At 45.5% G+C, this 69,756-nt stretch overlaps 7 protein-coding genes across 10 annotated transcripts in view; 3 read left to right on the top strand and 4 right to left on the bottom strand.

Annotated features, from left to right (window-relative positions):
- The window catches only part of LOC124462565 (short transient receptor potential channel 4-like), a 12,380-nt gene extending 2,659 nt beyond the window's left edge, over positions 1 to 9,721 (bottom strand). Inside the window, exons 1-6 of the mRNA XM_047014175.1 lie at positions 9,391 to 9,721; positions 8,499 to 8,723; positions 7,808 to 8,026; positions 3,851 to 3,991; positions 3,560 to 3,736; positions 3,161 to 3,361 (exon numbers count right to left, since the gene is read on the bottom strand). Coding sequence (XP_046870131.1) covers positions 3,161 to 3,361; positions 3,560 to 3,736; positions 3,851 to 3,991; positions 7,808 to 8,026; positions 8,499 to 8,657 — 897 coding nt within the window. The 5' untranslated portion in view covers positions 8,658 to 8,723; positions 9,391 to 9,721. The remainder of the gene's footprint in view (positions 1 to 3,160; positions 3,362 to 3,559; positions 3,737 to 3,850; positions 3,992 to 7,807; positions 8,027 to 8,498; positions 8,724 to 9,390) is intronic.
- Positions 9,722 to 25,492: 15,771 nt separating this feature from the next.
- Positions 25,493 to 29,468, top strand: LOC124462578 (macrophage mannose receptor 1-like). The gene is made up of 6 exons (XM_047014197.1): positions 25,493 to 25,667; positions 26,034 to 26,075; positions 26,546 to 26,998; positions 28,039 to 28,383; positions 28,550 to 28,906; positions 29,128 to 29,468. Exons 1-6 carry the CDS (start codon positions 25,550 to 25,552, stop codon positions 29,133 to 29,135), a joined length of 1,323 nt encoding a protein of 440 aa, XP_046870153.1. The 5' UTR covers positions 25,493 to 25,549; the 3' UTR covers positions 29,136 to 29,468.
- A 1,333-nt stretch (positions 29,469 to 30,801) lies between these two features.
- On the top strand, positions 30,802 to 41,177 carry LOC124462579 (macrophage mannose receptor 1-like). Of its 2 annotated transcripts, XR_006955462.1 has the most exons (7): positions 30,802 to 30,929; positions 31,295 to 31,336; positions 31,809 to 32,165; positions 32,547 to 32,897; positions 33,031 to 33,387; positions 39,716 to 40,185; positions 40,399 to 41,177. XR_006955462.1 is itself a non-coding variant. In XM_047014198.1 (6 exons), the coding sequence occupies exons 1-6, from the start codon at positions 30,812 to 30,814 to the stop codon at positions 33,564 to 33,566; spliced, it is 1,233 nt and encodes a 410-aa protein (XP_046870154.1). In that variant the 5' UTR covers positions 30,803 to 30,811; the 3' UTR covers positions 33,567 to 36,116. The 2 variants fall into 2 exon arrangements, 1 of the variants encoding a protein (XP_046870154.1); XM_047014198.1 differs by lacking the exons at positions 39,716 to 40,185; positions 40,399 to 41,177 and adding an exon at positions 33,559 to 36,116 and having other exon boundaries at positions 30,803 to 30,929.
- Positions 33,634 to 39,709, bottom strand: LOC124462577. Its single transcript, XM_047014195.1, is given in 2 exon segments — positions 33,634 to 35,120; positions 35,122 to 39,709. Coding segments are annotated over 2 exon segments (1,518 nt in total). The 5' UTR covers positions 36,313 to 39,709; the 3' UTR covers positions 33,634 to 34,793.
- Positions 41,178 to 44,497: 3,320 nt separating the features above from the next.
- Positions 44,498 to 47,449, bottom strand: ufm1 (ubiquitin-fold modifier 1). Of its 2 annotated transcripts, XM_047014209.1 has the most exons (6): positions 47,371 to 47,449; positions 47,212 to 47,268; positions 46,725 to 46,782; positions 46,227 to 46,266; positions 45,501 to 45,533; positions 44,498 to 45,225 (listed from the first exon to the last, which is right to left on the bottom strand). In XM_047014209.1, coding segments are annotated over exons 1-6 (276 nt in total). In that variant the 5' UTR covers positions 47,373 to 47,449; the 3' UTR covers positions 44,498 to 45,139. The 2 variants fall into 2 exon arrangements, with proteins under 2 accessions (XP_046870165.1, XP_046870163.1); XM_047014207.1 differs by lacking the exon at positions 47,371 to 47,449 and having other exon boundaries at positions 47,212 to 47,300.
- A 1,369-nt stretch (positions 47,450 to 48,818) lies between these two features.
- Positions 48,819 to 51,890, bottom strand: LOC124462576 (nicotinamide N-methyltransferase-like). 2 transcript variants are annotated; one of them, XM_047014193.1, is made up of 5 exons: positions 51,792 to 51,890; positions 51,544 to 51,627; positions 50,033 to 50,222; positions 49,659 to 49,866; positions 48,819 to 49,316 (listed from the first exon to the last, which is right to left on the bottom strand). In XM_047014193.1, exons 3-5 carry the CDS (start codon positions 50,202 to 50,204, stop codon positions 48,890 to 48,892), a joined length of 807 nt encoding a protein of 268 aa, XP_046870149.1. In that variant the 5' UTR covers positions 50,205 to 50,222; positions 51,544 to 51,627; positions 51,792 to 51,890; the 3' UTR covers positions 48,819 to 48,889. The 2 variants fall into 2 exon arrangements, with proteins under 2 accessions (XP_046870149.1, XP_046870150.1); XM_047014194.1 differs by lacking the exon at positions 51,544 to 51,627 and having other exon boundaries at positions 51,792 to 51,887.
- Positions 51,891 to 56,308: 4,418 nt separating this feature from the next.
- On the top strand, positions 56,309 to 63,986 carry LOC124462563 (FRAS1-related extracellular matrix protein 2-like; the record flags this gene model as incomplete). Its single annotated transcript, XM_047014169.1, has 2 exons — positions 56,309 to 61,497; positions 63,897 to 63,986. Coding segments are annotated over exons 1-2 (5,107 nt in total), but the record flags the coding sequence as incomplete, so codon positions are not given.
- Between the last annotated feature and the right edge of the window lie 5,770 nt (positions 63,987 to 69,756).

Raw genomic sequence — 69,756 nt, 5'->3', positions numbered from 1 at the left:
AGGTCTACACAAGGAGCCAATGAAGAAGAGCCATGGAGCATTTGCATGCCTTTGTCTTAACCAATGACTGTAAAGAGCGCTTGAGCTTAAATAGATAGCTAGCACAACATGCTAAAAGACAAACTTTGTATTGCGATCAGACTTTGTCTCCTTGCTGGCAAGCATTAAAGTATCGTACTTTTTTGAATCCGACAACTCTTTTTTTCCTTCGTCAAAACTCTCCAACAGTTTGTTTTGCAGCCAACCTGGCGACCCTGCAGACAGACGTGGCAACTCTGTCGTTGGGGGGGAGGGGGGGGTAGGGTGTCACAGAGCAACACTTCAGAGAGGGGACTCAACACCAGGCGCCCGACAGTTACCATGGGAACCTGGCGGACGTGGGGGATCTCTGCGGACGGCAACAGAGGCCTCCCTGACGACACGCGCTCCGGATATAGAACCCACGCGGGCAGGGGCAGGAAACCCTAGTCCTGCATGTTTGAGATGAATGGGTCGTTATCAAACTCTGTGGAAGCCGGGGTAATGACCATTCATTTGAAACAGGTGTGCTGGAGCAGGGAAACGAGCAAACGAGCTGGAGCAGACGATTTTGTCGCTTCAGACAAGTTTCCTGCTGAGGTGTAAGGCTGACGACCAGTCAGGTGAGAGATGGTCACAGAGGTAGACTAGAAGGTGTTTGTACCTCACACGAGGGCGTCCGTTAGACCCGTGCGAGACGATTCCCGAAGAACGCACTCCCGCCGCCGCGACCCATGTAGAAGCAAACGGAGGCAATCGCCCATCAAACGCGCCGCCGCGCGCAAACGACGACAGCCTCTAAAGTGGGACCGTCTCAGGGAGCGCATTAGCTGCCACTCGCCTCCCACGCTGGATGGAAGCGGCGAGCGATTTGTACGTTTGGCTCCGCAGAACCGGCGAGGCTGTGAAGACGCTTCCCCGGGGACGGCTGTCGTCTTTAAGGGCACTCGCACAGCTGGAGCACACACACACACAGACGGCGCGCACATGCTCGCCAACAAATCCACAGGGTAAACTCGCACACGCTGTAAACACATATGCATTAGAGAGACACACACACACACAGTGCAGCCTCTCATCTCAGCAAGGGCACAGCAGGCACACAAACAAACACAGACATCACACACACACATACGAGTTTATATCACATTCAGGGGACCCCTGGTGGAGCACACACATTCACAGGTTGGCAGAGTCATTGTTTCAGATCAGTGGGCTGTTAAATGAGTCCCACTCTATAGGCAACTAGTGGGCGGGGACTGTGAAGGGTCAGCGCCTTCACAGGGGAGTCAAGGCAACATCCATGGAGCCTGTCGCTCATCCACAACATTGATATTCAAGCCCTGAGAGAGGGAGAGAGGGAGAGAGGGAGAGAGAGAGAGAGAGAGAGAGAGAGAGAGAGAGAGACATTGATATTCAAGTCCTGTTTCTCAAGTGTTTATCTGGTGGCTGTCTTCTTATTTTTCATTTTTTTTGCCTATCTCCCGGTGAAACCTTCGCATGAGACGGGAGCTGATACCATCAGCGACCCGAGAGAGAGAGAGAGAGGCAGAGAGAGAGAACGCTTTAAAATGACAATCCAAGAGAGAGCCGATACCATCAGCCACCAGCAAACACAGCCAGAGCAGAATAATCGCTCAGCCCCTTTTTTCAACAAAAACAATTGACCACTTAATCCTTTTGGCATCCCACGAGAGGGGCGACTCCACTCCCCTGCAACCCCCTCCACTCCAGCCTCCTCGCCCCCTCATTCACCCCCCCCCCTCATCCACCCCCTTGAACACTTCCCGCTCCAAAGTTCCACCGGGAAGAACAAACAGGAGGTCTTCAGAACGCCCCACTGTCTCTCCTGAGTGGAGAGGCTGGCAGGGGGAGGCCGGGGGGGGGGAGGCTGGGTGGGGAGGCTGGCGGTGGAGAGGGTGGGGGGGGACGCTGGCGGGGAGGAGGCTGGCGGGGGGTGGCTGGCAGGGGGAGGCTGGGGGGGAGGCTGGGGGGGAGGCTGGGGGGGAGGCTGGGGGGGGGAGGCTGGCAGGGGGAGGCTGGGGGGGAGGCTGGGGGGGAGGCTGGGGGGGGGAGGCTGGGGGGGAGGCTGGCAGGGGGAGGCTGGGGGGGGAGGCTGGCAGGGGGAGGCTGGGGGGGAGGCTGGGGGGGAGGCTGGCAGGGGGAGGCTGGGGGGGGGAGGCTGGCAGGGGGAGGCTGGGGGGGGAGGCTGGGGGGGAGGCTGGGGGGGGGAGGCTGGGGGGGGCCTTCCTCCACTGCAGAGGCCCTGACGGCCTCCCTCCCTCCCCTCACCCGCCTGCCCTCGCTCTCCTCAGTGCTGCTAATTACAGTGTCTTTCACTGTCAAGCACACAGAGTTTTTCTCTTTGCAGGGGAGGAGAAAATGATGTGGATGGAAGAGAGTGATTCGGTCATGAGAGAGAGAGAGAGAGAGAGAGAGAGAGAGAGAGAGAGAGAGAGAGAGAGAGACTTCTCACGCTGGCTGGATTGGCATGTCAGACAGGTAGGCGAAGAGACAGGCAGCTAGCCAGACACATACACATACACACACACACACAGACAGGCTAGTAGGGGCCCTAGCAATGATTAGGAGTCTATACTCTTCATCTCTTGATAGGGATGACTGGGCGGGCTGCTTCCCTACCATGAGATAGTGCTTTCAATCACAGGGACAGCAGGATCAATGGGTGCTATCGACGGACAGACCGGGAATTAATACACGCCTGTGGGATAATTCAATCCAGATAAGACCCCAGGGAAACGGCACTGGGAGAGAGCACGAGTAGGAGAGAGAGAGAGAGGCAGAGAGAGAGAGAGAGAGAGAGAGAGAGAGAGAGAGAGAGAGAGAGAGAGGCAGAGAGAGAGAGATGCAGAGAGAGAGAGAAAGAGAGACAGAGAGAGAGAGAGGAGTAGGAGAAGGAGAGGGAGGTACAAACACCTTCTAGTCTACCTCTGTGACCATCTCTCACCTGACTGGTCATCAGCCTTACACCTCAGCAGGAAACTTCTGAAGCGCACACCCACACAAACACACACACACACACACATTCCCCTACGCACATGCACCCAAAATACATCCACACACGCGCACACACGCCTAGACGCCCACACACACACAGCCGTCGGGGGCCTCTGAGTCCCACCTCCTTCTGGTGGTACTTGATGGCCAGTTTGAGGCGAGCCAGATCGTTGGTGCTCTCGTCCTCCAGCAGGTTGGTGTCGTCGCGGAAGTTGAGGATCATCTCCAGCTCCCGGGAGCTCCTCGTCTGGTCCAGCAGGTCCTTGGCAAACTGCTTGCACTGCTGGGACAGCTCCTCGTACTCCGACTTGAACTCGTTCTCCACCTGGCCGGGAGGGGGGGAAGGGGGGAGGGACAGGAGGAGGATCAGGAGACAGTGGCATGTCACCCTGTCACATGACACGACACTGAGACGAGCGCTGGCTTGACCCTCCTCCCCCCCCCCCGGACGCCCTCATCGACCATCTGACCTTTCTCCCAGGCGCCCCCACCCGCGACCTCTGAATGACCCCCCCCCTCTGACCTTGCTGAGCTCCTCCAGCTCCCAGCTGAGGCGGAAGGCGGTGAGGAAGGGGTCCTCGCTGGACAGGGCGATGAGCGAGGGGCTGGAGAGGGCCCGGTAGATGTTGAGGCGAGAGCGGGAGTGGCGGAGACTGTCCACGTCCGAGTTGGACACACATTCCACGCAGTTACACCTCACCTGGAACACACACACACGCAGTTACACCTCACCTGGAACACACACACGCAGTTACACCTCACTGATGACTGACCCTCCTGAATGACCCTCCTGACTGACCCTCCTGTCGCTCACCTCGTGAGGCTGTGGCACGGACACGCCCTTCTGCACCAGCAGCTTGATGATCTCGTAGTTGTTGGTGTGGGCCGCCAGGATGATGGGCGTGATGTCCGGGGTGAAGTCGGAGAACTGCTTGTCCAATAGGATGGGAGGAACCTGGAAGGAGGGAGGGACCCTCACAGTCAGGCACCTGTCATCGACTGGTCATTGGCTGGTTTTGGCTGTCACTCCCAGGGTCTACGTTCCGCTGGGATGTGTGTGTGTCCTGTGTTATCACATCGACTCAATCCTGTTCCAATTAATTTCATTTCAGTTCTGTTAAATGTAATTCAGTTCCATTCCGTGGTATTCTCTTTTTGGTAGAAAAGTGGATTTATTGAAAGGGGAGTGATTCATCTGATGAAGCATTCACTGACTAGATCACTGACACTGGCTGCACCTGTGGCACAGAGGAAGAAACGCAGTTTCTGATTGGCTCCCAGTAGGACCTGATTTTTGATTGGCTCCAGGGGGACGTCTGAACACTGAGCCTTCAAACTTAGCTGCCTGGATGGGTTTAGTAATTGAGAGGCCAGAGCCCACCAATCAAACGGAAGATAGATTTGACAGGTAGGGGAGCATTCACCAATCAAAACAGGCGAGGTGTCAACTTGTTTCTCAGTCTGTCACACTGACATACAAAGCCTGTCTCAATCACTGTTATCTTGTGTCATTCCGAGTCATTTCTTTTTTACAATTCCTTCTTCAGATACATCATCAACCCTCTCCATCTTCTCCTCCCTCCTCCCACCTCCCTCCTCCCTCCTCCCTCTCCTTGTCATTCAGTGGACTGGTAATACAAATCTCTCTGCCCTCTCTACTGCTAATTAAACTCCTTTAATCTGATTCTGCTGGGGAAGAGAAGGAGGAGCACATCACATGGGCAAGGAGAGAAGAAGGCAGAGAAAGAGTGAGAGAAAAAGAAGAGGATGGAGAAGCGATTATCTCTGCGCCATTAAAGGGCTGGCAGCAGAACCAAATGAAGGGGTGTTCGTTGGGGGGCGGGAATAGGTACACAGCTGCAACAGAGATTAAGAGCTTAGTTCGAAACTTGTACCAGAAAAAAAAACTAAAGAGGAAAGGATATTCAAATTATTTTCTTCTTTTTTTTCCGGTGTCAACACAACCATCTTGTGTACTGTGTATTATACACTGCGGTGTTCTGACGTTGCACGGCAAACCACGTGACAACTGCCATCAGTCGCTACGACGCGACGTTGAATACACAACAAAAAGAGAGTTGAGCGAGCTTGATTTGAACCCCCCAGTGTCAACTGGACCCACTGAATCACACTCCAAAGACCTTCAAGGACAGTGTAATCAAACGCATCCTGAACCGATTTTTCATTCGGCTCGTTATAATCACAACTCTTTTCCACAGACGTTCCACCCACGGAGGCACACCGTCGCTGACCCCCCGTCTTATCTCGACTAGAACGCGTGAAGACCTCCGCGTTCAGGTGCGTCCTCTAATCAGCCGCGTTCCGGCGTGTGGGAGGGAGGGAGGGGGCGGGGGGGGGGGGGGGGGGGAGGGAGGGAGGGCACATCAAAATGCCATGGTCTCAAAGTGCCGCCGCTCTTGCACAGGCACGGACGCAGAGCAGCATGATTGAAGACACGCGGCGTGCCGTGGAAAAAGCTGAGAAATGAAATTGGGGCCCACTCGCCCATGTAATGTTTATTCATTGTGTTACTCATAGAGACAGGGACAGTCACTCTCCGTACTTTGATTCTACACTCCTGTTGCCTCTGCTGTGTCAGGGCCTGAATGGGGTTGTGTTTTGCATAGTATAGAAGGATCATTCACAGCCACACAGGGTGCTAGGTTCTGTATCTGTTCTGTAAAGAAACGAGTGCAACAGGTTCCCTCTACTGTGGTGCTGTATTGTGTTCTCCGACCATGTCCCTGAAGATCTACAGTCTAGTAGATTTGGGATCCGAGCCAAACTTAGCACATAACAGCTCCAGTAATTAGCTGGTTTATGGAATGAAACAGGTTAGTCCTCCCAAGGGGTTGGAGTAAAAAAACAAAACACTTCACAGATAGCCATCCACGAATAGAACTCATCTGGTTTCATTCGCCTCTGGACTGAAGACGGGAGCCAGGAAACCTTTCAAGACTGTTCTGGAAACGACCCAGAAGCAGCCTGCAGGAAAACAAGACCGATAGACGCAATACCAAGCAGGTCCCCTAAATGAATCTCAGCTGATACACTATCTGGGGACCAAACAGGAGCGATAGATGAGATTTGTTTTTCCCAGACAGCCTTTTACTTAAACAGATGTGCAAGTGTCCCTCTGCGAGACGAAGGGGCCACCATCTCTGGGATCTCTTTAGCGCTCGGGGACACTGTGGCCTGGGGGGGGGCCGGTTCGGTCCACTGGGTCAACGAGGGGAAGAGAAAATGTGGCTGTTGATAAATGCCGGCGTCTTTGTGGGGGCGCGGGCGAACGAGCGGGGAGCGCATCAGGCTGCCTTCCGAGCATCTAACCTGTTAAACAACCCTATTTGCTCTTCTTTTTGTGCTTTAGTCTCTCTCCCCCCATCTCCATCTCCCCTCTCCCTCCCTCTCTCTCTCCCTATCTCTCTCTCTCCCTCTCACTGTGGGTGGCCAGAAGAGGCCCGAGCCTAATCAGCACGCAAAAGCACGACTCACTTATCATCCGAGGAAGAAAAGCGTTCCCAAATGACTCACTGTTTCCTTTCTCCCCATTTACCGAAGGCTCTTTCTGAAGATCTCACAAAGCGTAAGGAGCTGCGTGTGACTGTCCCTGCGCGTGCGTGCGTACATGTGAATGACATACGATGGCAGATGTGCGTGCGTCTGCCTGCGTGTGCCTATGCAAGTAGTGTGCATTCGCATGCGTGTGTGCACACGTGTGTGCATCAGAGCGAGAGAGCGAGAGAGCGAGAAAGAGAGAGAGAAAGACAGCAGCAACTAGAACAAACACCTGGCCCCAGACAGGCAGACGGCCTAGCCTCATCACCTCTGGGGGGAATGAGCCATCGCCTCATTTGCATATTGTATGACTAGACTGCGTGAATTGTGAATTCATTAAACCCTGAGAGGAACACAGTCGGGCCAGAAAGAGGAACCCAATGTAGTGTTCTCACACCAAACAAAGGTTCCACCTGCCAGCGAATGGAAATCTGGTCTCAGATCTCGTGTGCTCCAAACAGTGCTGTGAGACACTGACGATATCACAGGCTAATCCTTACAAGCATCGCCTGCCAGGGTTATCCTGCAGGTGTGACACTTGTTGCTGCGGAGCTTGGAGTAAAGTCAGCTCAAAGCAAACCCTTGTGACTGCCTTCCAAAAACGACCGGCCGTTTGGCTAGTTACACAGCCGGAAAGCAAGCGATGCTGCTGTGTTATGAGAATGGCATCATCCTGTGATTGTGTTGTTATTGATCTTTTTGGTCAACTGCTGACTGTTTCTTGGCTCTAACCACTGAATTCTTATTTGCATGTTTTTTTTGGATAAAAGTGTCTGCTGAATGAGGAAAACTGTCAATTCTCAAATACAGGTGGCTGGTATTACGCCTCAGGGCTGGCTTGTTTGCTGACACACACACGGTCCCCGGACGGAGCCTTCTAGAAAATCTCAGCCAGTGATCCAGCTCGTCTCAGGATGATCCGACACAGCAACATCCCAAACTACCCCGGGGTTCAGATGGCTGAGCGGTTAAGGAATAGGGCTATTCATCAGAAGGTTGCCGGTTCGATTCCCGGCTGTCCCCAAGGACGTTGTGTCCTTAGGCAAGGCACTTCACCCTACTTGCCTCGGGGGAGAATATCCCTGTACTTACTGTAAGTCGCTCTGGATAAGAGCGTCTACTAAATGACTAAATGTAAATGTACCCTCCACCCGTCCCTCCCCTGACCTCCCGTCCTCCACCCCCCCCGCCTCACCCCCCCGACCCCTCGTACCTGCATCCCGCCGCTGGGCTTCTTGTGGTTGAGCAGCAGCTCCACGGCTCCCACCACCTCCTTGCGGATGGCGTGCAGCAGGGCGTCGCCCACGTACACGTTGAAGCCCAGCAGCAGCTCTATGATCTCCAGGTTCTCGTTCTCGATGGCAATCAGCAGGGCCGTGCGCCCCAGGGGGTCGATGCAGTTGATGTTGATCTTGAAGTAGATCTCCGCCTCCTGGGGGAGAACAAGCCAGAGGACAGCGGGGGGTGTTTAGTCGCCGCGTCACCGTCAACTCACTGTCGCGTCGTCCTCCCACCCCCCTGTACGCCCCCCGCGGCCACGCCGCCGATGTGGGCGTCCGTCTGTTTCTCCATCGCTTCGTCCCATCTCTCTTCATGGATCGCACGCCCGGCCGGCGCTAGTCTGAGAGTGCAGCAATTCCATTTAATCCTATTTCAGCCATCACCTCCATGATCGTCTATCCATTCTGCCATCCTGTCCATCGAGCCGTTCACGTATCCATCCTGTGGCCCCCGATTTTCCGCAACCCGTCCATCCATGCCCCTGTACTTCCCCAGGGGCTGTTGGGAGCTACATAGCACCAAAGAATCCAACTCATCCATCATCTCCATCCTCATCAGTCCATTCATCCTTTCATCCATCTATCCCTCCCACTCATTCACCCCCATGCATCCGTCCCCTTTACCTCCAGGGCCTGCTTGACACTGCTGTAGTCCCCCTTCTCCACCGCTCCCAGGTAGGTCTTCTCCAGAGGAGACAGCTCCGACTCGGACCGTACGATCCTCAGAGGGATGCGGTCGCGGTACGTGGAGCTGTCGGTCCGCCGGTAGTACAGCTGAGACATGGTTCCCTCTGCCTTCCTTGTGCTCGGTTACTGTTGCCGCCGCCGCCCTAGGCCATCTTACTCAGGCTGTGGGGGAAGGTGGATACAGACAGGAAACAAGTACGTATAAAGTGGGTTTTTGAATAGGCTAAAAGGATCATAACACGCCTATTAGGATCAATTTCCTTGTTGGATAATTTGACGTAATCCGAGGCACAGCCCACCCTTGTAACTCAATACCTCGACTATGTGCTGGGATCCACTGGAGAATATCCGATGTCAATTAACTAACATGCATAATACCACCCTAGCCTACTGCGCAGCATTCGTGTTTGCATTTGAACAGTCTCCTCAGGGACTATTGACTAACTTTAAAACCAGTGAAGTCATGTAATAGGTCATAGATGGCACACATGAGACTGACAAATACCTGGAGCACACTAGGTAGGTAGAGCGAGATTTTGGAACCAACAACCCGGTTCCAGGGCTCAACCCTTGCATGTACTCCTAAATGTAGGCTATAACACAGGACTGCGGGAGGATTCGACTGGAAAAAACTATGAATATCCTATTTAGGCTATATTTAATTTAGAATAAGTGATGGGATAAGATGCCAAAATTCGTGTTTTAAAGTAGGCTAATCATATGTTTCCTTTTACGACGATATCAAGTTAATTACCCTGACAAAAAAAAACATTTCAGGCTCACAAAATGTGTTCAATTCACAGAATCATGTAGGAAATTGATTACAAACCTTGTGATTGTTGATTTGTCTGTTGCAAATTGGCAACATTGACTCTAAAGACGGTTGGACTATCCTCAAAATATCGGCGCGAGGAGAACTCAACAGATTCTCCAAAAGTAGGCTATTCGAAGTAAATGTCGAGTAAAAACATTAAAAACACTGGGGGGAAACCGCTATTTTTTCACAAATGTACGTTTAGTCTATATGTACAAATAGCGTAGAAATCCAAAACGTGATCTTCAGAAAGCAGCTCACATAATTTGATGTCAGTTTGTAAATACACCGAATACACTAACTGACTTTATCAGACGGAAACTCAATTATGAGCAGCTGTCTAGGTCTTCCTCATTTGGTAGAGGGCATTCCAAAACTACGTATGACGGCAATTAAAAGGTTGAGTCTTGGGCTGTTATCAGTGATAATGCGGAGAGGTTGCAGCGGGAAAGGAACGCGTTGTAGCATATAGGGTGGTCAATAAAGATAAGTCCGTCTTTTCTTCGTCCAAGCTAGTCCACCTGTTGGGGAGATGAGAGGGAAGAGGAGCACCGCTTGTCATAAAGGATGAAGCACCACTCTCATGCGCTCTTGAGCGGTGCCTAGAAGCACTGCAAAGACGTCGTGCGCATTGAAATACGCGCACAAAAACATAGGCTTCACACACGTTTTCAGGCTGAAGAAGCAAAAGATAAACAGTCATCCATTCGAAAAAGGACACAGTGAAGTTATCTTTGAGTCATTTAAGATGATGTACAAGGCTACATTACTCGAAGGAAGTATTTTTATGTTTGTAATGGCCACTCATGCAAAATGGAATCAAATGAATTTGATTAGCCTATAAGTGTCCATAATTTAGAACAATGTGTCTTAAATGTTGCGCTTGTGACATCGACTGGATGGACCTTGCACAGTGATTAATAATGTTGTTGTCAGATAATTACGTAATCACCCCTAAATTGATTTACAAGGAACAGGTGCACTTCACCACGAAATGTTTAATCATAAAGCTATTACATGAGATTCAAAGCGAAGTCATTAATCATCAACGTTAAGTCTTTCTCTTCCACAGTCTGAGCTCTCTCTCTCTTCCTGTCTGTCCATATCTTTATTTGTCCATTTCTCTTTCTTCATTTCGTTTTCTTTTCCCTGTCCAAAGCTCGCAGAGATGATGGAGTTAGAAAGGCAGTCGGGGGAGGGGGGGTGACATTGCTGCAGAGGCGGGAGGGCTGGATATTTCCGTCTCTTCCCTCCTCTTTTCTTACCTCTGCTGAGTAGCACTTGATGAAATGCGCAGAAAAACTAATGGGGCTTTCTGCCACAGACAGAGACAGACGCACGCGTACGCACGCACACACGGACAGGTCCTTGTCTTGTAGCATCTATAACCTCAATTTGATGCAGTCGTGTTTGCCACCCACTCTATTTTAACAACCAACTGGTAGTCAAACAGACAGACACACAAGGGCAGCCACACACACACAGAAACACACACACACACAGAAAGTATGACACAACCCTCTCTTGATCTCCCTACTCCGAATGTGTACACACAGAATTCACACAAACCATTTTCCATATAATTAAACATACAGATCCCTGCATTCTAGTGCTTAGGCTATATTTGGTTCAGATGTGCTAAAAGTAATCTAATCTGGAACTGGTAATTTGCCCAATACCTCCCCAAGGAAATCAATAACACATATGGCAAACTATGTGAATCACAGTCCTTGTAATGTATTCGTTACAAGAGAGTTTAATCTCAATGACGTACACGTGGAGGGGGGGGGGGGGGGTGTAGGGGGATTTGTGGTACTCTTATCTCCTGTCAAGGCCCTACCTCTGAGCTATACATATACCTTGTATGGCTTGACATCTAGCAGTAATCCAAAAACTAAAATAGCTTTCACTGTATAAAGGTCTGCTCCTCTGGTCTGTATGACTGACATATTAGAAAAACCTTGCCAAAAAGAATCCCCCAAAGGAAGGCTTTTCTGCCATACATGGGCGTTTAGGGGGAATGACAATCAGCTGTTAAGCTACATACAGTGCCTTTGGGTTCTGGAGTGGAAGAGAATGTGGTTCCTTTAATTAGATACAGAACAACAAATAACAAATAAGTTGTACAAAGTGCAAAAAAAAACTGAGATATTTTGTGACACTTCTGCTATCCTTCCAAGTCCATTTTCGACCCCCAAATTCCAATTAGCCATAAACGTTATTATTCTTCATGAATTTTAATTGGTCAGTTGACTGGTCAGGTATTGATGTAGTCGATTGATCAGCAGCAGTTTTATTTATATTTGGCCGTTTGTGTTCCCTTGGTAATCAATTTAATTGCTGATTGCTCCAATATTTCACTCACTTCACCTTGTCTGTTGGAAAGGAGTAATCAAAAAGAATTAATTCTGCAGCTGTTTCAGTTCTCACACACTGTAGATATGAGACTCGACAAATCTCCGACTACTACGCCGTTGACAGTCGCACTCTCTCCCCCCCTCATGCACACACACACACACACACAATATCACAGCCTCAGGTTAATCCAAGTCAGGCCCAATGCTCGACAGCCACATCCGTTTATTCTCTGAAGAGACTACCTTCAGTCAGTACTCACCTCCCCAATTTCAGTTGCAGCTATATCTTTGGAAACGCAGCACTTCTGCTCACCTTCCTTTCACCCCCCTCCCCTTCCCACCCGGTCATGAGAAAGAAACTCAAATTCCTCCTCTCACACTCCCTGCACCAGCATCACAAACTCCAATGTGCATTGCAGACATTTACATTACATTTAGTCATTTAGCAGACGCTCTTATCCAGAGCGACTAACAGTAAGTACAGGGACATTCCCCCCGAGGCAAGTAGGGTCTTGGGCCTTGCCCAAGAACCCAACGTCATTTTGCACAGCGGGGAATCAATCCGGCAACCTTCTGATTACTAACCCGATTCCCTAACCGCTCAACCACCTTACTCCTTGCACTTGTAGCATTGGCAAATTGGCCCTCGCACAGTGAGGAATGATTCTGTTGTTGACAGATAATCCCCCTCTCTCTGACTATTGTCATCGGTGGGCGTTACATTGTATTCTGCCCCCAAGGCTCCTGCTGTTCTTTAAGGTCAGTCTAAGTCGTTGGAAATGGCAGCCAATCTCCTACTGCGAGAGTCTGTGTAATTAGAATTGATCCCTCTCCGTCCTCCTCTGTAGAGAGGCAGAGAAGCAGACAGGCATAGACTGCAGACAGGCAGAGAAGCAGACAGGCAAAGAAGCAGACAGGCAGAGAAGCAGACAGGCAGAGAAGCAGACAGGCATAGACTGCAGACAGGCAGAGAAGCAGACATGCAGAGAGGCAGACAGGCAGAGAAGCAGACAGGCAAAGAAGCAGACAGGCAGAGAAGCAGTCAGGCAGAGAAGCAGACAGGCAGAGAAGCAGACAGGCAGAGGCTGATGCAGTGCCTGTCCTCCAGTCAGATGTTTGACTTGCCGTGACAAATTCCCGTTGGTCACAGAATCAACATAGAAATGAATGCTTACTGTAATAGTGAGTGAAACTGCAATAACATTGCAAAGAGCCTAGGGTTGCCACTTGATTGACAGAGCTTATTAAGTAATCACTGGAATTCATTCATAAAACATTTCTGTCTACAGAACTATTGTTTTCATGTATTTCAAGTTCCGTGAACCATAGAGATTGTTTAGTAACCACGTAAATTGCAAAATGATTCGATCAAAATTCACTGGGCTTCTCGTCACATCCCCTGGCTTCCAAACGTCCGTGACCACCTCCAAAAGGATCTGCTTTCACCGGCTATGCCACAAAAAAAAGTGGTAGTACAATAGCGTGGGTGGGCGGTATTTCTGTTGAGAAGTGAGATGAACCAATTACACCCGGGTAGACATATCCATGTTTATTTCCTCTAACCGAATGACTCATCTTGATATCTCGTATCAGAGAATCACGAATGCAGGGAAACTTTGTTGTGCTTTTTAATAATGACACGCCGTGATTTTAGCAAGCAGCTATCTGGGAGATTAGTCATAAGTTAAAAATATCTAAAGGAATGTTCCTACACTGTTAATAAAGGCAAGATAGAACATATTATCAACTTCACATCAGTAAACACTATAGTTGTCGACAGAGACTCTGGTAAGACACTGCTTTGGCAAACTAGAGACCTCAGAGTCTCTTTCAGTGATGCATCTTTCTCCCTGTGACATCAGTCTGTTGTCCTAGCCTCATCCCGCCTCCATGACACATCTACCACAATGCAATTCCCCCCCCTCCCCCCCCCCCCACTGGGCAGAATGTTGCCTGGAGACCCCAGACCTGTAATCATCTCCCTCTGGGTCTTGAAGGATAAGTTCAAAACCGAGGTGAACGCTGGTAGGAGAAAATCTCCATTCTGGGAATTGAAGTCGTTTGAAGCCAATATGTAAAGGGTGTCAGTCACACATTACTGTAAGAGGGTCAAGGGAGAGGGGTTGAGGCCAGTGTACAAATGTGTACATAGAGGGGATGTGGGAGAGCAGGTGGGAGAAAAGAAAAGGGAAATCAAGGTTACAGACAGGCTTCACCTCTTGGAGCTGTTAGAGCTGTCATAACATGTCAGAAAAGAGAGAGAGAGAAAGAGAAAGAGAGAGAGAGAGAGAACGAGTGAGTGAGAAGCTTATCGGGGAAAAGAAAAAAAAAGGGGGGGGAAATAACTGTTAGGTCTGGCAATGCCTCTTGTTGCCAAGGCTACAGTTCCCTAGAAAGACAGCTTGGTGAGGGTGTGTGTGTGATGACAGAGGTTCTGCTCAGTAGAATAATGTGCTGGTGTCTGGCCTGCAGGGACTAGATGGAGAACCAGGTGTCGACCTAGATTGACCCCTCCATCAGGGGGGGGCGGCCGGAACGATGCTGCCCAGCAGAGTAACTCTTTTCCTGGGCATGCAGTTCCCGAACAATGCCCTGGAACCACGCCGACGTTGAAATAGATGTGACAATGTGTGAAGGTGTTGACAGGTCGGGTGGATGTGTGTTGTGGATGTTTACGAGTGGGAACTACATTTGCCACATAATTGTGTGGGTGTGGGTGAGTGGGGGGGGGGGTGCTTATGTGTGCATCCACTCTAGTGGCGATGAGATCATTTTGTCCTGGTCGTGTTTGATAGCTCATTAGGAGGTCTCTGAGGCACGGTTCAAGCAAAGGTCTCTACTTTCACTTTGACAATGGGACAGAGGCGTGCACACTCATTAAAGGGGCACTTCAAACATACGAAAACATCAATTTCTTTTGTATTTGTTTCCCCCTGTGCCAGTGGATCCACTGTCATCCACTTTCCCTTCTAGGAAAGAGGTCCAATGCTGGTTCGCACTGAAGTGTAGATGCTATCAGAGTAGGGCTTGTCTGTGTGATAGCGAAGCTTCTCTGGTGTCCACCACCTATGTGTTTGTAACTCACTGAGCTAAAGTCATTGGAATCTCCTTTCTTTTGAGAGGCATTCACCCCACAGACGCCCAAACCCTAAATGAAGTTTCATCATATAAAGGGTGAGAGGCTTTTTCTAGTCTGCAAGCTATTCAGTGGAATACCACCGTTTCTTTTTCGGCGTTTGGCCGTGGGTGAATATTTTTGTTGCCTGTTGGTCCGCTTTTCCTCCCTCCAGTTGCCTTGGGAAGACAATCCAAGTGTCTCGATCGATCCCCTCCTCTGTGATGTGAGCCACAGGGCAGGAAACGCCGGCTGTGATTGTTATCGCTCCTGTCAGCCAGCAGGGTTCTGCATTTACACGCCCACCTCCGCCACAACAGACACACACATACACACACACACACAGTGAGGATTCTGCCTGAAGGACCCCACCCCCCCCCCCCCCCCCCCCCCCCCCCCCCACGCCATGTCTGCCCCACCTGATCTGACTCACACTGGGATGCCTGTAGTAATTATACCTATCGACCCCCCGGTGGAAGCCGAGGAACCTGGGTAGGGGGTGGGGGTGAGGGGGGGGTGGGGGTGGGGGTGAGGGGGGGGTGGGCATCATATTACACACAAGAGGAGACAACTACAAAGCCGAGAGACACCGCGCTCCCGTCTTCATCCTCTCCACCATCTCCGGGGGGCGGGCCCCCCTCACCCCCCAACCCCCCCCCCCCAAAAAAAAAACAACAACAAAAAAACAGGAGGGATCCGATTGGATCAGATTCAAATGCTGTTGATTGCATTCGCATCTGATATGATGTCCAGGCCTCTGGGCTTGCGGTGATGTTCGACTGCTGAAGTTTGCATATCCCCTCGCTGTGGGCCTCCATCAAGATACCAGAGGAAACAAATATCCTGCAAGGAGATTACCGTTGAGAGGTTTTATTGATGAATTAAAGTGACATTCTGTGGCATCTTGGCACCCGATTTAGTGCCAACTCAATCAACCATTTATCACCAACTCCCACCATCAGGGGGGGGGGGGGGGGGGCAGGAAGCTGTATGTGTTCCAGGCACTTCCTGTTGCAGCATGTGCAGATCCCAATCATTTTACATTTGCATTTAGTCATTTAGCAGATGCTCTTATCCAGAGAGACTTACAGTAAGTACAGGGACGTTGTCCCCGAGGCAAGTAGGGTGAAGTGCCATGCCCAAGGACACAACGTCATTTGGTACGGCCAGGAATCAAACCAACAACCTTCTGATTAGTAGCCCGACTCCCTAACCGCTCAGCCATCTGACCCCCAATCAGCCGGACAAACAGACCGATCGTCTGAGAGCGGGGGAGAAGAGAGAAGCCAGGAGGAAACAGGATCACATACAGCACACAGTATGTCTACAACAGTTGGGTTCATTTAACAAACAACATATTAGAAGGCCATGACGAAAACAAACAGTTAGAATCATAGACACAAAACGGAGACCATAGGAATGACACGTTGCCATAGCTCCTGAGGCTTGGCTGTAAACACACCCAGCGTGCAAGTGTAGGCCTCTTACGGCGAGCACTGCACTGTTCGGTAATTGCCGAAACACAACAAAAGATTATTTCTTCTCTACCCAACTGCTCTGATCAAAATAAGTAAGCAGAGCAAAGGAGCACTAATTCCTGCCTTGCCTAAAGAGGCAGCTGCAGTTGCTGTGTAATTAAATTCAGAGAGAGAGAAAAAACGAAGTAACATTTTGAAATGCAATTATGCCAGGGAGGAGAACCTCGTTAACATCTGTGAGAACATCGTTGTGGTAAAAACCTAGAACATAGCGGAAATCAGAACGTTGTCAACCACAATCCAACTTTTTTGTTTGTATACCGTATATGCAGTGTTCTCTCCATGTCATATAAGAAACCAACAGAGATTTTCTTTAGCACATATTATTTACCAGCCCTTCTCAGCAAACCAATACAGAATGAGTAACTTGATGACATCAAAAATTTGAAATTTAGAAGTGTGTCTGTATGTGTGTTGTTTTGTGAGTCCCCTTTAATCCTGTGTTAACAAGGAAGAACGAGATTCAGTGTGCCTTCACTTAGCCTTCATAAATAAAGGTTAAATGAATATTAAGCCACACGCGAGCGGTCCTCAATCTAACTCCTCAGCGATCATCATCGGTTGACATCGATTCAAACTCAATCAAACTGGATTTGTGTGGTCCTTTTTACAGCTCGGAGTGCACAGTCCAGTCTTTCATTTTCTCCTACCCAATGTACTCATATTATATTTAGGCTATGGCTTTTGGTTTCGGCTATCACAGTTTCCGTGGGAACCAGTGATTGCTGTTCTATCGCGTCCCTGCTCGGGTAAGCAGAAAAAGGTCACCTGACAACAAGAGCCAGTAACAGAGCATGTCACGGCAAGCCTTGAAGGTCTTTCTTCGACGCATGTTCGAGGCTAAGCCCTAGCCTCGATAAGTGTTCTTCTCGTTTTAAGGGCAATTGTGGTCGCGGTCTATCATCATCACAGGACGGCTTGAAGGGAGGACAGACTAAGAGAGGCCTAATTGAAAATGACGGTGCTGTTTATTGAGCGAATGCTTGGTCTTTTACGATGACAGAAAACACATGCTTTGCTACTAGCCATTGTCCATCCAACAATGTGGTAATTTAAACCATGCCACAGGCACACAGTACTAGTTCATTCTGCCGTGGTAACTCCAGTGGATGTAAGCATGAGTAGCAGTCAGTCATGCAAAATGAATATTTGCCTAACCTAAATGACCTCTCCTATATTTATTTATTTGGAGTTGGCATGGACCGTACAGTATTTTCATATTAGGGAAAACCTTTTAGGAGGACAACTGCGAAGTGCAAAGTTTTCATTCTGCGGTAACTTGTTTTGATGGAATTCATGTATTTGCTTGAAGGGTGTGTCGATTGGAGCGAAGAGGCGGGTCAGTCGTGTACAGGAAAAAGATTGTAGGAAGATTGCCTAAGCTCCGATTACCTGCAGGTTAATGGGACTGCCCTTCGGGCAAGAGAGGGAGAGAGAGAAGGGAGAGAATAGGGTCGGGGGAAGGAGAACGATCGTGTGAGAGACGGCACTTGAGTGAGGTTGATGACGACTCTTCTACATGAATAAAGGAGTGAGAAGAGAAAAGGAGGACTACTTCTGCCGGCTTTAGGTTAGGTGAGGCTGAGAGAGAGAGACGCGCAGCACGACACAAGACAAACACACCCCGGCAACCTGTCCTCAGAGAGAGACATGGGGACTGTCCTCAGAGAGAGACATGGGGACCGTCCTCAGAGAGAGAGAGACATGGAAACTGTCCTCAGAGAGACACATGGGGACTGTCCTCAGAGAGAGACATGGGGACCGTCCTCAGAGAGAGAGAGACATGGAAACTGTCCTCAGAGAGACACATGGGGACTGTCCTCAGGGAGAGAGAGACATGGGGACTGTCCTCAGGGAGAGAGAGACATGGGGACCGTCCTCAGGGAGAGAGAGACATGGGGACCGTCCTCAGAGAGAGAGAGACCTGGAAACTGTCCTCAGAGAGACACATGGGGACTGTCCTCAGAGAGAGAGAGACATGGGGACTGTCCTCAGGGAGAGAGAGACATGGGGACTGTCCTCAGAGAGAGAGAGACATGGGGACCGTCCTCAGGGAGAGAGAGACATGGGGACCGTCCTCAGGGAGAGAGAGACATGGGGACCGTCCTCAGAGAGAGAGAGACCTGGAAACTGTCCTCAGAGATACACATGGGGACTGTCCTCAGAGAGAGAGAGACATGGGGACTGTCCTCAGGGAGAGACATGGGTACTGTGACCCAGCTGAGGAGAGCCAGCAGAGAGAGGGGGGAGGGAGAGCAGAGAATAAAGAGAGGGTGTCCTGCTGTGCCAGATGTCTGCCCCAATCGTGGCCTCGATCAGGGTTGGTTTTCTTCTCCCCTGCCAGAGATCTGCCTTCTTTGTCTGCGTTGTGTTGTTCCTCCGTCCAGTTAACCTGCGATGCTGGACCCAGCGGGACGTTTAGCCTTCTTCGATTAACCTTCATTTAAAGGGTCATTCCGGTCTTTCTTTTGTCATTTCTTTTATGCAACCTTAAAAAGGAATGATGCTAAAGTGTGTGTATCTTTCGAGCTGGGGGCAATGTAAAGTAAATGCAGTGATTGCGATGTGAGTCTGTCAGTAAAAGGTTCCAGCCAACCGAGTTACCGACAAATCAGTGAGCATTGTGTGGGCCCTGAAGGCCTCGTCTCCCCGCGACCACCATGTGTTCAAAAGAACAATTTTCAACATGTGTCAAAGACGGAACGTTTTTTCTAGAGACCCACCGATTGCTAAATCAGGAATCTAGTGAAATAAATAAATAATGGAATTGTGAATTGTCCTGCTGCTTATGTCATCGTTGGGTAAATGGTTAAAAGCAATTAGGAGACCACAGTGCAACATACAACCAACACAGTGAAGCAGAATCACTCCCAAACCCCATCGCTCCCATCACGTTTCTAACCTTGTTACACTCGAGTTTCCATTTCCTTCCACAGTTGCAGCTATCATTCCATTATCTGGGGGGGCTTTGCTGCTCCTCCGGGGGCAAGGCCCGATGCTTTTACCCCGTGCTGGACCACAACGATGGGGCCTGCTTCTCACCAGAGCCGAAGGTTCACTCGGCAGCCTCATCGATCCATCTCTGACAGCTCTCAGGTCCACGACCGTCATCGGAACATATATAGATAGATATATAGATAGAGTACTTTATTAATCCCCGAAGGGAAATTAAGTTGTCATAGCAGCCGGTATATTTGAATACAATAAAATACAATACAATACAATACAAACCAGCTGCTACGACAGGCTGCTGTTAGTACGGCGCCATTTTTTTACATGAATAGCTTGTTGGTGGGGGGGGGGGTGAAAGTTGCTTTTGTTTTTTCACGAAGGGATGTATTTTAGACACAGGTTGTTGGTTTTGCGTTTCAGCAGTGTCAAACGCTCATACTACTGTTTGAACAAGTACAATTAAATCCAAACCGATGTTCGTTAAGGCTAGTATTTACAGATTTCAAAAGGAAAGAATCACAAAACCCAGAAACATGTAACAGCTTGGTGAGGAATTGGCAACATACTTTTCGCCCCAGACGACAAACCATCCTCCAGCAGGTTATTGTATTATTTTTTAAGGCTCTTATCCACCAAGGAGTCAGGACTGCAAGGGAGGAGATAGGAGATAGTAGTGGCTACCAGTGGCTTCTCATCCAGAGGCTGTTACAGTGAAGATCTGGTCACCAGCCAAGGAGGTCACTGCCTCCACATTGTACCTTTACAGAAAGGCTGAACGGGTTTACAAAGATGGAGGTATGAACATCCACACCTTCGGGCAGTGGACACACAATAGGTTAGATCACAGCCCAGTTGTGGGTAACCTGAAAGCCAATCAATCAATGCCATGCAAAGCCACGTTCAGCTTCTAAAGTGTAAGATTGTTTCCATGTGTCTGTGTGCGAAGCTCTTAATGGGTTTCTGACGACCTGACAATTCCATCAGACTGATGAACCAGGCCCAAACGTAATACGTAGATTTTTTTTAGATTTTCTGCGGTTATTCAGACTAAAAAGTGTATTTACATTTTGCTTCAGACCAATGCATTCTACTTGAAAATCCGCGGGTTTTCGTCGGAATTCTGCGCCCGGGTATTCCGTTTGGGCCTGCTGATGATTAATCAACATGAATAATTAATCCAGATTACCTTTAACATTAGCTTGTTTTCTGTGGCCTTGGGCCAGCCAATTCCAAAGTTACAGTTATGTTACTTTGGCCACAATCTGCAGTGACTCCATTTCCAGTATGTCATTGTGTTAATGAAACATGAGTCCGATAATAAGTATTTTACCATTTGTTGTTTTGCTTTGTTTATGACCGTGAAGTGTAGTGCTGGGTTTAACAAACGAGTACCAATAACATTTGTCGATCTAGCCAACTGCCACCTACAAGCATGTGGGACTTGAATTCTTTCCGTTCAGAACAGGGCGCATCCATGGCTAAATGGTTCCCGACCGGGTGCAAAAGAGAGATATAGAGAAAGAGGTCGACATGTTTGACACACTCTGAGGCTGCACCAACCCGGGGAGTCAGATGGCTGAGCGGTGAGGGAGTGGGGCTAGTAATCAGAAGATTGCCGAATCGATGTCACGTTGTGCCAAGTGACGTTGTGGGCAAGGCACTTCACCCTACTTGCCTCGGGGGGAATGTCCCTGTACTGTAAGTCGCTCTGGATAAGAGCGTCTGCTAAATGACTAAATGTAAACACAAGCAGAAGGCCAATGGCAGCCGAAGATCGCAAGGCACTTGCTCTTTTCTCGAATATGTCATTAGCAATGTGTCATTAGAGTAGGAATGTTAATGACTAACTATGCAACCCGATCCCGGGAAAGCATCGTCTGTGGTCTGATAAAAATGTTCTAAGAGGAAGTGACGCTTTCGATTGCATTTGTCTCAAACCATCTGGCCACAGCATCTTTTGACACAAAACCTCAGACTCTCTCAAACAGCACCGAGACCTCATCCTCTGCACTCCCAAACAGCCAGGAAATCAATGCAGTAAAAGATATTCCATTACATTTACACAAAATCATTATCTCCCCATTATGTGGGTGTTTGAGTGCATGAGTGATCTTGTTTGTGTGTCTGAGTATGTTTGTGTGTGTGTGTGTGTGTGTGTGTGTGTGTGTGTGTGTGTGTGTGTGTGTGTGTGTGTGTGTGTGTGTGTGTGTGTGTGTGTGTGTGTGTGTGTGTGAGGTGTGGTCCTCACAGTCCAAATGCCAGGGCAGTGTCATCAGTCAGTCTGTGATTTTTCTTGTTTTGTTCCACATGGTTCTATTCAATTTTCATTAAGTTCGGCTCCATTGTATTAAACCAATATTCCCCTGCCCTCCCTCACAACCACCACCACAAACACAGACACACACACACATAATATTGCTACCTGTTAGCATTTACCATCATGGAACATTAGAGTATGATTTGACAGACATCTCAGACGTCTAGTCATTAAATAAACGACATTCACACACACACTCATCCTTGTTTTTATCACATTGTGAGCTCACCTGTAAAACCCAGCACTGCCACCCAACGTGCCGTTGCTGTAATTGTATATATCTACAGTAAGTTACTCTAGTTGTACAACTAACGCCAGTTAATCAGCTTTGGAGAAAAACATTCTGTCCGTCTGTCCGTCCACCCCTCCCCTCTCTCTCTCTCTCTCTCTCTCTCTCTCTCTCTCTCTCTCTCTCTCTCTCTCTCTCTCTCTCTCTCTCTCTCTCTCTCTCTCTCTCTCTCTACGTTTTGATTGAACTTGCCATCATCTATTGTATCCTTGTGCTTAGTCAAACATGAAACAGAAGCGTACTATTTTCAGTGATGACATACTGAAAACGTACATGAGGTAAAGTACCTGAGTCATAGCAGCTCTGTCCCTAACTGCGTAATGAACAAAATATGCAGTTTTTCTGACGGAGCACATTTTTAAAAAGGTCAAAGGTCAAAGTAAAGCTCAGGAGTTTTGCCTCTGCTCTTTATGAGGAAAAAGTTCCAAATATTATTGATTTTACCGCTTCTGTTTGTAGTTTTTCTAAAGGAGTCATATCTCCGCTGGGTAAACTAATGAATTCCATCTGTGACATTTAGACAATACTTCCTTGCCATTATTTATAATTTGAGACAGTCTATAAATTATCTCGAATACATTTGGAGAAACCTAGAGATTTTGATAGAGGGAGAATATGAACAGGCTGAATGTGAAGGTTAGAGTAATCCCTCAAGGGAGGAAGCGACTTTCTCCGTTTCAGCAAACCGTAGCGTGGAGTTTGAAGATAACGTCAAACAGCTGTTCCATCAATCCCGTGTGTCAGACTGATTGAAAGCATGCCAACTTAGGGCATAGACACATTCACTTTGAATGTCTGCATTTGTTTTATTACAGTGGTGTCGAAATGAAGTCCCAGTCAGGGAGGACCCATGGATGCCCCAGGGTCGTGATCACCTACCCAGACCGGAGTGCTTCCTCCTGGGATCATAATTGGACAGGGGGCCTCAAAGTGGAGATGACATCCTGGGCAATGCATCATCAGGGATCTCACAGTCATTCAAGGCATCACTGAATCACTAAGACAAATGACCGACTGCCTGCACTCCATATAAGTGAGTGGTGCAGGCAAGGAGGGAGACACGAAATTGCATTAACAGAAGTCATTATGAGATCAGATGGATGTTCAGGTCGGGCTGGAATGCTGCATCATCCCGGTATGGTTGACATCTTCACAAGCTTCGACTGAAAACCAGCTGTTTTTGGTGTTTACACCTTTGTGTTTTATATTACAGTTCTTCCCTTTTCTCTGTTCGCCTCTCCCTCTCTCTCTCTCTCTCTCTCTCTCTCTCTCTCTCTCTCTCTCACACACACACACACACATCACCCTGTTCTCCTGAAAGAACACTACCACATCCACAGACAACAAATACCCGCTCCTTGTCACCATGGATACTGGGTGTGCAGATCAATTACATCATTGCTGGTGTCTCCTTTAGCATATCTCACCTCACATCTAATTTGACGGTAAATCCATTTATTTTCAGTTTTAGCTCGCTCTCTCACTTTTTCCCCTCCCCCTGTACAACATTGTCTCCATGCAGTGATAACAATACCATCTACCTAACAAGTAGAAGAACAAATAGCATTACAATCTGATGCATAGGCTAAAAAGGTATTGCTGTTTCCACATAACACATGCAACGTAGTTTGGCTATGCAAATGCTTGTTCCCTCGTTGGTGTGTACAGTTGGCTGATAAGCTGCTCAAAGTGTATCTCCGCATGAATAGCATTTGCATTGGGGGTACAAACCCCCATGTTGACTTTGGGTCAAGACCTCGCTAATTGCCACTGGGCAACAGTGGGGCATGACATCACTGCTGTTACATCAGCTGATTTTGTGTGGGTGAAAAGGTGTTAGAATGCCAGGAGGAAGACAAGCAGGCTCTCTGGCCGACAGGCAGGCTGACAGACATGGATGCAGTAAGACAGGCAGACAGACAGACGGATAAACATTGATACAGGCAGACAGGAAGGCAGCTAGACAGACATTGATGCAGATATACAGCTAGACAGACATGCTGGCAGGCAGGCAGCAAGACAGACAGGCAGCTAGACAGACATGCTGGCAGGCAGCAAGACAGACAGGCAGCTAGACAGACATGCAGCTAGACAGACATGCAGGTAGGCAGACATGCAGCTAGACAGACATGCTGGCAGGCAGCAAGACAGACAGGCAGCTAGACAGACATGCAGGTAGGCAGACATGCAGCTAGACAGACATGCTGGCAGGCAGCAAGACAGACAGGCAGCAAGACAGACGGATAAACATTGATACAGGCAGACAGGAAGGCAGCTAGACAGACATTGATGCAGATATACAGCTAGACAGACATGCTGGCAGGTAGGCAGCAAGACAGACAGGCAGCTAGACAGACATGCTGGCAGGCAGCAAGACAGACATGCAGCTAGACAGACATGCAGCCAGACAGACATGCAGGTAGGCAGACATGCAGCTAGACAGACATGCTGGCAGGCAGCAAGACAGACAGGCAGCAAGACAGACATGCAGCTAGACAGACATGCAGCTATGCAGGTAGGCAGGCAGGCTGACAGCTGTTGAGAAAGATACTAGGGTTCGTTTTCACTGTCGATACCCATATACACAGTTTCTCTCTCTCTTTCTCTCTCTCTGTCTCTCTCTCTCTGTCTCTCTCTCTGTCTCTCTCTCTCTGTCTCTCTCTCTCTTCTCTCTCTAACTCTCTCACTCTCTCTCTCTCTCTCTCTCTCTCTCTCTCTGTCTCTCTCTCTCTCTGTCTGTCTGTCTCTCTCTCTCTCTTCTCTCTCTAACTCTCTCACACATTGTGACTCACAGTCTAGGGGTTTTACCTAAAATTAGGTTGCTGCTATTTCCACTCACAACAAAATCACCTTTTCCTGACATCTTTGCAGATTTCAATACCAGCAGGAGTGGTGAAGTAAAAAAAGAAACACAATCTTACTTTCCTACTTTCCATCCTTCATATCTGTCATTTGTGGATGTTTTTCTTTTTTACACTAAAGTCACCTTTTGTTGCTGGAAACGTGTCCTGAAACGGAACCTAATGTTTAAAAATGGATTATGAGATGTTAATGCCTGTGGGTGACAAAAAATGGCCACAAGCTAATGTAGCTGTTACTGCTACACTAAGCGTTGTTTGTGCTAATGAGGCCGTGTTCACCCTTGACGTATTTTTTTTTTTTAAAGCGCTGCTTTGAGCGCCTTTCGAGCGCCTTTCGAGCGCCTTTCGAGCGCCTTTCGAGCGCCTTTCGAGCGCCTTTCGAGCGCCTTTTGCCTTTTCAGAAAAGAGGTGGGTGACGCCAAGCGAGGATTTTGTAACCTGAACGTGAATCATATATTCTAGACATACATTATTATCCGTTATTTTCCGTTGGTGAGAGAGACGGAGAGACATAAACCCATAGCCTTCCCGGTCAAAGCATTTTTTGCCTCAAAACATGCTCCATGATGCAATAGTTTGAACTTGCATTCATTTAATGCTTGCTTGTTCTTTTTCATGCCTGTCAGGTGGTAAGTAGATAGTAAAATGAACATGAATATAAATTCCCCTGTGAACATCATCACACAAAGATGCTGTTTACTCATGATGCAAATGATGTTATGGAAGAACATTATCTTCTGGTAGCATGAATCAGCTACTATGTAGAGGTATTAAACACTGTCCAGGGAGGTGGGGAGGAGACACTGACAGCAGGTCAGAGCTCACACCAGCAGCACCCACAGCATTCACTCACCCAACATCAGGTAGGATTCATTCAAGATCGTTATACAAATGATTGTTCCTCTATTCTATATATTTGATTTTGTATGCAATGTAATTCTGTTCTGACTCTGGACAGCAGATTAGAGCGTGAGTGATGTGTTTTTTTGGCAACTGTCGTTGTGGCAACTGGTTCTCCCATGAGCGTAAACGTTTGGGAGAATAACTTCAGTCTTGTCGGAGCCAGAAGTTTCATGATCTCCTCTCTGATCAGAGCTTAGTCATGGAGATTGTTAACCCTGACATCTACTTGTTACCTTATGTACTAGAAGTCACACTGTCTCTCGCTATTACTGACTTAACACCGTGTTTTCTTTCATCTGATATTTTATTAACTTTATATTTTACAGGGATGGAGAAATCTGTGTTACTCATGTTGCTTGTCTTCTCAGGTATGTGCATGTGTGTGTTCTGCCTGTGTGTGTTTGTGTAGGTGTGTTCTGCCTGTGTGTGTTTGTGTGTGTGTGCCTGTCTGGAGGTGTGTGTTTGTGTGTGTGCCTGCATCTCTGTGTGCCTGGGCCATTCTGTGCATTAGAGTTTGGTTACTTTGATTATCTTGATAAACCCCAGAAATTGTATGTAATTTTGTAACCAGACCTAAATAGAAAATAATAGAAATAGAAGTAGAATATAATAGAAATAGAAATAATCCAAATCACAAGCATTTTCGTCAAGTGGGGTTGGCATTTTTCTTTCAATCTAACTGTAAATATAATTAGCTGTCATGTGCTAGAAAAGATTTAATCATGCACAGTTAAAAACCAAAATATATATTTAACAAGTCGGATCAAAATATCAGACATTTGACCTGTACAACCCTGAGCTGTTTGATTGACAGTTGTGTTATGTGTGTTCTCCTTAGGGCTCAGCATCCTCCCCTCATGTCTCTCTTTCCATTATAAGTATGTGAATGGGAATAAGACCTGGTATGAAGCACAGAGGATCTGCAGAGAGAACTACACTGACCTGGCCACCTTTTATGACAACACAACCAACCCTGTAAAAGAGTTTCCTCATGTCAATGCGTGGATAGGACTGTCTAGCGGCCCTTGGATGTGGTCCCTTAATGATACCATTTTAGACTCCAGTTACACTGATTTTTATAAAGCTGATAATGACCCGCCTGAACAGTCGTATGAAAATAAGATCTGTGCGAAAATGTTCGACATGTCATGGAAGCCTTTCAACTGTTCAGAGGAAATTCCTTTTATATGCTATTGTGAGTTGATACACTCCTATATACGATATGAACTCAAATTATTTACGTTTGACATCCTCTTTAAAATGGGATTTAGAGGCAAAACACATCAGCAAGGTCAGTTTTTGCTCCTTCCACTTTCAATAATGCAAAAATTGTCATCAGAAATACATCCCAAAAGGAAAAGTTTGCTCTTTAGTACCAAGCTTCCATTATTTCATATAAAATGTTAAAAACAGAATATTCTTTTTTTGCAATTAAAGTTTAAAAACAGAATATTCTTTTATTTATTTTTAATTTTTTTACCTGAAAATGGTTCAACGTGGAACACTCTGACATACCCAAATTGTGTAAAAATGCTATCCCCCTTCTAAAACCTACCTAGAAAGGACTGTATGAAAAATTCTCATAGAATTCTCTCAACTACAAATTTCAGCCAAAATTTAGTCTTTCAAATACACTTACATCATTTACATTTAGCAGACGCTCTTCTCCAGAGCGACTTACAGTAAGTACAGGGACGTTCTTGGCAATTCTGCCAAATCGGGTGAACATAAGATCTGTGTGAAAATGAACAACAACCAATGGAATAATATCTCATGTTCGGTTGCAATACCTTTCATCTGCTATGGTGAGCACATAAACTATATCATATATTAACACTCTTTAGCTTTGTCATCCTCTTTAAAAAAAGCCTTAGACACAAAACACATCTACAAAGGGAGGATTCGCTTCTTCCACATCCAGCTATGCCAAAATGTCATCAGTCAGAGAAAGTACATCCCAAGAAAAAACAAATTGTGAAGTCTCCATGATTTCATATAGAGTGTTGCAGACAGAACAGTTCTTAAGGTTTTCCTGAACCTAAAAATGATTCAATGTGGAACCCTCAAGGTGCAAACAGCTCATCTGTAACACGTTCCCAAACCTTTTCCTCACGACCAGAAGGAATCCTTCAGGGAGAAACACACTGACATACAAGACTGTGTCAGTGTCTACAACGTTTTAGTCAAGTGTCTTTCGACCACGCAGAGAATAGTTCCTTTGAATTCCTTCAAGTAGTAACTCATTTCCATCTCCATATCTAAAAGAGAGATTTATCTCAGGCTCAAAGTGTGGATTCTATAATTTGGATTGATCATTTTATCTTCACACAGATAATACAAATAAGTACAGCTGCCCCGGTTTAAAAAAGACATGGAATGAATCTCAGAGCTACTGTCGGCAGAATCACACAGACCTGGTCAGTGTGAGAAACGAGAGGGAGGAGGAGATGATATTTGACGCAATAAAAACTGAAACGTTTTGCAACTCAGACTTTTGGATTGGCCTGAGTAGAGTGAAGTGGCAATGGTCTGACCAGAGTGTCTTTCACTTCCAAAACTGGAAACAACACAAGCCTAATGGAGGAAACACACGGCAGTGTGTGGAAATGTTCGGTGATTCTGGACTTTGGAATGATGCATCATGTGAACACACTAATCCGTTCATCTGCTATGATGGTAAGATGACGAAACTCAAACGTATTCTCATTCATAACCTAAACTGTGCATGTTGATGCAAAACAGTTTGTAAAGTTTGAGTCAGAAGAGAGGCAGATTTAGGCAGAGTAATCCTGGCATTTAGATTAATGAAGATGTAATTATCCCTGCTCACCTCCCCCTCCAGATGACCTGGTCCTGGTTCATGAGAACAAGACCTGGGTTGAAGCCCTGAACCACTGCAGACAGCAGGGATGGGATCTGGTGTCCATCCACTCTGAGAGGATCCAGCACTGGGTGCAACGTCGGGCCAGAAAAGCCACCACCCCCTATGTCTGGCTGGGCCTGAGGCACACCTGTGCATTGCAGGTCTGGTTCTGGGTGACTGAACATGCCCTGTGCTACCAGAACTGGGCCCCGGGCCACGGGGAGAGCTGGGAGGAGTATAAGAAGGCAGGTGCCATGCAGAGGGAGGGGCCACAGCAGTGGGAGGGCATGCACCAGACAGAGAAGCTCAACTTCATCTGCACCAAGACACCTGATGGTGAGCTTTAAATGAGTGTTGTCTATGGAGCCACTTTTACTGTATTAACTGTCTTTCAATGAGTCTGTCTCTCTCTCTCTCTCTCACTCACTCTCTCTGTCTGTCTGTCTGTCTGTCTGTCTGTCTGTCTGTCTCTCTCTCTCTCTTTATGCTCGCTCTCTTCCTCCACCTGATCAGGTTTACATTGTTGGAGTGATTTGCCCTCTTCTCTCTGTTTACAGATTACTAGGATTCAAACTTCGTATGTCCAGTTTATCTTGTCAAGAGACGGGAATTTAAACAGCTATTTGGTGTTTTTGTTATTTTTACTTTTTACAATTTCTTAATTTGTCATATTTCTACTGCTTTTCACATGTTAATGTTTATATTTTGGGGTTTTACGTATGTTTTTTTCATATGTTAGTGATTTTAAGATTATATTCAGGATATATTTCCTGGGTCTAAATGGGTCTTCGGTGCTCAAAAAAACAGTCTGTGTTACCGTGTCACCTTATTAACAGACATCTATGTCTTACAAAAAAAAATGCTTCTGAAAATTGAAAATCGTAATATCCTGAGTACATTTGACACCTTTTTCAAATTCTGTCAATAAATATTCTGGGTGAGGTGATGATTTGTGAAAGTGTCCTTTTATTGGGAATCTAGTGGGAATCAAATATCCCTCATTTGAACAATAGATAAACAGACATCCAGTTTAACATAATGCTGTGCCAGCAGTTCACTGAGATAGAATAAACAGACTTAAAAAAGATCAGTTTAAACCAGAAAGGATGTTTCATCAGCAACCCTTGTAGAGACTCAAACTGTCCAGCAGATGGAGATGGAGGTGTGACAGGGGGAATGTGTGATCACATCCCCAGACCAAGCTGCTTCCCCCTGGGATAATCACTGGACAGAGAGCCTCAGCATGATAGCTCTCTCTCTCTCTGTGTCTCTCTCTCTCTCTCTGTGTCTCTCTGTGTCTCTCTCTCTGTCTCTCTCTTTCTGTCTCTCTCTTTCTGTCTCTCTCTTTCTGTCTCTCTCTCTCTCTCTCTCTCTCTCTCTCTCTCTTTCTGTCTCTCTATCTTTCTCTCTCTCTCCCCCTCTCTCGCTCTCTCTCTCTCTTGCTCTCTCTCCCCTGTCTCTAACTCTATCACATCACGAGTCACAGTCTAGGGGTTATACACATACTTAGGTTGCAGCTATTTCCACTGACATCAAAATCACAATTTCCTGACATCTTTGAGATTCCAATACTATCAGTATAGTAAATAATATAACAAATTATACTTTCCATGACAAACTTTATATCTGTAATTTGTGGATGTATACTTTTATGAGGTTACATTAACCTAGGCTAACAGATTACTCAATCAGACTGGACCTTGAAGCAGTCTTGTAGAACAGACTGCTATTTCTTGCTGGAAATTTGTCAAAAGCAGAATCTCATGTTTCATTTAATGATTTAGATTTAGAGCTGTTAATGCCGGTGGATGACAACAAATTGCCACAAGCTAACGTAGCTGTTACTGCTCCACAAGGCGTTGTTTGTGCTTTAATGAGAAACACAGAGAGACACCTATGAAGGGGTACAGTACCTGTGCCAGTCCTCACATGCCTGTGGTGGCATTTGCACGTGTTCTGGATTCATTACAAACACAAACACACACATATACACAAGAGCTAATACACATAAGTGTACAAAGAGCGTGTGTACGTGTGTGTACTTGCTCTTGTGTACATGTGTGTGTGTGTGTGTGCTTGTAATTCATGTGTGTCAATTTGCATTAATTTACTTATTGTACTGTTTCATGCCTTTTCAAGCAAAATATCATTTACATAAATTCCCCTGTGAACAGCATCACACAAAGATGCTGTTTACTCATGATGCAAATGGTGTTATGTAAAGACTTATCTTCTGGTAGCATGAATCAGCTACTATGTAGAGGTATTAAACACTGTCCAGGGAGGTGGGGAGGAGACACTGACAGCAGGTCAGAGCTCACACCAGCAGCACCCACAGCATTCACTCACCCAACATCAGGTAGGATTCATTCAAGATCGTTGTACAAATGATTGTTTTTCTATTCTATATATTTGATTTTGTACAGATTGTAATTCTGTTCTGACTCTGGACAGCAGATTAGAGAGCGAGTGAGGTGTTTTTTGGCAACTGTCGTTGTGGCAACTGGTTCTCCCATGAGCGTAAACGTTTGGGAGAATAACTTCAGTCTTGTCGGAGCCAGAAGTTTCATGATCTCCTCTCTGATCTGAGTTTAGTCATGGAGATTGTTAACCCTGACATCTACTTGTTACCTTATGTACTAGAAGTCACACTGTCTCTCGCTATTACTGACTTAACACCGTGTTTTCTTTCATCTGATATTTTATTAACTTTATATTTTACAGGGATGGAGAAATCTGTGTTACTCATGTTGCTTGTCCTCTCAGGTATGTGCATGTGTGTGTTCTGCCTGTGTGTGTTTGTGTGTGTGTGTTCTGCCTGTGTGTGTTTTTTTGTGTGTGTGTGCCTGTCTGGAGGTGTGTGTTTGTGTGTGTGCCTGCATCTCTGAGTGACTGGGCCATTCTGTGCATTAGAGTTTGGTTACTTTGATTACCTTGATAAACCCCAGAAATTGTATCTACTTTTGTAACCAGACCTAAATAAAAAAAAAATAAATAGAAATAGAATATAATAGAAATAGAAATTATCCAAATCACAAGCATTTTCATCAAGTGGGTTTGGCATTTTTCTTTCATTCTAACTGTAGCTACAATTAGCTGTCATGTGCTAGAAAAGATTAATCATGCACGGTTGAAAACCAAAATATTTATTCAACAAGTCAGATCAAAATATCGGACATTTGACCTGTACAACCCTGAGCTGTTTGATTGACAGTTGTGTTGTGTGTGTTCTCCTTAGGGCTCAGCATCCTCCCCTCATGTTTCTCTTTCCATTATGAGTTTGTGAATGAGAGTAAGACCTGGTATGAAGCACAGAGGATCTGCAGAGAGAACTACACTGACCTGGCCACCTTCTATGACAACACAACCAACCCTGTAAAAGAGTTTCCTCATGTCAGAGCGTGGATAGGACTGTCTAGCGGCTCTTGGATCTGGTCCCTTAAAGATACCATTTTAGACTCCAGTTACACTGACTTTTATCAAGCTGATAAAGACGTGCCTGAACAGTCGTATGAAAATAAGATCTGTGCGAAAATGTTCGACATGTCATGGAAGCCTTTCAACTGTTCAGAGGAAATTCCTTTTATATGCTATGGTGAGTTGATACACTCCTATATACGATATGAACTCAAATTATTTAGGTTTGACATCCTTTTTAAAATGGGATTTAGAGGCAAAACACATCAGCAAGGTCAGTTTTTGCTCCTTCCACTTTCAATTCTGCCAAAATTGTCATCAGAAATACATCCCAAATGGAGAAGTTTGCTCTTTAGTACCAAGCTTCCATGATTTCATATAGAATGTTCAAAGACAGAATATTATATTGGTTTTGGGGGGATTTTGGACCTGAAAACGGTTCAACGTGGAACACTCTGACATACCCAAATTGTGTAAAAATTATATCCCCCTTCTAAAACCCACCTAAAAAGGATTGTATAAATGTTTTTTTTTTTATTCATTAATTTGATTTGAACAGACATCAATGACGGAAAAAAGTACATCTGCCCGCGTCAGAACAAGACATGGAATGAATCTCAAAGCTACTGTCGGGCAAATCACATAGACCTGGTCAGTGTGAAAACCCTGGATGAAAAAAAACAAATATTCAGTCAAATTATACCAGAGCCATATTGCCAAAAGGGATTTTGGATTGGCCTGAGTAGAGTGAAGTGGCAATGGTCTGACCAGAGTAACTTTGACATCGGTAACTGGAATGTAAAACAGCCTAACAAATGGGATGAAAAGCAATGTGTGGAAATGTCCATTCCATCTAGAGTATGGAATAACGACGGGTGTGAACAAGCAAAACCATTCATCTGCTATAATGGTAAGATAAGATATGATGATGTAAAACAGTTTGTAAAGTTTGAGGTCGAAAAAAGAGGCAGATTGAGGCAGTGTTGAGATTAATGAAGATATTATCATCATGAAAGTGTGTCTCTCCTCACCTCCCCCTCTAGACGACCTGGTCCTGGTGCGTGAGAACAAGACCTGGGTGGAAGCCCTGAACCACTGCAGAGAGAACAGGTGGGATCTGGTGTCCATCCACTCTGAGAGGATCCAGCACTGGGTTCAACGTCAGGCCAGAAAAGCCACCACCCCCTATGTCTGGCTGGGCCTAAGGTACACCTGTATACTGCAGGTCTGGTTCTGGGTGAGTGAACAGGCCCTGTGCTACCAGAACTGGGCCCTGGGCCACGGGGGGAGCTGGGAGGAGTGTAAGAAGTCAGGTGCCATGCCGAGGGAGGGGCCACAGCAGTGGGAGGGCAAGAACCAGACAGAGAAGCTCAACTTCATCTGCAACAAGAAACCTCATGGTGAGCTTTAAATGAGTGTTGTCTATGGAGTCACTTATATTGTATTAACTGTCTTTCTATGAGTCTCTCTCTTTCTCTCTCTGTCTCTCTTTATACCCGCTCACTTTCCCTCACCCCCACCTGATCAGGTTTACATTGTAGGAGTGATTCCTCCCTTTTTTCTGTTTACAGATTACTAGGATTCAAACTACGTATGTCCAGTTCATCTTGTCATAATCACCTGCTTGAAACAAGAGACGGGAATGCAAACAGCTATTTGGTGTTTTTGCTATTTTAACTTTTTACTATTTCCTAATTTGTCTGATTTACACTTAATTTCACATGTTAATGTTTATGTTTTAAGGTTTTGGATTACTTGGATCACCTGATGGTGAGCTTTAAATGAGTGCTGTCTATGGAGTCACTTATACTGTATGAATCATAGTTCAATGAGTCTCTTTGTCCTCACCTTTCTGTCTCCAGAATATTAAGATGTGTTCAGAGGTTCAGAGGTTCTTCATCTTTACATCAGGATTTAAGGAATTCACTTTTGTCACCTTTTGCTTTCTCCTATTTGACTTCTTAATACTTTAATCGTTTTTTTGGGGGGGGCATTTAAAATTAAATTAAAATAAAAAGCATGTTAATGTTTTACGGTTTTGGATGTAGGTGTTGTGGTAGTGATTTAAATGTTTTCTCCAATAAATATATTGTTTCTTTTTTTTTTTCTTTTTTTTTATTGAAAAGTAAGTACTACAAGCTTAACATGAATAAAAGGAGGAGTAGCAGGACAATTCCTTACATAATGTCCAGATTGTATCATATTCAAGTACACAGGAAAGTAAAAAAATTACCCCAAATCTGCATAAGTCATCCACATCTCCTAAGCACAGACAAAAAAACTAGTTTAGTTTTAAGAATGTTTACTCCTTAAACATCTCCCTCCTGGGATTTGAAAAGGGAACCGTTAAATCATTTCAGAATAACATGCATAAATCATATGATAAAGAATCAAAGAGGCTCAAAGATACAAATAAATGGTGTGGCCACATGTGTACTGAGGAATTTAACATTTCAGGTATTGTATCAATTGTAATCACATGATTTTAACTCATCAACAGGCACACAGGTGCCTTCTCTGCCGGGGAGGACTAGGCCCTGGATGTGGCCTTGTGGGAGGAGCATATCTGGATCTGATTTCAAAATCCAATGTACAAAGCCACCATGGGGCTCAGGAGATATCCCCAGCTTCATAGTTTGATGGTTAGAGCTTCTCTTGTGGCTGGGTGGTAGTTGTGTTTTGTATGGCAAATGCTATGGCAAAGAAACATTCAGCTATACATGGACTAACAGAGGAAATGGATACGGGTCGTTTTAGACCCATGTTGTGCATTAGAAGGGGTTTGCAAAGCTTGCGTTTCAAAGGGTTACTCAAACTGGCTGAAATCTGGATCGTCCTGGAACCCTTCAGAGACTGCATCCTTGGTCTCCTTAAGCTCCTCTTGCTCCTCCTTGGATGGTGGAGGCAAAACAGCATTCAGTTCTTTTTCGATTTTCTGGAGCCTTGCTTTGGTTTTTAACTCGTACTCTTTTTTGTTTTTCAGGGCAATCTCTCGAATACTTTCTTCTGCCTCGTCACAAGATGCAGCCAGCTTGTGTCTTTCTTCTACAAACTGAGGGCCTTCGGAATCCAAGGCCATGAGTCTACTCAGGCTGCCGATTCGATCCATCAGGTGTTTGCTGGAGATCTCAGTTGTAGGTTCCAGAGATCATGTTAACCAGGCTGGCAATGTTGGATGCTTCAAAAGTCTGTTGGTATAGCTGATCTTTCAAAAACATTTTGGTTGAATACTTCATGTTTTCGGGATGTGGAATTTTAGCGGTATCAACAAAGTCTTTTAGAGATGTCTTCAGGGAAGTGTCTATGATGTTTGAGATCATCTGGAAGAACTGCACCATTTTACGCCACTTTTCCTGCAACCTTCCCATGGCTGTGAGACCAATGGCCAGAAGCCTGATAGTGGTCTCAAAGTCAATCTCTTTGACCTCATAGGATCTCAACTTCATCAAGGTCTCTGTTAGTTCTCTTTTCTTACGTTCCATTTTTTCCAAAGATTTTTCATATTGCTGTGTAGCCTGATCAAGTTGAATTCGCATCTGCTCAATGCGAAAACGGGCATTTTGTGTTGCTGTTTCAGTTGCAGATGATGACTGGCTGCTTTGGGCTTTTGCCTTCGCAGGAGTTTGGACTGGGAAAGAGGAAGTATTGGATTCTTTTTTCCCCATAGAATCAAATTTGTGTGCAGATTTCATAAGATCTTTGATTCGCTGGACCAGTGCTTTGTTCTTGTTGGCATCATTATGCTTCCCCTTAGGGGTCATTTGGGTCAGGTCAGAGCAGATAGAAATAGCTTCCTGACGAATGTTTTCAGCAAGGCGTTTTGCAGGACTTTTCTTTACATCTGGTATTTTCACGTCTTCAACGTTCTTCTTTATCCAGTCACTCTTTGACTTCCCAGTTTTTGGGTCAACAACCAATGTCCATTGGATTTGATTTTTCTGAATGAAGCCGCTCAAAGACTGGACAGCAGGCAGAAGGAGGCACGTCTTACTAAAAATGTTGCTTGCCTTGTTTCCAGGATGTCCGGCTGTGGCTGGTCCCCCTCTTAAGTTTTTTTTCCCTCCAAGACCTGTAAGTTGATGAACAAGTGAACCAAGAGGATTTTTCAGATTTTTGATGCCATCAGTAAGAATATCATTCACAGAATTTAACAATCCTTCAACAAAGTTCATTCCAATGATTTCCCATCCTGAGGGCAATGAATCCATTGCTTCTTGGAACATTCGATTAGCCTCTTCAATCCGTTTACCCTGTTTCTTAAACTCTTCCTGAGCTCGCTTTTCTTCCTCTTCAAGCAAGATTTGGTTTTGCTTTTCTTGAGCCATAGTTTTTTTAACGTCCTCCAATTTTATGCCATAGCTCTGTTTGGAACTTGTGCAAGTCTCTAGAAGCTCAGAGATCAACTCAGTGACATCAATGAAACTCTTTTCAGAGGATTGGGCCAATGCCACACACTCCTGTGATATGGTGGCAATGTTTTCCAATACATCAGGAAGAACGTTTTCAATGAGGAAATCATCTTCTTAAAGAAGTATTCGCACTGCCCTCTTCATGTATGCAGGCACATTTCTAGTGTGCAAGCATATCTTGTCCATGTTCTTGTGGGCATGATTGAATGCTCGCCAACCAGAATTGCACACTTGCATCAGGCAGGCACGGAATGAGTCTGGATATTTGATCAACTTGAATCCATCAACTGGTCCGCCATCCTTAATTGAGAAGTCTTGTTTGGCAGAAATGAAGACAAGCTCTCCAAGAAAAGCAATTGTCATTGGGGCAGGAGTCAAGTATTCCTCCCAGTTATCATTAGCTTTAGTTAGCATAGCAGTGTCTTCCCTGCAGTCAGATCCCTTTCTTAAGCTATTGGTAGCTTGGACAAGACATTGTTCCTAAGGAAAGGGAAAGAAAATAATTGTTTAATATAAGTTTTTTGATTCCTTTAAGCATAATGTGGTACATAATATACACCAACTCTAAACTATACACACAATCTTTAATAATATCACCCTATTTATAGCTTATGTGGAAGCGTGTGCCTGAGCACAATAACCAGTTCGAAAAGTTGCGGGTCAGTCAACTAAATGACACAGAGATGTGATTTCCCCAAAAATACATATAATTTATTATATAGTAAGTAGCAAAGGGAACAATAGTAAAAGATGCACTGTGATCAGTTAGGAGCCGGGGCTAAACATTCATGGTCTGAGTTAGTTTCCGTGCCAAAATAAGATACATGCACACACTTTAAATGGGAGAGTCCAACCCCCCCAAAAAAATCACACGATAACCAAAAAACAGAAAGTTCACACAAATAAAACAAAATCAAACTTGGGTGGAACTACAAAGCAACGGTTAATGGTGGAGAAACTCCGTAAGACCACAAAGGTCCTCCTGAGGCAGACAGGGATAAACCCTCAAAGTTAGTCAGTGCATCATAATAAAAAACAAACAAATAACACACATCAAATACACGCTACTCAGGATAGCCCCGGTATCGGTCACCAGCTAGTCCAGTCAGATTAGTTAGAACTAGCCTCGTCCCCCCACGATAATGGGCCAGTAGTAGCAAACTCGACGGAGCAGGGAACAAAAGCAGCAAAGCAGTCCACAGGCCCTCAGCCGGTCCAAACTCAAGTCTATTACGACTTTTGGCTCAGTCTCCGACATGTAACTTCCCCAACCGTTAACGGGAGCAGGGGTATGCCGCAGAATCCCCGCTACGAGTCCAACAAGTTTTGTACTGCGCTGCAGAATGGGAAACGCTCCACATGGATTGCGATCCAACCCTGTCTCTCACGACTCCTCCGACCCTTAACGGGAGCAACACACGTAATGCTCCACACCTGGACATTTAAATGGCCTTACCTGGTCTGGGTGGAGCTACCAATTAAGACTTTTCAAATAATATGGGTGGAGCTAATTATTAAGTGTTCACCCCACCACACTTACATTCCAATATCTATTGTTCTTGTCAAACTGTATTACCACGTTGACTTATATTGATTCTTATTGGAATGTTTTTCAAATGTGTCTTCTGCATGTCCTGTGCTTAAATCAGTGTGGTGGCTAAATCCAAATAAACATATAATTGTATAGTAATTCTACATGTGAATTTGTTTCATTTGGATAAGCAGTCTAGTTGTGGTGCAACTATAAGAAAGAGACAGAAGAAATGACATTGAAGAAATCTTCCTTTAAAGATCATGTATTTTGCCATTCAATTATTTAATTATTTAATTGGTTAGTTTTGGCCCCTATAATTCCTCCATACTGGGCAAGGTCTGCCCACTTTGCACGTGCCAAAAACCACTACTGGAACGGAGCACCCATGCACACCATATGAAACTCTAAGTTGCATCAAACCCTGGTCAGAGAAGGACAGCCAGGGTGTTTTTATCTTAGAAAAGTTGGGAGGGTGAAGAATTTTATTTATTCTTTTACATTTAGTCATTTAGCAGACGCTCTTATCCAGAGCGACTTACAGTGAGTACAGCCGGGGAATTGAACCAACAACCTTCTGATTAATAGCCCAACTCCCTAACCGCTCAGCCACCTGACTCCACTTTTACATCGAATTAAGGGCATGATTTACATACATACATACATACATACAGGAGTGTGTGTAAGCCCAATAAAAGATAAGTTGTTTCTTCAATTGGAATATAATGAAGGTAGTCCAACATATGTCGCACATCACTTAGCTTTGACATAAACAGAATATTTCATCCACTTGGATTTTACTCCATAAATAACCTAATTGTCATCCAATACATACACAGTAAACTGTCTTGAATTTCTCGGCTCTGACAAAATAAATGATCAAATATGTATATTTCTTAATTCAAGGTAAGCAGGACAAAAAAATACATTTCTATTTCATTATGAATTTAAAAAGCAGTGGCAAAAAATGGCTTGATGACTTAAAAAGGTGCTTGCTCTTTCCTTTCAATACTGTCATATGATCAGGTAGCTTCTAACCAATAAGATAGAAGAAAGTTCATGATCCCAAAGAGACTTTGCACAGCAGCTTTTAACTGGAATAAGACTTAAGTCTTATACTGCATGGTTAGATGAAAAGGTGTAATGCTAGTTAGTAGTTAAATCCGTTTACCCCTTAAAATGTATTGGTCTTACCTGTTGGTGGTTCTCAATCTCTTTGGATGGCTCTTGAGGTTTTGAAGATCTGTCTCTTGATGAGGTGTGGTTTAAACAGTTCTGTGTCCCTGTCTTTTATGTGTGTTCCCTGCCTTATTACGTGACGTAATTATTCAGCGATCGTTACTTCTTGAACTATCAACGATTGGTTGATAGTTTCATACTTATGCACTATGTCAGCAAATTCACAGATTGTGACAACCTACAACAGGAAGGTAGAAAACGATTTATTTGCCCTTGACAGTACACATATACATATACATACAGAGAGAGAGAGAGAGAGAGAGAGAGAGAGAGAAAGAGAGAGAGAGAGACAGAGAGAGACAGAGACAGAGACAGAGAGAAGCTTTCCGTCTGTTTACAGTGAGTTTCTTTGTACATACATTATAACATATCACTCTGTTAACAGGGTTCTCAAGTTTTATAAAAAAAAATTGTGTGAGATACAAAAGTTCCAGGGCGACGGGGTAGAAGGGCATTTGCAGATAATATTGGTATTCCAAATATTAATAACATTGATATGAACATTAATGCAGTCAATTGAAACTCTAATTGTATGATTTTTACTTACAGAATAATGCTGTCCGAGGAGGATTTCGTTAAAGCGGTCGCCCCCCACCTTAAAGATGGAATGTTCCATTTCCGTGCTGTGTGTGATACCTTATTCGATTTTGACAATTCAAATAAATCAACTTTCAAGGAAGGCGTTCTGAAAGCTGTGACAAGTTTCAACGAATCAGAAACGGTTGCAAAATCCCATCTAAACAGAATAGACGAGTTCACTGAGGAGTTGACACTGAGGAAAGGAAAACTAGAGTCAGAACGTCGGTCCCTGCAGACAAATGCAAATAATTTACAAACTCAGTGTAGAGCTATTGAGGATAGCATGTCTAATTACAAATACGCTCTTGAGAAAGCTAAGAATGAGAAAGAGTCTGCTGAGTGTCACCTGGAATACAGCAGGAACGAAGCAAGAGAAAGCCAAACCATAAGAAATGTTGGGATTGGTCTGATGTTTGTTCCTTACATTGGGACCATTATAGGTAAAATGTTTGAATCCTTTAACACAACCAGTGTGATACACATACTACTAAATGACTAATGATTACTTAAGAAAGTAGTTCAGGAATATCAATGTTACATATTATATTACACAAACCCTAAAGAGATACAAAATGTAATGGACTTTTTTGGTCTTGTTCATACATGCAAAACTGCCAATGCCAAAGCTTGACTAATCTCATTCTCTCTAACAGGATCTGTGATGGTGGGTGTTGGGCATGTCGAGATGGAACGAGCTGAAGAGCGCGCCAAGGAAACCCAAACGAATGTTTACAGTTTTGCATCATTGGTGAACTCCCATGTGCGGCAGTTAGCCCTCAAAAGGCAAGAAAAGTGGCAGAATAAAAGCGCAATTGAACGTAATCAGAATAAAATTCGGAAAAACCATATGAATCTGAGAAAAGTAAAAATTCAACAACCCAAAGTTGCAGGTTTTCAGAGTAAGTTGAGAGAGGCAGTCCACTTTCTCAGTGTCCTGTCTGGCAGGGCTGATGTTGCTCTGACTGTAACCTCTCAACGAGTTATCCTCCTGGAGCCACTGATTAATGTAATGACAGAAGTTGTGGGACTATGTCTTCAAGCTGCAGGTGATGGAAAAAATGAAGTTACTGATGCAAGGGTCTGACATGTACTTGGCCATTGAAAGTTTGAAAAATGTCTATGAGAAATATTCAAGCATCACTGGCAAGCAGAGTGCTCTGTCTGAACAATTTTATTAACCTGTAATGTATGTAACAACTAGAGTTGATACAATAGTGCATAATTATTGTTATGATTATGAGATTTGACAAAAAAGAGTGTGCTTCCCTTTGCATTTTACAAATTGTTCACAGAATACAACATGACTCAATTCTACAGTAGAATAATTACATTCTATAATCTAATGAATAAAACCTTGTGTACTTGCCTTTGCATTGTAGTTCACAGAATGCATAATAACTCAACTGTACATAAAGTAAAACAATTACATTGTATTATATTTGAATTTTGACTAATTTTGCTCATTATAAATAAACATTTGGTATGTTATTTGTTTTATTAATGTTATATTAATCTACCAGACAAAAATTACTACCCAATAATAACTACTGTACAACAATAACAATTTAGTTACAACAGCTCAAATACAAATATAATTTTCTCAACTATCTGAAGCAAAAGAGTGATGTATTGGTCATGAGAGCTGTATCTGACATCTTATTATTTGATAGCAAGTGTAAAGAAAAAAGTATAATACATTCAGGAATAAATTCAGCATTGTTAAGGCTAAAACAATTATTTAAAGTATGAGACTCATTTCGTTATGTTAATATGTTTTTCCAAAATCATTAAATAAGTTAGTCACATGTAACAGAAGCCATTAACTTTATGGTAAGTTTGACATCTATACATTAACCTTAATTGAACTGTACTGCTAACCCTTGAAACCATCTATTACATACTGTACACAATACACAGAATATTACTATAAGTATTGCTAGGCAGTTACATGGTAATTAATCAAAACTTAATGTAACGTGTTACCCCACATGACTACTGTTGATTGTAGTTATACATGATCACTGATGAATCTGACTGAATCTGAATTACCAGGAATGTAGATCTTTTACTGCTTTTATAAAAGCTGTTCAGTGTACTACACATAATTGAACTTCTTGATTTAGGATCAGAAGCAAAGGCCAGCTCAAAGTTGACAGAAACATTTAGGGCCCTCTTGACCTACATCTCCTGATATTTATCCGCATCCTAGTAAAAAACAGTCAACTGTTTTTTGAAAGAAAGATGAGCTGAACTGTCAGTCTCTAAGGTCAGCTACAGTTCAGCAACGGACTAGTAGGCCTATTTGGTCTATTTAAGCTTCTCTTCAAAGAAACACAATACAGTGCATAAGCATAGTGGTACTCATTTGGGGCATTTGAATGTAATTGACCATAATCCAGTTTTTGCTCCTAAGTAATCCGGGACAGTAATACTTATTGCAAAAGTATTGTAAGTAATATCCATTAAAAGAGGGTGCTTGGGTGATGCATAAGAGTCTCTCACTGTAGACAAGACAGTCAATGCATTTTAAGGATATGCAACCAAATACAAAATAGGATCCCTTTATTGTATATGTAGTTGTACAAAACTAACCAATTACTTTTAGACTGCTGTGAATTAAATAGTGTATAATAGTATAATAGTGATTCCCACATGGTTTACTGTTTAAAATGTGATTTATTGACTGCTGCTTTAACCTCTGCCATCGTGTAATTGTGCTGGTACAAATAATAAACAGAAACAGAAATTATGTACCTAGACACTCAATTGACAAACAGACAATTGCCTTAGAACAAAAAAATAACTTTAACCTCCCTTTATGAGTTTGAGAGATAATAACAGTTTGTGAACAAAGAAAGACGGTTTGACCATTAGCTACATTCAGCCATTCATTGCACTACACACTTTAATCATCGTATATCAAAAGTTGTGTTGTCAACTGTCAGGAAAATAAAACTTCCATGAACCAATTTATCAGTTATCAATCTTTTGCTGACTGCCTTGTTTGCAAACAATTTTCCACTGACAGATTGCTTAAACGACAGAATGCTGACAAACTGAATTGATGATGTTTCCAATATTCAAGTAAATGCTGACACATTGACAGGTTCTGGTAATAAAGTGTACACCTTTAAAATGTGTCACAGTGTCAGCAGTGTGATTACCATTGTTGTGAACCACATAAGCAACGTAGGAATGATAAAGAATGACAAACAGGCTGACAAAGCATATTCTCTTGGGTTTTGTTTTAACTATTTGGATCAAAAAGAGGCTCAGATCAGGACAGTTATTACTTAAATATCTGTCTGAACAAAGCGCAAATAAAGGTTGATGCTTGATGCATGACAGAGTCATGGTGGTTAAGAGAAAAACAAGGTTACTTCCCTCAGTCTATATACCATTAAACTTAAAACAGTGGGCTACAAAATGTAATTAGCTAAAAATATCGCAGAACAGCCTGTTACAAAATATTTCAACCTGGAACTTTTTTTATTTTGTATATTATTGTTAATTAAATGTTAGGGCTAAGGTTAGAACAAGAATGCAAGTCACACAGGTCATGAAGGTTATCTTCAAGCTTTTGCTTTGCATCAAAACTGTCAGCAAACAGGGTGCAATGTCCCTGACCACAATAAACCAAGTGTTTAAGCGGACTCGCCCTTTTCCATTTTACGGAAAGCACATAATTTGCCAAATTGCTAAAACGTCAGAAAGAAGAAGACAAAAGAAAAAAAAGATTACTGATGATTTCAGCAACAATAATAGAAAAATGCAATCATATAAATAGCCATTAAATTGAATAGTGGAGTGATTAACACAATTTGATAATACACCTTGGCCGGGTTTCTCAGATTCATTAAGAAGCTCTTAACATTTAGTCATTTAGCAGACGCTCTTATCCAGAGCGACTTACAGGAAGTACAGGGACATTCCCACCGAGGCAAGTAGGGTGAAGTGCCTTGCCCAAGGACACAACGTCATTTGGCACGGCGGGTAATCGATCCGGCAACCTTCTGATTATTAGCCCGACTCCCTCACCACTGAGCCATCTGACTCCCTGTTCACGCTAAGAGCTTCTTAAAGAATCTGGGAAACCCGGCCCTTGTCAGTTGTCACACCATTACCCACTGTGTGTCACGACACCCTCTGATTTTTGAAAGGTAGGAACGAGGACACAAAGGCAGGTGAAGTGCAGACTTTTACTTTTAATTCGTAGGACATTTACAACATACATTGCCTCGAATAGCGATAGCATAGTACAAAGACAATTACCCACAACTGTGCCTGGTCTGAATAGGGGTTTATAAACTGTGTGTAATTGACAATGATGTGCCGTAATGAGGTGAGAGTCGGCCCGTGTTCCTCCGCCGTCCTCAGTATTCTGGGGAACTAGACCGTCTGAGGGGTGAAGAGGACGATCCGTGACAATGTGGGTTTATTTTGTTAAAAACGGTTATATTTTACTGTGCCTTTAACTCTGGTTTAAATTATGAATATAATTTGTAATGCTCTTTTCCTTAATTCCATAAATATTTGTCTTTGTTTTGTTTTAGTATATTTGTTTTTGTCCACTTCTCACTTATTTGTTCTGTATGTTGTTGACTTTTGGAAGATTATACTAAATCTTACAAACAAAAAACTCAAACAACTAAGAACACACTGAAATGCACGGAATACAAATTGGTCTGAACTGCAGTATCATTTATATTAGACAGGGAGCAGCAAACAGCCATGAGAAAGTTCATCACAATGCAGTGTTTACCATTTATTCATAATTTCTGATCCTCAAATCCAAAGTATTTGCAGACCAACAACAAGCAGACCATTTTCTAGTAAGAATCGATTCATAGTTTTCTTATCTGTCCTCAAATAAATCTTGAAATGACGGCACATAAAATGCTCTCAGCAATGAGTAAAACTGTTTTGTTGAAAATAAAGAATGATATTAGGGCAGTTTCACAGACACAGATTAACCCAATCCAAAATTGAACAAAAGCTGATCATTGTGCACTAAAGATAGGCAGGCAACTAATGACTGTTACAGGTACAAAGCACTATATGTAAAAGTCCAATTGAATGTTTCACGGTTAGATTAATTTGTTTACAAATTTGTTCCAACTTAAATACGCAAATAAAAAAAATGTTGACTTGAAGTACTCCTGTCTTCCATGAGTCTGTCCAGGTACTTATTTAAAACTAAATCAATGTGTGTGTTTGTATGTTTCCATAGTCGAGGACGGCCCTGTGATCTCCTGGTAAATACAGACACAGCTGAAAAGCCTGCATGGGTCGATGTCTCAAACACACACTAACACACATGCACACACAGACACACACATTTGTTTCCCAGGTAAACGTTGACATTGTTTTCTGGTTGGTGAGTCACTAGGATGTTCAAGGGGAAAGGTAGAGTCCTCTTCCTCCAACTCTGTCTCTTGGAATGATGCGCAATTCAGAGCCATGCTTCAAGAAGACATTTCCTAAAATAAGAAAATAAAATTAAAACTGATCAAAGAAACACATTTCAACACTAGATCACAAAATCTGAAGATGATCATTGTGCAATCTTGGTTCCTCTGTAATAATATTCCGGACATGAGAATCATGATTTAACCAAGATTGACATACAATCAAACAGACATTCACTGTGCTCAATCTCTCGTTAAGAGAGTGAATATCGTCATGACGCCCTGGTGAACGGACACACCAGCCTGCTCACGTCTCAGCCAAGGGGGACCCACAGCACAACACTCACCTGCCGTCTGTGCAGGGTTGATCCCTATCCCATCTGCAGACCGACAGGAAACACAAAAACAGGAAACATTAACACCAGCATTCACCATTTAGTCAATAAATCATAAAGAAGAAAATCATAAAAAAATCCAGCACTTTGTTCAACCAAAGAACTTATATTATATTGTATAGTGCTTCTATACTCTTTGGTTCAACTACAACCATGATCTGAGTGGATATGACGCGGGTTAACAGATGATTTTGTAGAGAACCATATTGATAACACCTTCCCATTCACTGGTATAAATGATTATGTTGTAACATAACAGTATGTGACGTGTTCCTATACATGTTGTGTGTAATTGCTGTGTAGATATTGTTATGGGTTGAAGCTGTATCAAATCAAATCAAATGTATTTGTTTAGCCCTTTTTACATGCAAGCATGTCACAGAGGGCTTCACATGGCCCATAGAACTGCCCCTCAAGCTGTAGGACAAGGTAGGCTATGTGGGAGAAGAGGATCTCCATAGGTTAGACTGTAATATCGGCCTTTAGTTTTGGCGACTCAGCCCTCAGCAACAACCTATTCCATTAAACCCTTAACCATGCCACTACACTGTGGTTCATAATATATTTCGTACCTGTATTGTTATAAAGTTATATTTACTCATTGTTAATGCACCCCAAGTCCAAACACCCTCAGGTACAGACAGTGTGAGTTAAGACGTGACCATCATTTAGTCTCACCGTTTGTGATGATGGCACTTGTCGCAGCTGGCACTTTGAACTATGGTTAGAAAAAAACAGAGCCTCCATTTTAAATGTAGATCTCACGCTTTGTCCAAGCACAGGCGTAGCATACTTCAGTCACTCACACGTCACCAACACACACACCGACACACGCAACACATTGAGGGGAAGAGGATTGAGGGCAATAGTCCTTTAGATTTTCACTCCAACCTTTATTTAATACACAAGTTAGATGGTTGATAAGCTGAATCCGTTTACAGTCCTTACAAGCTCTCCAGTTGGAGGGCCCTGCTCTACAATAACCCTGTTCTAGAATGACCCTGTTCTCGAATGGCCCTGTTCTAAAAGGACCCTGTTCTAAAAGGACCCTGTTCTAGAAGGACCCTGTTCTAGAAGGACCCTGTTCTAGAAGGACCCTGTTCTAAAAGGACCCTGTTCTAAAAGGACCCTGTTCTAGAATGGCCTATTCCTGAGAGATATTTAAAGGTGTCTTACTTCCTCTGCTGCAAACTTCAACACAGCTGTGAACGGTGTGCTGTCTGGAACACTAAGTCTGAAATATAAACAATACAGAACATATCAGCATCTATGCAATTATATAAATATGAAGACATTTATCTTTCGGTCCTTCATTACAAATCCATGCAAACTTTAAATCCAACTTCTTAAGCATTTACTGTTAATTCATTAACAGCAAAAAACTAGAAATATGAACGTTACTTGGAAAAGTTGCTATATAGAGGCTGATGTCGTGAAACATTGTTTTGTTAACGTTGACTTATGTATTAGGCTGATGCATTCAACACTGCTTGCAGCAAAACAGCTGGCACCTGTGTTGCGTGGCCACTGTGTAGCTAATATTGCGAATATTTGAGTAGCTGGCCAGACCTACAGAGCTTGCACTTTAACTGACTGTATTCTTGCAGTAAGGAAAGCAAAAATCCGAAAAGATTTATGTTTTTATCGCTTATCTGTCACTTACACTTTGTATGGTAGCCGGGGATCCGACGTCAACGTGATTTTAAACGTAACTTTAGACCTGGTGAAGAAAATCATACACACGGTTATTACATAACTGCTTTTGGCTAATAAATGTTACGAATTCAAACAAAATCATAAACCGAAAAAGGTAAAAACCCACATCTTTCATGTGAAATTGATTTGCTCAACACACTGTTTACACGGACCCGGAAGTCAAAAGGAACTTGCGAATGTACACGTCACTTGTTAGATTCGGCTTTAGCGTGTTTCTTTTTTTTCAAGGCGTATTTATTTTTTAGATATACGCTTTTGTAATTATTTATATCAGTTAAAAATAAGAAAATACGTTTAGAAATGGTTACAAAAATATATTTAGATTTAATGCAAGGCACGCAATAAATTCGAGTGACGTTACTGTAAATGACCTCATTATGCGCATCGTCCTTAACATCCGGATATTGCAAGGTCCACAAGTCGGTAGTCCACTAAATTGTCAATAGGAACCACGCCTGCGTAATTAGCCTACATGAAGCTGTCAGTGAGTGTCTGAGCATCCGACTGATTGAGGAAAACATAGGCCTACGAGCTGTATTCCTATACGTTTTTGTAATGATTTACCCATGGATTTACCTCACCTAACCATCACTCTAGTATTTTGTAAATAATAAAATGTGCAAAATATTTATTTTCAACAGTCATTATGTAACCATTTTACACGTACAAATCACTAGGCTTTTAGCTGCATTGTTCACCATGTTCAAAGCTCTTTGAACAAATTTGATTACAGTTCCGACACTGTGGTTTATGTTTGTTGTCTTGATTTCATTTGAGAATTTGTCAAATACTCTGTGTAGACAAAACACAAACATTTACATTTAGCAGACGCTCTTATCCAGAGCAACTTACAGTAAGTACAGGGACATTCCCCCCGAGGCAAGTAGGGTGAAGTGCCTTGCCCAAGGACACAACGTCATTTGGCACGGCAGGGAATCGATCCTGGAACCTTCTGATTACTAGCCCAACTCCCTCACCACTCGGCCATCTGACTCACTCACAAAACAAATGACTGAGATGTGGACACTGAATGGCCTGATGCTATGCAAAGACAAAAAGTATATGGAGCTGGAAAAAATATACAGAAAATCATACGACAAAATTAATTTAACACTAATAGTAAAACGTTTAATATATTTGGATGAGATGAAGGACATCAGTAACTGGTGCCAGTCGACAAAAAAAAAACTCACAATCATAAACGCATGTCCTCATATTTTGCTAATCAAAGAGGGTACTAGTCCCTCACTGCAAACAGACATGTAACTAAAGGAATAAAAAAAAGATTGTCTTGACAGTAGTTCTCAAAAGGTACAAAGTCAACATTTACATTTCATTTCATTAAATAGAGAAATTGTCTTACACAAGAGCTGTCAAGGAACTACAGTATACAATAGGTATAAATTGTATAATTGCCGCTAACACAGTTAATTTTTACATTTACATTTAGCAGACGCTCTTATCCAGTGCAACTTACAGTAAGTACAGGGACATTCCCCCCGAGGCAAGTAGGGTGAAATGCTTTGCCCAAGGACACAATGTCATTTTGCACGGCTGGGAATCAAACCGGCAACGTTCTGATTATTAGCCCGATTCTCTAACCACTCAGCCATCTGACTCCCTGTTCATACGTTCTTCCTGGCGATGAGGTGAAAGGAGGCCTCGTAGTCACACTTGTGGTTCTGGTCCCGGTGCTGCGCCGGCTGCAGGGTGAACTCCAGCACGGTGAGGCCCAGCTCTGACAGGGTCTCCTGGATGAACTCCTGGCTGAGACTCACACACCGGAACTTCTGCTCCCCCACCGTGTAGAAGGTCTCATCCAGGTCCCCGATCAGCACCAGGACCCCGCGGGGCCCAAGCAGGCCCACCATGGCCCCCAAAGAGCGCCGGTAGGAGTCCCGGTCCTTGCAGGCGGCCTCCAGGCACAGGGACGACACCACGCAGTCAGCCGGCTCCACCGTCACCGGAGCAAACGGGTTCTCCAGACAGATGTCACATTTCAGGACCTGTTTGACCCTCTGACGAATGGTCTCCGACACGACAGCAGGCGTCCTGGGGAGGAGGGTGGAGTGTGTGATAAGCACCGGAGACATGAACAGTTTGAAGATTTGTAGGATAACGGATCGTACACTACGGCTAATTTGAGAGACAGACTTGACTCATTAGGATTTATATGCTGCTACCACAATGTATATTGTCTTTGGTATTGTCTCTGTATTTGTACAGTAATCTGCTTCCGGGGTGAACCAAGGCATAGGTCGATTCTTTTCCAAGATGGTTTGAGTGATTGGTAAGTTTGTTATTCCTTTCTGCAATGAGTTCTGTGAGCAACGGCGTATATACAGGAAGGTGATGTTTATATTTCACATGTCTGGCGAGAGTGATGCGCCCTACCGTTTCCCCTCCAGGTCGCAAACAAACTGGATGTGGGCGTTCCAGTCAAAGCAGCCATCCTTGGCTGTCAGCCACCTCTCGATCTCCTCCCGGTTGCTGTCCACGTAGTCGGACACCACGATCTCCTCAAAGTACTCACACGCACTGATCAGAGTGTGGATGGTCGGGCCCGTGCCAACCTCGATCAGACGTTGGCCCCTGAACTTCCCTGAAAACCAGCCGTCGAAGACGGAGACGAGGAGAACAGGGTGAGAGAATGATCCAGAAGTCATATCATTCACAAGGTTTTTTACACATGGAACCGTTATATTTCGTCTGTTGTTTCATAGTTTTATACAGCAGGCGGTTTGTCTGTGATACAACTGATGAATTACCGGTTGAAAAGGTCTTGCTAAGCTGACACAGCACGAATGTCACAAACCGGCTGTTGTCCTTTTGCCCTGAGGTCTCAGCGAACTGGTAACAGTACCCAAGGTAAGTCTTGGGGTCAAATTTTGTCTGGTACAGTTCCAGGTCAGATTCACCGTTGGGTACGGACTCCCCCATACTGCTGGAACGGTCAGACTGGGGGTTCACAAAGAAGCAGCCCAAGGGAAAAACAGAGATACATTGACTATTTGATTGGTAACTTAAAAAGTACTCTGCAGTATGTGTGCATGTATGTGTTAGAGAGAGAGAGAGAGAGAGAGAGAGAGAGAGAGAGAGAGAGAGAGAGAGAGAGAGAGAGAGAGAGAGAGAGAGAGAGAGAGAGAGAGAGAGAGAGAGAGATTCTATATTCACAGCACAGCCTGGAATAGACCACTGTAGCTTGATTGACAGGTTGAATGGGCGGCAAGTAGTTGGCTTTCTTCCCATGTCAGAAATCTAAAATAAGATCTAAGAGGGATCCCATAGAGGCTGGCCAGATAAGACTCCTGTGGTTAGAGGCCAGTGGGCTAGAGGAAGGAACTGCAGAGACTGGTGGCCTATGAATGCATGGAAAGAGATAACCCAACTGAGCCCATTTATATTCTGTGTTCCTTTGAATGAATAATATTTGACCATTCATTTGTATTCAAAGAGTAACACGGGCTAGGGCAGGTGTCAAATGCTGAATGTGTGTGTGAGAGACATTAGCCCACTGAGCCACACAGGAGTGGATGAAGCCAGGTGTGGCAAGAGACAAGGTTACAAAGGCTTCAAGACTGAGCACTGAACACAAGTAAAGCATGTCTGACATACACATGACTGATTGAGGTGGAACATGTTGGCAATATGTGCAATCAATCAAGTCAGTGAGGAGATTCCCTGCATTTGAATCTCAAAGTTTATTGCCATCTGGTGGGTAGTGCAGGCAAGTGCGGACGGCTCACTCTAAAGCAGTGTTTCTCAACTGGTGGGTCGCAACCAAAGAGTTGTGCTTGGGCTCCGTCAAAATATCAGAATTGACCGAACTTCCGATGGTGGGCTATTATTTTGAAAGTTGCACATCTTACCACCGGCATTGTACAGCACAATGTCAAAGTATGCAGGTTGCAGGGCTCATAAGTATCACGCATTCACCGTCAGACTCACGCATTTCAACCAGTTCACACGCTCACACGCCACACCCTGTATTCCTCACGCTGAGAAGTAAGGGATAGCTTGTCCCGCTTTATAGAATGAATGGACGAGGCGCAGGCATACGGAGGTACGTTTTCTACCGGCCGACATATAGGCCGACAGTGTAGGTCTACCTGTAAAATGGGCTATAGAAATTAGGCCACATTTAATTTAGTTTCACTGCCGTTACAGTAGTTCTTCACTTTTAACCTCTGGTGGCCCTAGTCAGAGCAAATGTTCACAACAACTACGCGGACTGGAGAAAAAACAGTTTGACCAAGCCCAATCAAGACTAATTACTCACGTGAAAAAACACAGGATGCTCAGTCGATATCGGAACAGACCACTCGAGTGTAACTGCCGCTCTGCGTTAGACCGCTGTGTACAACTGTTCAGAAAGTTTGGAAAGGGCAGATGGTACGAGTAGGGGTGTGTATTTTGGATATAGATAGCCACACAGATACAGTCTATTTTAGTCACCAGCAACATTAGATACACGGCTCAAGTAAGAATATAAACACATATTAACTAACATGCAAAATAATGTCTTACCAATCTGTATCCTGAACAATCGATTTTTTGACTGACAACCTGTGCGTATTCAGGGTAAAAGCAGTAAAAAACGGTTCAGTGTGTACTGTTAATATGCTTTACTGGTTTGTCAGACATGTTGACAATACAAACACATGCAAGTTGGGTTCCACTTTGTGTGAAGGTGTAAATAGTATAAAAGCAGTATGATCCAGTTTAATGAACTGAGTTACCTTAAACAGTGTTCTAGAGATTGGGGTTGTGTGTACCTGCCTGCCTCTGTCTGTGCAGAGGTCAGAGGTCAGAGGGTAGGGCATCAGGGGAATTGGTAACAAGAAGGGAAGGAGATGGAGGGAAGGATGGAAGGTGAGCGGTAGTGAAGTTCTGATAAACTTCCCAGCATCTCTCCTGGTCTGTTGTGATCAGATGTCCAGGCCTGCTGAGAAGGACACCTTAGTCATTAACCAACACTGGCCTCCTCTCATTTAGCCAGCGTCTGCATCCACATGCTCCGCTCCTCAGAGTTTATGGCTGTGTGTAGAGGATCAGAGGGAAGGCAACAGGGTCCCCCTTACTGAAACTCCATGCAAGAAGTAATTACGTAGAAATGTGTTTCTGGAACAATTGCTATGACATGATAACTATATATTTTACACTTTTCTGCCCTTCAAAAAAAAAAGAGTCGATCTGCCTAAGAAAATATTTCTAAACAGTTCACCATTGGCAAGGAGTCTTTCAAAAAGGAATTCTCATAAATCTAATGAAATGTTTTAAAAATTAATTGTCATAAATCTTTTGAAATGTTACCTTTTCCAGCATTCCCCTCCTGGTCCAGCATTCCCTGTGTGCTGTAGCTGCTCTTGACCACTAGATGGCAGTCGTGTTACCCTAATTAATTTGTCACAGTTATCTACTTTCTTATTGAGCTCTAGTGGAGCGTTTCTCATTATTAAACATAGTCCTTATAGAAACATGACACCACTGTGTCATGACTTTCCTTGGCTTCGCTATCTGCCCATCCACGTTTCTATAGTTACGGAGGCGCCGTGGATGGGCTGCGTAACACATCTACACACGTCTGAGAGAAAGAAAGATGGCTGTCACCCGTCATTGTGTTTTCGTTCTTTTGATGTGAGACAAAGGATGAGAAGGAACTCTGATAGGAGAGCCTCCGTCTGTACTGTGCGGTGTCGCAGTCTGCGCGACTCCAATTAGGCTGCTCTCTGCTACGAAGCCTTAGCTACACGACAAAGGGAATGAAGCTCTCTGCAATGGATCTTAACAAGACGAGTTCCACAAGTTTTGCACCACTAGTAAACAACTCTGGGGGGTTTAAGGGTTTAAGGGCAAATTGTGCTTTCAAAAAGATTGATGCCTTCGAAGTGTTTGTGTGTCTGCAAAGAAGAGAACGACACAAAACAAATGTTTACGACTCTAAATAAATTAAACTAATTTCACAATACACCGACCAAATACAATACAATTCCACTCAGCAAAACTAAGATAAAATAACAGAACCCAACTGAACTAAAACAAATGACAACAGGACACACCGACCTAAACACTACACAATACAGTTAGCCTTCTCATCAAAGTGTATGGGACCCAGGTAATAGTGTGTCATGTCAGCTTATTCCTCATGCTTCCCAACAAGTCTGATAAACAGTGTGACCCAGGAGAACAGGGATCAGGTCAGGAGGTCAAGGGGTCAAGAGTTTAGAGCTGATGGTGTTGGTGGTTTTGGGGTGTGTTTGTGTTGGGGGTTGGGGATGCACTTGGGAGTCTCAAGTACATTCCATCTCTATGGTAACAGAGATTCTAAGGAAAAGTGAGGTTGATGTGTGTGTGTGCGTGTGTGCGTGCGTGCGTGCGTGCGTGCGTGCGTGCGTGTGTGTGTGTGTGTGTGTGTGAGAGAGAGAACTTTGATCACAACTTTGAAACCATCGACTTTGGAGTCAGTAACATCCAGCGTTGGCCTGAGGAGAAGATGCAAGCGCACAAAAATCAAAGTGGTGAACCATGTATTAATCCGAGACTCTTTTGTCTCAGATTTTGCTCTGGTAAGTCAAGGAAAGACAGACTTCACCAGCACCATTATGCCTTTACTGTTATTCACAACAGCTATGTATGTTCAACCCAAATTACAGGCAAAACCCATCCATATTATTGTCACCTGCCACATGATTTAATAGGTAAAACCCCCAGTAGCAGTTGCCTATTGTAAAAAGAAAAAAAAAACTCAGAGTTTCACCAGACTGCAAACGTTTACGTTTAAACAACGTTCGCCGCCGTGAACTCAGGCAGTCATTGTGTGTTTGATTACAGAGCAGGAGGACCTCAGACATGTTTGTGTTGGGAGAGGTGGACACTTCCTGTTTCTGAAAGGCAGTTTTCTGGGGCTGCTAGCATGGGAACGAGGACAAAACAGATGTGAGAGAAAGAGGACCTGTAGTCAAAGGGGGTTCCCGCCGACAGTTCTCTCTCCCAGTAATTGCTAGTTGGGACTACACCCGAACACGTTTTGCATAGTCATCCAGCTGCTCTCACGTCCAGAGCTCCCTGCACACACAGTCACTTGAATTGAATTATTCAATTTGCTGCCTCTTTTATCCAAAGCAACGTTCGACACTGTGCCCTGCTAATAGGAAGAGAACGGGGCTTTGGAGAGCGAGAGAATGAAAGAACGACAAGTGATAAGCTTCTGTTCACTGACACAAACTTCCACACATGCACATACGTCACACACATATTTACCCTGTACCCTACATGTACCCTACATGTATAACATACCTACTGTATTTAACACTCACATGTAACGTACATGTGTTTCCTGGATAGTTAACATGCATCCAGGGGTGAGAAGGGCCTGAGTTCTTCCAGAGATCACTCTTAAGGTATTCCTAAACTAAGAAAACATTAGCTTGTTAACCATCACTAAAGGCTTAGTGATGTGTGGGAGTAAGACCAAGCAGGATATAGGTCTTTACACCTGAGTGAACAGTGTTAGACATTAACAAAACTGGAAAAACGTTTGACTCCCCAGTATGATCGTGTATGTGGATCGCTGAGGGCAGGACTTGGTGGGAAACCAACAAGGGGAGTGAAGGATGAGGCTTAAGAACACAGGTGTTCTGGTCTCTCATTGAGTAATGAGGGCTCTGGTCCCTCTCTCTTTTCTTCCCTGCTCTCTCCTTCCACAACTCTGACTCCGTCTCACTGCGATGCAAACCACCGCACATCCGACCTCTAACCCTCCTCGACCTCTAACTAGACCTGCGTCCAAGTAAATCATTACAACTGCGCGGCAAGACGTTGTAATGTCCACCCGTGTCAATCAATGGGAATATTTGCATTTCTCAGCCAAACAAAATGTGAACTCACAATCATGAACAGCGAGACACTATATAATGTGAAGGACAGAGCAGCTGGAAGTCAGTGTTCCCATGTCTGGGGAGATGACAGGGCAAGAGGACCCCTGTAATCACAGCACAGGCTGGAGCCGTGGCTTGGCAGGAGGGAGGTAGGCCTCTGGAACTCTCACACTCAGTCCACTCAGTCCACTCAGACACGGGGGTCACCCTCTCCTCTCCCCCTGTCCTGTTCTCTCTTCTCCTCTCCTTTCAGTGTCTCTTCTCCTCCTTTGTTCTCTCTTTTCCTCGGCTCTCTCTTTTCCTCTGCTCTGTCCTCTCTCCCTCTCATCTCCTCTAGTCTCTATTCTCCTCTCCTCCTTCATTTCTCGCTCTTGTCACTCTTCCTATCCCTCTCACTTGTTTCACACTGGCTTTTGGTCTATCTCAACCTGTGTCATTTTCTCTTTCTCCCTCTCTGTCTCTCTCTCTCTTCTCTCTCTTTCTCTCTCTCTCTTTCTCTCTGTCTTTCTCTCTCTCTCTCTCGCTTTCTCTCCTCCTCTCTCACCTTAACCTGTCTACTTTCAGTAGAGCAGAGTAAGATCATCAATGCATCTAAGAACATCCCTGATATATCTCTGAGTAATGTATTTCATTAGGTGTCTGTGTATCACTGGTTCATAGAACAGGTAACACTGGAGGGAGCCAGACACCACATGACAATGATGAATCGTCATTCTGTAAAACTGTATATTGGCTTTGGGTGATATGATTAACTCAATGGCAGGTGGCTCCTGATTCATATTTGAAATCCAGATTTACAACCGTTCTTTTCCCGTATTAAATGGTTAGGCTATGTTTAAATGTTATTGGAGGCTGTGTATAGTTTTCTGTGATAAATAGCTGGCAATGAAATTGACCATTTGCAAACAACTCCAGCACATGATTAAGGGAAATATCAAATTTAATGAGGATTATAGGATGTAAGTCATTTTAAATTCGAAGAACTAAACCACTGCATTTTGGAGTCTCCGCCCTTAAAAGGACTGCTAACTCATGCGTCCAATCACAATCTTTCCGGAGTGTATAGACTGGTGTAACATCCAATCGGCTGTCAAAGTGGGCGGGCATGCTTTCCACACCCCGCGCAGGTCCTCAAGTGCCCCAAGTTAAAACTCCGCTCGCGCAAATGTCGCTTTGAGAATGTCGCCCACCCGTGCAGTTTCATGCACGGGACTTTCCATTTCTCTCTCGCTCACCTGATATCACTTCTTCTCAGGATTCTACCTGTATGGCAAATAGACCAGACACTTCTCCAATATTTGGATAACACAGACTTTCCTGGATTACATTCGGTGTCACAATGTTTTTCTCTAGACTTTTCATCCTGGTTGTCTCTCTAACGAGAACCGTTTCAGCACAGGTGCAGGATAGTTATGGATTATCTTATGCGCTGAGGCCAGAACTATTGGAAGATGAAATATTGGTGGCTAACAACGGAATACGAGTGCCTATAGGAAGATCTGTTTTCATCGATCCTATCAATGATCTGGTTATTCAACAGCAGCCCGGCGACCGATGCAGCGTTACCGTTCTGGATAATGATCCTTTATCGCAGAGACCAGGACATCTCGCTCCCAAAAAGTTTCCCTGCGATTTCGGACCAAACGATGTGACATACACACACTTCGGCTCAAGGAGTCCTGCCAAGGACAGAGTGAGGCTGCAGCTCAGGTATGACACCCAGGCTGATACCGTTATCATCCCTTTCATGATGGAGGTAGAGGTCGTCTTTACGCAACTTGAATTGTTAACAAAAAACATGCCTCTCCAAGTAGATAAACTCAATGGAGTTAGTAACCCAATAGATAAAAAGACGTTGGAATTTACTTATGACAGAGACTCGCACAAATGCCAGGTGACATCGCTGGCTAGCGGCAGCGCGCTCCCTAGATACGGAAGACTTATTGACGAAAGCAAACTTGCCAATATGATGGACTGTGATGAATTCACTGAGGCGAACATACGCTATGAGCACACGTTTAAGCACAAGTCTCCAAACAGGGACCATGTTCCCATGATTGTTGAATTACGTGACAAAGAAGGCAATTTGCTCAAACAGGAATATTTCAATCTGATGGTGCGCATTAAAGAGGGACAGGAAAACACGGCACCCAAGCCAAGCTTTGTGGCCATGATGATGATGGAGGTCAGTCAGTTTGTCATGACAGCTCTCACCCCGGACATGCTAGCGGCAGAGGACAGAGAGTCAGACCCGAATGATCTCATATTCAACATCACCTCTCCTTTGTCCTACGAAGAGGGCTACATAGTCAGCACAGATGACAGAAACCTCCCCATCACGTCATTCTATCAAAGAGACCTACGGGACCTGAAGATAGCCTACAAGCCCCCTTCTCTTGACTCGGACACTGAGAGAATTTTCCAGATAGAGTTTGTGGTGGTGGACACAGAGGACGCCGTCTCGGATCCGTTTGCGTTCATGATCGTGGTGAAGCCCATGAACACCTTGGCCCCCGTGGTCACGCGCAACACCGGCCAACTCCTCTACGAAGGCCAGTACCGCCCGCTCTTCAGCGCCCACAACCTCGAGATCAGCGACGAGGACAACCTGGAGAGCGTCACGGTAACGGTGGTCGACGGGCTCCGCCACGGCCACCTCACCATCCTGGGCTCCCACAGGAAGTTCTTCACGTCGGCCGACCTGGCGTCCGGGGTCGTCGTGTACCAGCACGATGGGAGCGACACCTACAGCGACAACATCATCTTCAGGATGACGGACGGGAAACACAATGTCGAGTTCCTGTTCCCCATCACGGTCGTTCCGACGGACGACGAACCGCCGATCGTCAACGCCAACACCGGGCTGGTGCTGTTCAAGAACCAGATGATTCCCATCTCCCCTCTCACGCTCAGCGCGGCTGACATCGACTCTGAGGACTCGACCATCAAGTTCACAATCATCCCTCCTCTGTCCACCATTGGGGTCTTACTGCTACGACAGTCCGAAGCCCCTGAAGACCCCTCCTCGTGGAGGTTCAACGCTGTGCACGAGGTGTACGAGAAAGAGGTGACAGAATGGCTTCAGAAAGACATCACCGATGGCAAACTGTTTTACAGACACACAGGCCCCCATAACACCGACACGGTCATGGACCAGTTTGTCTTCACGGTTCAGGATGATAATGACCCTCCTAACGTGTCGGAGAAGAGCACCTTCGTCGCCCGGATCCTACCCATCGACGACGTTCCACCTGTGCTGTTCCCCGGCACCACCCTGCAGATGACGGTTCACGAGTACCAGCTCACTCATTTTAGCAAGGACGTCCTCCGCTACACTGACCTGGACTCGGAAGACCGAGATCTGAAGTACACAGTCGTCCTGCCTCCCACCGACACAGACGAAAACAGCCCGGTTGTGTTCGGGTCGTTGGTTCTAACCGAGAGGCCCGACACGGAGGTCACCGAGTTCACCCAGGCTCAGATCAACCATCACAAGATCTCCTACAGCCCTCCCGACCTGGAGTTGGGCATCACGGCCCACGTGGTGCAGTTCCGCTACTCCGTCGAAGACACGTCCGGCAACAGTGTGGAAGGAGCGTTCATCGTCTTCCTGCAGCCAGTTAACAACAAGCCGCCACAGATCACCAACACCGGCTTCACCGTGTTTGAGCGCGGCATGCACGTGATCTCCCGTGCGGAGATGGATACCACTGATCCAGACACAGACAATGAGCAGATATCTTTCACCCTCAGCCAGACCCCTCTCCACGGGCACGTCCAGGTGACTTTCGCCAACCTGCCCAAAAGAGGCGTCTTCACATTAGAGGACATCTCGGACGGCAACGTTGTCTACGTCCACAACGGGGACGAGGCGGCCAACGACGCGTTCCAGTTGGACGTCAGCGACGGCATCCACGTCGTCACGGTTACCGTAAAAGTCACGGTGAAGCCGGTCGACGACGAGACACCCACGGTCAGCTTGCCGCCTGGCACCGTGGGCTCCCACGTGGACGTCCTGGAGAACGGCGCCACAGAGATCACGACCAGCGTCATTCAGGGGCGCGACGAGGACACCGACGACCTGCAGCTGACCTTCATCGTGGAGGACGCGCCTTCGTCGGGGGAGATCCTGGTCAAAGGGGTGCCCGCCGGTAGGTTCACTCAGGCCGACATCATCAACGGATTGGTGGTGTACGCGCACACCGGCGGAGAGATAGGCCAGGCTTCCAAGGAGGACGGGTTCAACTTGACCCTGACAGACATGTCTGATGAGTGGACCGTAGGCGGGAACAAGGTCAACGGCGTCCGTGTCCATGTCACCATTCTCCCCGTTGATAGTCAAGCCCCTGAGGTGATCCTTGGGAATCAGTTCAGTGTGCTAGAGGCTGACAAATACCCCGTAGGTCTCCATCACCTGGATGCTAAAGACAAGGACACGCCCAGTGAAGATGTAATGTGCACCATCATCGTTCAACCCACGTCTGGCTACTTGGAGAACATCTCTCCAGCTCCAGGTTCAGAGAAGTCCAGGTCTGGCACAGCAATCAGTGCCTTCACCATCAGGGATGTCGGGGAAAGCAACATTTATTACGTTCAGAGTATCCACAAAGGCGTGGAGCCACTGGAGGACAGATTCACATTCAGGTGTTCTGATGGAACCAACTTCTCTGAGAAGCACTTCTTTCCAATCGTTATCATTCCCACCAATGATGAGAAACCGGAGATTTACTTGAGGGAGATCGTTGTGATGGAAGGGATGAACATAGTTATCGACACTCCGATCCTGAACGGGGGCGATGCGGACATTCCATCAGAGGAGCTGACCTTCATCATCTCCAAACAGCCCAAACATGGCTCCGTTCTCAACCAGCTAGCCACAGGTTCAGTCTTAGTGACCAACTTCACTTTAGAGAAGATAAGAGAATCCTCCAGTATCATTTATGAGCACGACGACTCAGAGACCACGGAGGACAGCTTCAACGTCATCCTCACCGATGGGAAATATTATGTCGAGAAAACGGCCATTGTCATGATTATCCCTGTGGATGATGAGACCCCAAGAATGCAGATCAACGACGGTCTGGAGATCGAGATAGGGGAGACCAAGGCCATCACCAACGACGTCTTGAAAGCCACCGATTTAGATTCCGAGGATAGCACCCTCGCATATGTCATTAGCTTTGGACCTAGTCAGGGCATTCTGCAGAGGCAAGTAAGAGGTGATAGTAGAACGTCACGTTCCTCGGGTCTTGGTGGAACATCTGCACGGAACATCACAGTAGGCATGAACTTCACACAGGCCGAAGTGGACCAAGGGTTGATCTCTTACATCCACAACGGTCAGGAGGGCATTCGTGACCTCATCAAGTTCGACGTCACAGACGGTTTGAACCCGTTGATCGACCGCTACTTCTACATCACGGTGGGCAGCATCGACATGGTGTTCCCGGACGTAGTCAGCAAAGGCGTATCGCTGAAAGAGGGTGGCAGAGTGACCTTGACCACAGACCTGCTCAGCACCACCGATCTCAACAGTCCAGACGAGCACCTGATCTTCACGATAACCAGGGCCCCCGTCAGAGGGCACTTGGAGTGCACGGACACCCCAGGGATGCCCATCGCTTCCTTCACCCAGCTGCAGCTAGCAGGAAGCAAGGTCTACTACATCCACACCTCGGACGACGAGGTCAAGATGGACAGCTTTGAGTTCGAAGTGACCGACGGCTACAACCCGGTGTTCCGCACCTTCAGGGTCTCCATCGTGGACGTAGACAACAAGAAGCCGGTCTTGACCATCCATCAACTGCTTGTCACCGAGGGTCAGAGTAAGCTGATCACGCCGTTTGAGCTCACGGCTGAAGACCAGGACACGGCGGAACGGCTGCTGAAGTTCTCGGTCACCCAGCTGCCCGTGCACGGGAAACTGCTCTACAACCAGTCCACGCCGGTGACCACCTTCACCAAACAGGACCTGAACGAAAACCTCATCAGCTACAAACACGACGGCACCGAGTCTTCCGAGGACTCCTTCTCCTTCACCATCACCGACGGCACGCACACCGACTTCTACGTGTTTCCCGACACAGTGTTCGAGACCCACCGTCCTCAAACCATGAGGATCACCGTGGTGGCCATCGACAACGGCGTCCCTCAGATTGTGGTGAACAAAGGGGCCCCCACGTTGAAGATCCTGTCTACTGGTCACCTCGGTTTCCCCATCAGCTCCAAGGTGCTGAGGGCAGAGGACAGAGACAGCAGACCCATCTCCCTGGTGTTCCACATCACAACCGCGCCGAAGCATGGCTACATCGTTGACCTGGGACGAGGGAACGACTCTGTCAACACATTCACTCAAGGTAAGCTCCGGAACAAAACCGGTTCTCTCTCAAACATCGGCATGTAATTCAGTGTGCATTTTAAATGTTTTGGATGAGTTGTGGTTGTTGAGTTAGACATCTGTGGGAGCGTTAGAGCGGAAACGTGTCTGTCCACTAAATAGTTAATGGATACCATTCACATATTTCCTAGGCCTAGGCTACAATTTTTGAACCACACAGTGCATAGTGCAGATTTAATCTACAATGTATAATTATTACTCTCTTTGGCAACTATGGACATGGGAATCAAGCAGTTACTGCTTTATCTGCAGGGCTAATTTAGATATGCCTCCCTCATCCAACTGTAATTAGCCTGGTGAAGAAGGGGCCTGACGTTTCACGCAAAGGTCTCTCGGACGGTTAAGGATGAATAATTGAATGACTTTAGTCTCTAGGGAGATGTTCTCTTCAGATGTTCAGGACAGTGGTTTGCTAAAAGAGGCAGTGCATGAAGTCACAGATCACTGGAAACAGGGTCAGGGCCGGCAGAGACCTTTCAGAGATTGGATGACATTTGAGTTGCCATTCCGAGGTGGCTTTGTTTACATTGTGTGTTCAAGATTCATTGTGTCTTTTGAGAAGCAATCAATTAAATGGCAGTGATTAATTTGAATCTTTACAAATGCAGAAGCCATCCTGTTCTGTATGCTGTGCTCGTTGTTAACAATTCTCTCACCTAAAGCCAGGAGAGGGTCTTGGGGCAGCCAATAAGGCAAAAGAGGCTGCGAATATTAACGAGAGGAGCGTCTGGAGAAGAGAAACACTTCTGACAGCTACCAGAGAGTCTCTGTCTTGGGAAAAGGGCACAGATGAGGAAACAGTGTTTGTGCGTGTGTGCGTGATAGATCGAGACAGAGAGAGAGAGGGAGAGAGAGGGAGAGAGCGAAAAAGAGATTGTGATGGGAATAGATGAGAGGGGTAGGAAAGCAGGTAAAAAGGGAGCGAGGGAACGGAGGGAAAAAGAGAAGGATAGAAAGGGAAGAAGGGGGGCGCTGAGCAAACATTCTCATCAGAGGAGGCAGTCGGGCGAAAGAGACAATCCTTCCTTCTTTATTTACTCTTCCCATTTCCAAGGGCACATCCCACGAGGGAACCTCTTTAAATATTTGATTATCAGAGCACCGCCGGTTCACAGTGTTGACTTTGTATGAGACGGGATTTACTGCCTGGCAGAGGGCTGCATCTCCCAAACTGTATAGCTCCTTCATCTTTCTACTGTTTACTTATCACCTGCCCTCTGACATTAATTTATACCAGACAGACGTGGAAAGGAAGAGACTGAAATAAAATGGAGGTTACCTCACTCGTGCTGTTTTTGTGTGGTACCATATCAGTGTAGGCGAAAGGAGGGTGAGGAAGGTAAGGTGAGGAAGCGGGTTGAGATGTTTGAGATGCACCCCTCGCAGCGTTAGTGAAGGAGTCTGTGTAAGTGGAGGAAGCGCCGAAAGACGTTTGAGCTGCATCCCAGCAGTGAGAGGTTTTACACTTTAATGACCTTCCCCCCTTTAACATCTATTATTGAAGGTTATGGTTCAGATGGGCCGAGGCTGAATGGTGTCAATGATTTTTCTACACTCCGCAAAACACACCTTTCTGGGGTATTGTGGAAAACATTCGCCAGAGAAACCCTGTAATTCCGAAGGGTTTGAGGAAAACAGGTGTGAAGGAATGAGATCTCTTCCCTGCTCTCCCCGGATTCCTGTTCTTAACATTCTTCTCCCCCGTCTGTCATTAAAGGGTTCGGCTGTCACCTGGTTTGACGCAACAGACACTTAGTTTACCTGACAAGATTTTCTTTTTACGGGGGCGGGAGTTGTGTCGTTTGATGGTTTTACGGTTAAGTACAGACAGTTGAGGATGCAATAAAAACAAATCCCTGTCTTTTAAATGCTGCATGCTTTCGAATGACTCACTCTGAGCCCAGAAAGGAATTAGAGTCTTTGTAAAAACGAAGGGCCCTGCTGTTTGAGGAAAACCGATGTAGGACAGCTTTCCTCTATGATACGACGGTATGGCAGAGAGGGTCAGCAAACCTTAATGCCAAACTTCAAAGTGCATTCAAGAATTTGTATTGTACCGATATGAAATTGCACATGAAAGCTTTCAACATCTCTCCCTCCCCCCCCCCAAATAATTATCTCTCGCATTGTACTTGGTGCTGTTTTCATCTGGTCTAGCACACTTCAATCTGCACGTTTTGAAGAGAGCTCTTTTTCACAGTTAACGAGCTGTAGAATCGTTCCTGGTTAAAACACACACCGTCATGTACAGTAGTGAGTATGGCAGATATACAGTGTGGCCCCCGGGGGCAACGCTCCCAATAAACATACGTTGTTCCTCATCGAAATCTTCCCTCTTGCCTTGTGCTTCCGCCTCAGCTGACGTCGACGACCTGAAGATCTGCTACGTGCTGAGGAGTGACGAGAACGCCACGACGGACCTCTTCCACTTCTCCGTGGAAGACAACGGTGAGTCATCGCCCTTTTATAACCCCCTCGCGCTCCATCGTCTCTTATTCTTACACTCCACATCACCTCCTCCTCACAAGGTTCCCGGCTTGATATTCATTTCGGGCTTTGTGAACCGACAAAGTCTGATTTCTCTTATCGTCAATAATGAAACGTGTTCATTTTGCAGACTCTCATACCAAGTGACATACAAGGGAGGGGAGGGGGGGGGGGGGTTTGACCCTGGGACAAACTTAATCTGCGCTCAATGCTCATTCACTGAGCTATACCCAGACCTCTTCAAGGGGCCTTGTGGGAAGTTTACAGAGGCTCTGCAGTTCAACGCGCATTTTTCAAAGAGATATCGGAACAAAAGCAAGTACAAAACAACATTTTCTGTTTAGAGGTTTAACCACAGCTACGGTGGATCACTTAGCAGGGCTAATTACCATCTTCTGTGACAGCGCCAATGACCGAGGTGTATTTTTAGTTCTTTTGAGGTAGTGAAAAGAAGAAATTGATTGCCGATGACCCTCAAGCTTTTTCAGAGGGCCTGATAATGCTGGATGGTGTAAGCTGTTGTTTGAATAGGCTGAGGTATTCTCGACTGCGGTTTGTTGTGTGTAGCGCTGGACGTGGCCCTCCCACTCCAGGGAGCTCTCTCTCTCTCTCTCTCTCTCTCTCTCTCTCTCTCTCTCTCTCTCTCTCTCTCTCTCTCTCTCTCTGTCTGTCTCTCTCTCTCTCTCTCTCTCTCTCTCTCTCTCTCTCTCTCTCTCTCTCTCTCTCTCTGTCTGTCTCTCTCTCTCTCTCTCTCTCTCTCTCTCTCTCTCTCTCTCTCTCTCTCTCTCTCTCTCTCTCTGTCTGTCCTCTCGCTCTCTCTCTCTCTCTCTCTCTCTCTCTCTCTCTCTCTCTCTCGTACTGCCACAGCCCCATGGGGTGCGAAATGTCGTCGGATCGATCCCAGAAGGTGAACGTGTGAGATAAAAGCTGCTAACAGATGAAGGAAAACGAACAATAGCCGGTCGCGCACACGAGGGCATGTGTGTGCGTGTGAGAGAGACTCGCAAACTCCCTTAAAACAAAGGGAACAAAGTCTTTTCAATTAACCTTGTGTCAGGAAGTCGTTGTTTCTTACTAGGAAGGGAACATTAGTCTGACACACACACACACACAGAGGGCTTGCCGTGGGGCTAAGGGGTAGCCAGACCTCTGGCACAAAGCAACGTTTGATGTTTAAGAGGCCAGCCAGAACTCCTGATAATGAGAGCCTAGGGGGAGCATCACTGAACCTAGCTAGGAGACACATTCCTGGTAATTATGTGCCATATTACAGGCTTCTCCATAGAGGAAGAGCAGGGGGAAGACTACCTTTCAGTAGACCAGCTGGGGGCTCAGCATGGTGAAGGTGAACGGCCAGGACCAAAGATTTTTTCGTTTTTTTCCGCCCATGCTGTTAAAAGTAGGAATCGGGCTTCTGCAAATCTGTTTGTTGCCACGTTGCAGTGTCTGGATACCAGATCCAAAATGTGGAAGGACGTCAGAGTGTAGGACTGAATTGAACGAGTTGATAGATTTGGCTCTGCAGTGATCTTGGTCTTACACTTGATGTCACTTGGGTTGTCAGTTGGCTTTCAGTGAAGCTGTCACGCAAAACACTGGTATGTAACTAGAACCATCTCAACCTCGTAGAAATTGTGTTTGTGTGTGTGTGTGTGTGTGTGTGTTTGTGTGTGTGTGTGTGTGTGTGTCTTTGCTGCCCTTGCTGGTTTAAGAGGACAACCCCTGCAGGGTGAAACTCCCTTTTCTCTTTCTCTCTCTCTCCTTTCATTCACTCCCCTTCCTCTTCTGGCTCTTGTCTTCATCCTGGGGCCTGGGTTAACACAAAGGCCCCTACTCCCTCCTGCCCCTCCCTGCGTCCAACCACCCCCTCTGACATACCAGAACTTTATCTAGACTTAACTCTACCTCCCAGCCTTCTCCCCCAGCCCCCAGCCTCTAGGCCCAGCCTCTAGGCCCAGCCTCTAGGCCCAGCCTCTAGGCCCAGCCTCTAGGCCCAGCCTCTAGGCCCAGCCTCTGGCCCCAGCCTCTACCTCCCAGCCTTTTCTGCAGATGCACCAGTAGTAAACAAAGCACAGAGAAACGCCTTAAAAAAAAGAGAGGTGGCTGTAGTTCCTCCAGCCCAGCGTACATGAGCCCACATTCTGCTCATCCTCCATGAATCAGACTCCCCCTCAGGGAAACAGCTCCACTCAAAATATTTAGCCCCTCACCCTATAAGCATTCTGTATCAACTGCATGCTATACAGGGTACTTGACATCTGTGTGTGTGTGTGTGTGTGAGGTGAGGTGAGGAAGGGTCTTGCACGTCAGTGTGTTTGTGTGTGACTTAGACTTTTAACTGTGGGTCCAAATCCTTCAGGGCTTTTACACACACACACACACACACACGCACAGACTTGAATTTTCCATCCATGGTGCTGGAGTGTGTTGTCCTTCATACCTGAGTCCTGTCCGTCACCTGGCAGCGTTCCCTCACGCGGGTCCCAACACGTCTCTGGAGATGCTGATCCAGCGGGGTGACCCCCCCCTGACCTCTCTTTGTCAACATCCGTTGACCTAGGAGAGCATCGGTGCAATAGAGACATAGAGCATGCTCCCATTCGCACACACACGCATCCTTCGGAGAGATGATTTGATCTGCAGACTGCGATCTGCTGTCAGTCAACGCTCCCCAGGCTCTCTCCCCTTATATCTCTACATCTTTCTCCTTCTTTCCTAACCCCTCTATCCCCCTCTCCTGCTGTCAGTCTGTGTATCTGATTTCACCACCTCCTCCATCTTTCTGTTTCTCCTTTTTTTTTTTTTCTCTAAAAGGAGTTCTTTATTTTTATTTTTTGTTACGATATTTCGATTTTTTTCTCCAGAGAGCCAAGCTGCTCCCCTTGGCTCCCAGTTCGCCTGGTTCAGACAAAGTTTGTTTGAGGACGAAATAGGCTTTCAAACAGTGGATTTTCAGTCGTTTGGCAGCCTGGCTCTGTCTGCAGGTTCATATACACGTACAGTACAGAACTGAATAATGCAGTGATGTCAATAGGAGATCTTTTTCGCTCTCGCTCAACTTCCTGACTGAAGAAACCTCCATGCCTCTCGATGTGAACACATGAATCATGCACCTCCTGCAGTTGTAGGATGGAAAACTTCTGGGAAGCCATATATTACACACACACACACACGCAAGCACACACACACTCACCATGTCCTCCAGCCTCTTCGTAGAGCATGGCCTGAGGAGTGGAGCAATGATCACCGTTGATCAGCGTAGCAAAGAAACATCAAAGTGATGCAGATACACCCTGCCTTAGAAGTTTCAGTCGAGTCGACAGTGTTTTCTATAGAATAGCGGTGCTGAAGGTGTTCCGGAGCAACAGCTGGATCTCTCTCCCCATACAACACACACACACACACAAGTCAGGCACATGTGCACGCATGCAAGTGCACCCACAGACAACGCAGGCTCAAACACGTACACGCACACATTTCCTTCTCTGTCAGGAAATTAACATTGATTCAAAGCATTGTTAATGAGCTGTGTGCGCCTGGGGGCATCAACCATGACACCCAAGCCACTGGCTCACTATAACGACTATGAATTCCTACACACACACACACACACACTCCCACACACACTCCCCCTCCCCTCACACACACACAAAGCAGAGCAAAACCATCCAGTACACGGTCAGCACTCTGTAATCCTCTCTCTCCCTCTCTCTCTCTCTGTGTATATATATATATATCCCTCTCTTTCTTGCTTGCTCTCTGTCTCACCCCACCTCCCTTCTCTCTCACTGTCTCCCCCCTATCTTTCCCGCTTTCACCCTCAACTTCCCACCAGCACAGTCACACACACACCCACACACCCACACACACACCCACACACACACCCACACACCCACACCCAGAGACATACCCACACGTCAGCACGTCTGTCGGTAAGAGCAGGCTAGCTTCAACGAGAGAACAGACACATCCCAAAGTCTGTTTGAGACGTTTCAAACAGTCTGAACAGGCGCTTTACCTCAGTCCAGCATTCACCCCCGTCGCCCTGAAACACAACAACCATCCTCTCACAAAGGAAGAGGCCCTGTGTGCAGGGTCACGGCACAGAGGACCTCTCTCTCTCCTCTCTCTCTCCCCTCTCTCTTTCTCCCCTCTCTCTCTCCTCTCTCTCTCTCTCTCTCTCTCTCTCTCCCTCCCTCTCTCCTCTCTCTCTCTTCCTCTCTCCCCTCTCTCTCTCTCCCTCCCTCTCTCTCCCCTCCCTCCCTCTCTCTCTCTCTCTCTCTCTCTCTCTCTCTCTCTCTCTCTCTCTCTCTCTCTCTGTGTGTGTGTGTTAATTGAGGGTAAAAGGGAGGGCACAGGGCTGTACCCCACAGTTCCTCTCCCTACTCCCCCATCAGGACCTCCCGCGCCTGGACCACTTGAAGTGAAGTATTGTGGTAGTTTGAGTCTTTTGAGTCTGGAGTTTCTTTCCCGAAACGAAGGGAGAACGTTGAATATAACGATCAATGTGCTTCTGTTATGATGTTTGCCGGGACTATCAGCTTGAATCACATGATGGAACATGCCTTATAAGTATTTGATACAAAAGATAACCTGTAAAAAATATATATATATATTTTGAAAGAATATTTGGTTGAGCCTGGATGCCGGGTAAATACACTTGTGCATGGTTTGTGCTCGGACGCCGGCTCTTTGGAGCATTTTTTGTTGCGAGCGCGTCTTCAGATCTCTGCTTTTGGCGTGAGCTTGTGAAGGGACTTCAGCTTTATTGAGGGGGATTTCAAAGACGCGGCGGGGTCTGGTCAGCATATGAAAGACCTTTTATCATCTGTTCTGGGCCGGAGAATGGACAAGACTGGAGACAGGCTCACTTACACGGCGTCATGTCTCTGCATAGCTCCACTGTATTAGACTGTGGAGTGTGGCAAACACACACACAGTGATCCATACTAACACGGACACGTTCACATATATACTTCCTCACAGGCTCACACGCAAACATGCAAATAAACACACACACACACATCTTCACTAACACACAGACTTATAAAGTACTGACACAAGCGCACACAACAAAAGCATAAACAAATACATTTTCGCACGCACGCACGCAATCTCACACACAGCGCCACGTAGATGCACCGGGTTCATATGAAGCTCACATTGCAGTCAACTTCAAGCACTTGAGATGAAAGCCACGCTTGTCAAAGACGCGGTTCATGTGTGTGTGCATGTGAGGTGTGCAAATATATGCGAGTGTGTGACGGTGTGACTGCATGTGTGTGTATGACTGTGCGTGTGTGCCGGTGTGTGTTGGGTAGCTGAGGGACTGTTGATTTATTCATCAGGAGTCTCTTGGTAACTCTTGGTTGCACTGAGGCATACAGATGGGGCCTAAACTCTTAGTCCGACTGGCAGAAGCAGAATTTCACACTGAACTTTTCACCTCTGACAGAGTGGTGGGTTTTAGCACTTGTTATAGTCTGGTGCTTTGAGGTTCAGCCAGCCAGCCACAGCAGTATGTGTGTGTGTGTGGAAGTGAGTGAGTGTGAATGTGTGTATGTGTGTGTTAGTGGGTGTGAGAGAGTGTTTTGTGTGAGTTTATGATCCTGTTCTACCTTCAGGGGTGTGTAGGTGTGAGACAGTTATCCAGGGTGTTGCGGATGTCACAATTATCCCCCCCCCCCTTTTCGCTCTCTCTCTCTCACGCTCTCCCTCTCTCTCTCACGCT

The sequence above is a fragment of the Hypomesus transpacificus genome, unplaced genomic scaffold, assembly GCF_021917145.1.
Source record: "Hypomesus transpacificus isolate Combined female unplaced genomic scaffold, fHypTra1 scaffold_226, whole genome shotgun sequence".
NCBI classification, from domain to species: domain Eukaryota; kingdom Metazoa; phylum Chordata; class Actinopteri; order Osmeriformes; family Osmeridae; genus Hypomesus; species Hypomesus transpacificus.
Note: the sequence above shows the minus strand (reverse complement) of the source record. Positions and strands in the feature narration are given on the sequence as shown.

Excerpts from the sequence above, each read along its gene's own strand:
- LOC124462576 (XM_047014193.1), bottom strand. The coding sequence starts at position 50,204 with ATGGGGGAGTCCGTACCCAACGGTGAATCTGACCTGGAACTGTACCAG. Across the intron at positions 49,867-50,032 it reads TAGCAAGACCTTTTCAACCG|GGAAGTTCAGGGGCCAACGT; the intron begins GTAATTCATCAG and ends GCTGGTTTTCAG. Across the intron at positions 49,317-49,658 it reads TGCGACCTGGAGGGGAAACG|GACGCCTGCTGTCGTGTCGG; the intron begins GTAGGGCGCATC and ends CCTCCTCCCCAG.
- ufm1 (XM_047014207.1), bottom strand. The coding sequence starts at position 47,285 with ATGATTTTCTTCACCAGGTCTAAAGTTACGTTTAAAATCACGTTGACG. Across the intron at positions 46,267-46,724 it reads TGAAGTTTGCAGCAGAGGAA|TTCAAAGTGCCAGCTGCGAC; the intron begins GTAAGACACCTT and ends TTCTAACCATAG. Across the intron at positions 45,534-46,226 it reads AAGTGCCATCATCACAAACG|ATGGGATAGGGATCAACCCT; the intron begins GTGAGACTAAAT and ends GTCGGTCTGCAG.
- LOC124462579 (XM_047014198.1), top strand. The coding sequence starts at position 30,812 with ATGAATCAGCTACTATGTAGAGGTATTAAACACTGTCCAGGGAGGTGG. Across the intron at positions 31,337-31,808 it reads CATGTTGCTTGTCCTCTCAG|GGCTCAGCATCCTCCCCTCA; the intron begins GTATGTGCATGT and ends TGTTCTCCTTAG. Across the intron at positions 32,166-32,546 it reads AATTCCTTTTATATGCTATG|ACATCAATGACGGAAAAAAG; the intron begins GTGAGTTGATAC and ends TGATTTGAACAG.
- LOC124462578 (XM_047014197.1), top strand. The coding sequence starts at position 25,550 with ATGAATCAGCTACTATGTAGAGGTATTAAACACTGTCCAGGGAGGTGG. Across the intron at positions 26,076-26,545 it reads CATGTTGCTTGTCTTCTCAG|GGCTCAGCATCCTCCCCTCA; the intron begins GTATGTGCATGT and ends TGTTCTCCTTAG. Across the intron at positions 26,999-28,038 it reads AGGCAAAACACATCAGCAAG|ATAATACAAATAAGTACAGC; the intron begins GTCAGTTTTTGC and ends ATCTTCACACAG.